The sequence below is a fragment of the Heloderma suspectum genome, chromosome 4, assembly GCF_057233095.1.
Source record: "Heloderma suspectum isolate Gila_16-S chromosome 4, 16-S_ref, whole genome shotgun sequence".
Taxonomy (NCBI): domain Eukaryota; kingdom Metazoa; phylum Chordata; class Lepidosauria; order Squamata; family Helodermatidae; genus Heloderma; species Heloderma suspectum.
Window position 1 is genome coordinate 142,609,879 of NC_139461.1, and position 72,089 is coordinate 142,681,967.

The 72,089-nt window shown below is 44.5% G+C and overlaps 1 long non-coding RNA gene across 1 annotated transcript; it reads left to right on the forward strand.

Annotated features, from left to right (window-relative positions):
• Positions 1–23,970: 23,970 nt before the first annotated feature.
• Positions 23,971–57,635, forward strand: LOC146347480 (uncharacterized). The gene is made up of 5 exons (XR_014789884.1): positions 23,971–24,052; positions 24,760–24,821; positions 25,017–25,097; positions 26,599–26,704; positions 55,566–57,635. It is a non-coding gene; the product is annotated as an uncharacterized LOC146347480 (long non-coding RNA).
• The last annotated feature ends 14,454 nt before the right edge of the window (positions 57,636–72,089 follow it).

The following is a 72,089-nucleotide window of genomic DNA, read 5'->3' on the forward strand; positions in this document are numbered from 1 at the left end:
GGGTGTCCCTTCACGGTTTAGCTCATGATGTCATTGAGGTGCTCAAGCTCCAGCACCACGACAAGGTAATGATCTCCTTTGCTGGAGCCCATCCACATTAGTATTGTGCAATAGTGAAATACTTAAACATCATTCCAAAACTTCCAAAACTACATTCTATGCACAATGTGGAGCCTTGCCAAATGCTTCTGCTGCTCAATTCTACACCAGGGTATTGATAAAAAAAAATAAGAATATAAGAAGACAGCCATGCTGGATCAGACCAAGGGTCCATCTAGTCCAGCATTCTGTTCACACAGTGGCCAACCAGCTGTCGACTAGGAACCCACAAGCAGGGTATGAGCACAACAGCACCCTCCCACCCATGTTCTCCAGCAACTGGTATACATAGGCATACTGCCTCTGGTACTGGAGGTAGCACATAGCCATCAAAACTAGTAGCCATTGATAGCCTTTTCCTCCAGGAATTTGTCCAACCCCCTTTTAACGCCATCCAAACCCATGGCCATCACTACTTCCTGTGGTAGCAAATTCCATAGTTTAACTATGCGCTGTGTGAAGAAGTCCTTCCTTTAATCTGTCCTGATCTCCCACCAATCAGCTTCATGGGATGATCCCAGGTTCTAGTATTTTGAGAGAGGGAGAAAAATGTCTCCCTATCTACATTCTCCATGCCATGCATAATTTTGTAGACCTCTATCATGTCTCCCCTTACCCTCCTTTTTTCCAAGCTAAATCATCTGAGCTGTTGTAACCTTCCCTTATAGGGGAGATGCTCCAGCCCCTTGATGATTGCAATACTTCATTGAATGGTCAGCCAATGTAATATGTAACTGTTGAGGATTTGAAGGTGGCAGATGAGGAGACTATTGGGAGGATGGGCTATTTTAGGACCAAATTTCAAGGGCTAGTTGTGAGATCCATAAGAGAAGGACAGGACCAAGAAACATCAGATATAAGTGCTGATGGGCTACCCATCAGTCGGCATTAATGGGAGCAGTTTGTCCTTGGAATCTGGGATGATGAAAAGTGGATTGAGTATTTCTGGAAGAGCAGCAGCACCCTGTTTGAAATTGCAGAGATACACTAACCCCTACTCCAGAAGCAGAAAACCATCATGCAGGAAGCTATCTCCACCGAGAAATGTGTGGCTACAGCTGTATATGGTAGTTTTCCAATCTAGAAAGCAACTGCAAAGTTACCACCAGGGCTGGGATGAATATCCCCCTCCCCAGCTTCACTGGAGCCTTGGTTCTCTGTGAAAGGGGAGACTTTCTGGGGAAGGGGAAAAGAAATATGTGACGGGGGGGTGATGAAGTCAACAGTGCAAGACCTAATTGGACTCCTCTCCCAACATGAACTCCTCTCCGTACACTATGTTCAGCATCTAAGGCCCTCCTTCAGGTGCCAGAAGGGAGAAGACCTTCTCAGTTGTGGCCCTCCAATTATGGAATAATCTCCCTGATGAGGCCTGCCTGGCACCAACACTGCTATCTTTTTGGTGCCAGGTTAAGACCTTTCTCTTCTCTCTGGCATTTGGCAGCATATGATGATATTAATCAGGTCCTGGATTTGTCTTCTTGTTGTTTGTTTGAAATTGCTTTATTTATATGCTGTCTGTTTGTATGTTTGCCTGTAGATGTACACTTTGTGTAATGTATTTTTAAAGGTTTTTAATCTTTGTAAACTGCCTAGAGAGCTTTGGCTATTGAGAGGTATAGAAATGTGATCAATGAATGGATGGATGGATGAATGAATGAATGAATGAATGAAGTGATCCCACGGCTTTAAAAATAATGTTGTCCTTCCCTATACAGTTTAAAAGAGAACTGGTACCTTTGCTGTGTACTGTATATGGCAGCAGCACACAGCAGCAGGACCACCTCACCAATACTGTAAATTTAGCTCTCCCCCTACCCAAATAACCACCTCCCACACGAATGCCTGTCCCCAACTTTTGGGATGGTGCCCCCACCCCTCTCCCTGAACGTGTTACAATTTGGGAGTGGTTGAACATTCAGATCATCCCTCGACACCGTTCAGTTCAGAGTTGGGAGGACCACAGTGGAAGAGGTAGTTCTGGAAGTAGCTGGGTGAATACTGGAAGGCAGGTTTTAAAAAAATTGCTTAAGAAATTGTTGCCCTTGTGCAATTTCAAAATACCACTATCTTGTCATGCTATTTCAATTTATTTGGGGTGGGGAGAGTGGAGTTAGCATTGCAGTGGTCACAACCTTTGCATGTATTCTTACCATTCTATCTATACCCAGATGGCGGCTGCCATTTTACAAGTGGACACTTCTGGGGTGAGCAACGTGGCAATGTTGCGGCATGTGTGCAGTTTCAAAATCCCACTATTTCTTTCTTTTCTCTGTGAGCACTTTGTGGAGCGGAATTGTAATTCTCAAAACCATCACATTTCCTGGTTACAGAATTATTTTAAAATATATCCTTTATAGATCATGGATCATTTTGAGAAGATGGGATTTCCTCATTGCATTGGCATCATTGATACATCTGCTCATAGTTGCCCTTACAAGACTGGCAGATGACTTTGTCAATCACAGGAATTTCTATTCCACCCTACTTCAAGGGACAACTGAAGGGACAGCTAGGTAATTCACACTAAAGTAGGGTGGAGCAGGAGAAACTGGGATATGTTCATCTTTCATAACCCTACCCTGTGCCAGGCTGAGGGTGCTTTCATTCCAAGGAACCCAACAATCACCATCCAGGGTGTGCAGATCCCTAATACTGGTGGATTGAATCTATCCTATGCAGAAGTGACTCATGAAACCAGAGGGAGGCCAGGCCAGCTTGGCTAGAGGAAGACTATCCACAACAGGGTTTTCAGCCACTGTCACAGTACTGTCAAGTAGGCTTCTGGCAGACTCAAGGCAAGGTGGAGGTGCCTCACTGCTAGACTGCCAGTGGCAGAGGAGAATGTTGTGGTCGTGGTCACAGCATGTGTCGTGCTGCACAACATTTGCAAGACTGAGGTGCATGCACTGTAGGTTGGTCTGGATGTTCCTAAGCATGTACTGCACCTGAAATATGGGAACGACAACCCATATGACCATAGGGTTGCAAGAGAAGTGTGCAATACAATCATGTATTTCCTTGCAGGAAATATTGGCCCATAATGGGGAATCTTATAATTCATGTTTGTGTGTGTCCTGCATTCTTTTTGTAAATAAAATTGCCTTAATTACACCTACAAACTTTAGTCCTATACAGTGCATGTCATTTGCACTAATTGAGTAAAATACATGTTAATTATGCTCCTGAATAATAACAGTATTACAATAGGAAGCAGGTGAACCTCAGCCAACTTTTCCCTTCTCTTCATTCACAGAACCCCACAATTCATGTTTTTGTATATTTTGCGTTCATTTCATTAAACAAAATCTACAGGGTCAGTTTGCATGTAACGGTGGCAAATCATGGGTTAATTAATTAACCCACAATTTGCCAGGATATAGGCTCTGCACAAGCTGCTTTGGCTTACTGTAAACAGCCTCTGATTGCTGCGATCAGAGGTGTCAGAATGATGTGTGAACCCAGACTGTTTAGCCCTTAAACAACCCATGTTAACCCACAACAAACCAGGGGTGAACCCCTAAACAACCCAGCAGTCCGGGTTTGCACATCATACTGACAACTTCTGATCATGCTGATCAGAGGTTGTTTACAGTAAGTGGCAGCAGCTTATATGCAGCACACATCCCCACAAAGCATGAATTAAATAAACCATGATTTGCCACTGTGATGTGCAAATAAGGTCATAGTGTGGATCATTTTTACTAAATGAGTAATCTACACTGTTATAGCAGCAACATATTAATTGAGCAACTGAATGATACTGATATAATGATAGGAGGTCTCAGCAAGGGGTGCTAAGACAACTTTCCCTTCCCTTCAATCACAGAACCACAATTTCCCAAAAGTACTTCCTGATTCTTGTTCCCTGAAATATAAATGGTGCACAGAACAGGAACCCAATGAAAAACCAAGGAGATGGAGAGGTTTATGACACTCCTCCTGGAGATGGAGGAAAGCAAGATGGTGATGGCCAGCACACCACCTACTTCACAGCCTCCATTTTCAGAAGGGTGGCTCAGGATCTCAGTGCCTGTGGCATCCCCTGGACTGCAGTGTAGGCCCAGCCACCCAGGTAATCTTTCCAGAACCACTGAATGTGCCCATTCATAGGGAGAATGCTGACTTAAGCACCAGTAGAATCTGTAGTGCACAAGCACAATGTGTAAATCTTTTGCTCTCCTAGGAGTCCTCAACTAGGTCCTGCAGATTTCCCTCTCTGGAAAACAAACCATAAGTAGTTTTCCTCCTACACCAGGGGTGGGCAACTTGTGGCCCTCCAGATATTTTGGCCTACAACTCCTATCAGCCCTAGCCAGCATAGCCAATGGTGAGGGGTGAGGGGTGTTGTAGGACAAAACATCTGGGGAGCAGAGGTTGCCCACCCCTGTCCTACGCTATTCCCAGCCCATTCCGTACCTTTCAAGAACAGAGGAAGTTTTGTCATCTCTGTTGGCTCAAATCAGAGATTACACATGGAGACTAGTCACTGCTTCACCTGTATTTGAAGAAAAGCAGAGACAGAGCTGAGTGCCATCTGCATATTGATGACACCTCACTCCATCCCTCCAGACAGCCTCTCCCAGCTGTTTCATGGAGATATTAAAAAGCATGGGGGACAAAACAAAGCTCCAAGGAACACCACACCAGGGTCTCCACAAAGCAGGACAGTCCTCCAGCACCACCTTCTGGAGTCAGCCATCAAAATAGCAGTGGAACCACTGTAATACAGTGCTTCCAGCTTCCACTTCAGATTGCCTCCCCAGAATGATACCATGGCCAAGGGTATCCAAAGCCACTGAGAGGGCTAGGAGAACCAACAGGGACACACTCCCTCAGACTTTCTCCTGGGGAAGGCCATCCAACAGGGCGACCGAGGCAGTCTCTGTTCTGAAACCAGGCCTAGAACCTGATTGAAATGGCTCCAGGTAATCAGTATCATCCAGAAGTGCCAGATTTTGATCAGCAACCACATGACCAGCCACCATAACACAAAATGGAAGTTTGGCCACTGGTCTGAAATTACTAAGGTCCTCTGGGTCTAAAACCTGGGCTTCTTCAGGAGAAGCCAGCCCACTATCTCTTTTAAAGAGATTGGTAGTTGGGAGCTTTGATCACTTCCTGGATCCAAGTCCTCAGGCCAAATCTCAACCAACAACAGTTCCCTGTAATTAATAGGGCTGTGCACCACTTCAGCCCAAAGCCCGAACTCTAAGCCAAAGCAGGGCGTTTTGGGCCACTTCCGATGGGGCACAAAGCAGCACGTAGTGGGTCGGGTCGCTCCAGAGTGTTTTGGCGCAATCCACCGCTGCTGCTGCCCAGCCCCCAGCTCCTTACCAGAGCCCTTGGCACGTGCACCGGCAGCTGTCTTCTTGCTCCAAGGAGTCACCATTTTAAAAATGATGGCTCCCTGGAACAAGAACACAGCCGCCGGCGGATGTCCCAAAGGCCCAGGAGCTGGCAGCAGCAGCAGCTACAATGGCGGTGGCGGCAAAATGACAACAACTCCCTGAACCAAGAGGATGGCTGCCAGCGTGTGTTCCAAGGGCCCAGGTAAGGAGCTGGGGGCTCACAAAGTGTGTCGGGAGCAGCGGGGGGGGGGTGAAGCAGGATTCGGCTATCTGAATCCTGCTTCGGCTCCGGAGGCTGAAGTGGGTTGGGGGGGGGCAAATCAGCCCGAAGTGAATCAGGCCCACCTCAGAAGCCCCAAAGCAGCCTCCAAGGCCAATCAGGGGGTTCCTACACAGCCCAAATAATTAAGGATAGGCAGCTAACTTTTTGATTTCAACAATACACACAGAGACACAAAGAGAGGGACTATAACTCCATGGCAGAGCACATGCTTGGCAGGCAGAAAGTCCCAGGTTCAATCCCCAACATCTCCAGGTAGGGATAGAAAAACTCCTGCCTGAACCCCTGGAGAGCCGCTGCCAATCAGCACCAACAGTACTGGGCTAGCTAGACCAATGTTCTGACTCAGTATAAAGCAGCCTCCAACACCCTTCATCCAAGAGGATGGTGCTAGTTTTAGGGAGAGGGAGGGCAAAACCTGGCTCAGAGCAGCCCTTAGGAATCTAGAAGGCCAAGGGTGGAGTCAGGAAGAACCTGGCAATTTATGAGTGGAGCCTGCCAAAATGTGGAGTTTACTAGATTCGCAGACCCCTAAACTAGTTACTCCTCACAACATGGCTCGATTGCTCAGACCAGTGAAATATTGGCTGATATTTCAACTTTCACCCCACCAAAATTTGAGCTCTTAAATTCTTTATAATGGCCGATTTCCAGCCTTGCTCTTCCCTGCATGGTCGGTGGTAAACTCTGAGGTATCGGGAACGAGGTATGCGGTGCCTTTCTATACATTTTCTCAGCTTCTCTTTCTCATCTGTCCTCCAAGATACAGAAATGATCCATCATCTGGAAACAAAATGAGAAGCAGTAGCACAGCACTGCAGGAGGAAAGCCCATCCCCCAGCTGCGAGAATGCCAGGCCGTGCCCACAACCTGCAAGCAGAGGAGGTGATAAAACCGCTTGTTTGTTTTCCCCCCCTGTTTGAACAGCAGGGAGGCTTGGCTGTGTCTGTGTGTCACCTGCTGCCTCGTACATTTTCAATTACAAGAAGGGAATCTTTGAGCTCTGTTTCAACTATCTTTTTATACACTGAAATCTAGTTTCACTCGTCATCTCCCATGAAGCCGAATACAATCCATTTAAAATTATATTCCCAATGATCCGCTTGCTCATTATTTCCCATAATCTAAAATGCACTTTCTGTTGGTCTAGCAGTGTGTAAGTCTTTCACGGGGCAGAAAAAAATTGTCCAGACCAAAGGCATGAATATTCCTACATCAACAAAAATTGATTCAGAAAACACATTACCTTATCCAGGGCTAGTCTACAATTTTTATACGCAAATTAAAAAGTTGCCATTTTCACCCTTCCTGTGTCTTGTTTGCTGAGCACAATAAATTATCTAGAGTGTATTGAGCTACTATATTATCATATTATCATTTTCATTTTTAATTTCAATAACTATTGTGTTTCACATTAGGTGATATAGTATCCAGTTAATCATCCCGGATTCCAGAACACCATGAATAATATAGGTTTATGTTCCATGATTAGATTAGGTTAGATTAGATTAGATGCCTGTTTTCATTGAAGAGCATGCATTAAACATGGTGGATAAATCCAAAAGTGCTCTCTTTCCAAGAGATGTACATAGCCGAGGGAGGTGCGTCAGGAATATTGACACCCCAGGCAGTTGCCTAGTTCGCCTCCATGGTTGGACTACCCGGACCATATCTTTTGATTTCCAAGGACTTCCTGCACAATCAAAAGATGGTTCATCCAGACGTTATTTCAACCTGTGCTCCAAGTCCTAGTTTAGTTTCAGTAGCATAATGACAGGGGTTGTGCCAAATATTTGCGAGTTTTCATTTTCGGATCAAAAACGGTGATTTTGATCCTATTCAGTGCCATTCTTTCCCATATATTGTACTCCAGAGTCAATTTTACTTTGTCCAATGTTCCTGCAACCAGTCTCATTCCTGCAACAGCCACATGAGTGACCCCAGCCAATCAGAGATTACATTGTAGAATGGGTGAACTGAACATCATGATGAGATGCATGTAGTTAATCATATTTAGCTATGTGATGATGTTACTGTGTGAGCAATGTACATGAACAGGCAAACATTTTCACAAGAAGTGCTAAAAATAGAAAAAAGAAGGTATTCACTGGCATTGCCAAAATATTTGTGAAAAACTGAGTTATTTTGGCTTAGCCCTACCAATATCCCATCTAGAAATGTGTGAAACCCACCAATTAGAGGATTTCCTTCCCAAAAAAGCCTTTTAGCAATCAGGAGTCATTGTTTTCTGTCTCTGCTTTTGCGATCATTGGTAGTGCAGGAGTTGTCTCATCTACCAGGACCACTGTGCCAACCAGCTCTATGGAAATTTCTAAACTGTTATGATGTGTGACTATCTATCCAGATAACTTTTAAAGTTGTAGCTGAAACAGATTTGATTTCTTAGCTACTGACTGGGGATAGCTGGAGTAAGAGGCATGTTGCTACACCTCATCCTCCTAAAAATCATCTACATAAACACCAATAAACAATGTACATTTGTAATTTTAGTAAATAAATATTCAACAGAACTGCTAAAATGCTGAATCTAATCTGCCTCTACTTTACTTGTCATACTTGTAATCTATTCTTCCCCCATGGAACTTCGGGCAGCAGACATCGAGTTGCCCCATGTCATCTTTACCGCAGCCGTCTGAGGTGAGCTAGGCTGACAGGCAGTGGCTTACTGTGAATCTACACCACAGAGAGACTGACTTAATAGCTGTTGCCTCTCTCCAAGGATTCCTGGGCATTGTGTTTCTGTGAGAGAATCTAAGACTCTCTAACGGAGAATCCTCAGCACCTTCGCCAAACCACAATACCAAGGGATCTTTTGGGGAAGCCACGACAGTTAAACTGGTATAAAAATGATATACGTTTAGAATGTAGACATATGAGTGACTGGGGTTTGAATTCAGGTTTCATCAGTCCAAGCCTCTCCATGAGAGCACACCAGCTTTCTGCTTCAAGGTTTCTAAAGAAATCCTTAGCGGGATAAAAGGCCTCATGAAGTAACTGAGAAGTGGACCCTAAATATGTATGAAATGCTGTCATTCCTCCACCCCATTTTGCTTTTAATTGTACATTTTATGTGACATAATAACCCTCTCTGGAGTACAAAGTCAGTTGAACCTTGACAGCCATGAATAAGGAGTAGAGTACTAATGTTTAGATATTTGCGCTGAGAATGTCTCATTAAGTAGGGGAGGGTTTTTTCCTTCACATTAAATAACCTCTCAGTTCATGCATATGAGAAATCCAGTGTGGCTGTTTCCTCAATAAGATGTTCTTACTTAGTTTTTCTATTACAGTTATCAGGGAGGATCAAAATAGACAGATGCATTTACTGTTTTCCATCAAAAGATAATAAAAAGAAACAGTTTATAAAATCAGATTATATGAAAAATTGCCTAATGATTATAATTTCTAAACCCATTGCTGAATAATGCTGCATTCAAGAGTTGTCATCGAATGATGAAAGGAACCTAATATGAAAGATTTTCTCTATGAAGAATGACTACAGATGAATTGCAGGGAGATACAATCCTTCGATAAAGAACAATAAGAGCCCCTAGAACACTTAATAATAGACTACTCAGGATGAATTGAGGATTGCAATAAAAGCCCATAAATTAAAAAGTTTCAGAATGATTTCTGATAAAAGGCAGGCCAAGGTGAAATTTTTTTTTAAATCCTTTAAACCAACATATATACTGGCGCTATATATATATATATATATATATATATATATATAAAATGTACACTATAAACTCTAATTTCTGAACTCAAAGCAGTTGCTTTAGAATACTGTCATATCACCTACACTGAAAACATGTATCAGGCTAATCTTCTGAATGACTCAAATTACAGTATCTTAATACATAAACCAAATACTTGTGTAACTGAAGAGCCCTTTAGTAATTCTTTCCCTGAATATAAGTACCTACAAGGGGAAAAGATTGCATAGGAAAGGGACCTTATGTCTCATCTACACATACAGCAGAATGCAGTGGTAAACCCTTGAGATGGTAGAGTGGACTGCATGTGAGGGTGGCATTTTTTAATGTACCCCCATGTAAAATAAAAAACATGAATGCATGCAGAAAGTTCACACATCAGGGAGAAAGAAAGGTGCTAGTTCAGCTCACCACCTGCTATGTAAATTTTCTACTTGCAGGATGTGTTTGTTTTTGTATGTAGGGAAGCACTGAAAAATATGACCCCTTGCCATCCTAAAGTGGTAGTTCATTCTGCTACGTCAAGACTCTACCACCCCAGTTTCAACTGACTGTGCTGTGTATGGGGATCAGGTCTAAGGCCTGATTCACATACTTGCTCCACTGGCTGATCCTGTCATGTCATGAATGATCAGATGCACAGCTCTCATCACCATGCACCTAAGTCACGTGCATCATAGGCTGTCCATGAGAAGGCTCGTACCATTCTTTCCCCTCCATGTGGAGCACCTGCCTCACACATGCCATGTGTGGTGGAGGGGGAAACAATGTGTGCTCCTCTGCCCTGTGAATTGGAATGTTAGGCCAGTCAACATGTGTCCCAGGCCCACAGGGCAATTTGATCATTCATGATCATCCATCACTGACATGTAGCATCAAGTCAAGACATGCATGCTGAATGACAACACCCTATATTCCAGCAGCTATTCCTATTTATCAGGGGTGCTCCCTGTTTTCTGGTACCCATCCCTGAGACTCTACCTACGTTTTCCTGGGGTGAGGTGGGGGGCTTGTTAAGATGCTGTTCATGTGAGAGTTTTCTTTCTTCATAGGTTAGCTCCCTCCACAGAGTCTCCAGAAATTAAATTTCTGGTTGGAGAGAAAGTGCTGTTGCATCTTGATTCCAGGGCACATGCATAGAAGGCACCATGTGCAGCCTGCCATCTCACACATGGTCACTACTAGGGTATATTTTGAACTGCTAGCGCACTGTAGGAGAATTATGTTTCTCCAGTACAGGAGTGTTAAACCACAGGCCCACTGGCAAAATCTGGGCCACCTGGGGTTCCCCATGGGCTATGCCCTCTTCCTTGGCCCCACCAGCTTTCCCCCGAGCACTGATTACCAGCTTTTGCAGTTTTTCCCCCTCTTCTAAAAGGCTGAAATGCCTCTCCTATGGCTCAGCTACTGGCAGGAAGAGCTGGAAGCAAAATATGCTGGTCCGATCTTTTTTAGCTCTGTTCCTTTTGCGTTTGTCCCCACCTCTTTTGCCTTCAGCCCTGCCCACCACTGGAATGCGGCCCCTGAGAGCTTCTCCAGAACTGACTCTCAGGCTGAAAGAGGTTCAGCACCTCTGCTCTAGTATATCTTTAACAACAAGCACTATTGAGGGCCCAACTACACATTCTGTTAACTAGCAATCATGCTGTTGGGGTTCTATAATTAAATACTAGTGTATGGGGAGGGGAGATTTAGGCCTTCCCTCCCCAGCTGTGATCTTGGTAAAAATCGCTCTCCCTTGTCTGGAAAAAATGGACAGGCTATTGCAGTGTGTGATGAAGGGAGACAGGCTCCCACCTTCCTTGTGAACTAGGACAAGCCAGGAGATGCTCTGCATGTTGCTTTCTCATGAGTAGAACTGCTACCAGCCACATTATTCCCCAGAGTCTAAACTCTCAGGAATTCAGACCTGCAGTATTTATTTATGGAGAAGGGACAGGCCTTTTAGCAGGCTCCCTTGAACTTCCTTTTAGGTAGCTGGGAGCAGGCAGCCAAGTTTGTGGGTGAGTCCACCCTGGCAAACCAGCAAAGGATTCAGTCAGCCCCAGAGTTCAAATAATAAAGGTGTATTTATAGTGAGTGGAAAAAATCAGAAGTCACAAAGGAAGGAAATAAAACATATATATTCTCCAACTAACCTAGACTGATACAGTCTCTAACGTTGGTTCAATAACTTACAAGCAGAGTATATTTGGCTGATGTGCAAATAGCATGGAACTCATCTTAAAGGGAGGCAACTGAGATTCCCCAGGCAAATGAAGACTTATTTATGCCTCCCCATTTTTACAATGTGTTCCAGAAAGGGACTGGGACAACAACCAGCCAATCAAAAGGTGGCAAAATGTGTGGGGCACCTGTACACAGACTGAATCCTCCAGAGACGGGTGCTTAGCTCTTTGCCATTAACAGGAAGTAGAGGAAGAGAAGTGTGGGTTGGGAAGGAACTCCTGTGGGGTTTCTCTCAGAAGGGATTGACTATGGGGAAAACATGGTCTTGTGTATTGTGGGGAGGGGGTGTTTCAGATGTCTCTTATTCACTCTATAATAAAGGAGAGACTCTCTGGGCAAAGATAGGATTTCTTCAAGGGACAGGACAGTGGGAGTTGGCTCTTCCGTTACACAGCGTCAATGAATACAGCATGCAGACATGGAGTAGAGTCTTCTGTAAGGACTAGAGGGATCTTAGGCACCTCGGGCAGTGATCCTACATATAAGAATTAGGGCATTACACGTATGTGAAATATTGGAGGATATGAAACCCAGATGAATCGCCACAGATTGATTGTGAGGATCTCTTTGCTTTTATCTATGGACAGTGGGTTATTTAGGCACTGTTGATTATGGTGATGCTATCTCCCAAGCCAACAGTAAATCAACTTTTCAAAATTCATATATTAATTTAAGAGTCACCAAGCCTTGGGTGGCTGGGGAATGATTCACACATATAGGCTCACCCTCTGATGTCTCATTACCCAGCAACTTATCACCTGATAACTTTCAGCAGAATGTGTCAGGTCTGTACTGAAAAATATTGTCTTCTGAGTTGAAATCTGGTGATTTGGAAATTCTACTTGTGATGACTCATCAACTGGGCGGGGCTGGATGTGAACTGGAGTCCAATAATATCTGGTGGGCCTCAGGTTGCTCACACCTGCATTAAGACAATAATTTTGTTTTGTGAACGTTTCACTGAAATGCCCCTTGTCACAGAACACAGGAGGCAAGGACAGAGGAAAGGTCAAATACAGATGAATGGGTTGTGAGAACAGAGTAGGAGAATGTTAGGTGCTGGGGTAGTGCAAGCAATGGGGGATTAGAACATGCTTTTTCTGAAGAAGTCGCTTGAGATGAGGGGACTTGAAGGAAGAGAGAGATGTGACTTGATGACTAGAGGCAGGAGAGGTTGTTCCAAATGGACTCTTAGGGGAAAGAACTAATAACAGAGAAGGGCCAGCACTTTGCATGCAGAAGACCCCAGGTTCAATCCCTGGCATCTCTGGTTAAAAAAGAATCAGGCAGCAGTGATGGGAAAGATCTCTGCCTGAGACCTTAGAGAGCCATTGCCTGAGTTGACAATACAGGTCTAGCTGTACCTAATGTAGGACTCAGTACAAGGCAGCTTTGTATGTACATATGCAACATGTCAAATAGTGTCAGGAGCCAACAGCTACCTCATGCCAGTTGCCAGATACTGTCAATTGTTGCAAAATCTTTATGTGCCAAATGCAGATACTGGACACAAAATACTCAGTGAGTATTCAGAGAATATTTGCCCACAAGACTTGCTGAGGAGAATTGTTTTGACCACACAAGTGAAGAGAAGCACACTCTGGCCTCTGCCATAAGCCCCTGGGCCACTGGGAGGGTGCACATTCTGCCTCCCAGGATGAACATAAGCGCAAGCGGAAGACTGGGCTGGCCAGAAAGTGGTCAGCAGCAGGGAGCTTGCTCCCCACTCACAGCCAGAAAGAACACTCCGCTCCAACTGCCAGTTTCCCTGGGGCTGCAGAGCTGAAGGGAAGCACACTCTCATTGGTCAGGAAGCCAAGGGTGGCAAGGCTGGGTGGGTTTGGGATTTGCGTCTGTGTGTGTGCACATCACAGTCCATTGTAAAACAGATGGGAAGCTCCTAATGCAACCCAGTTGTGGCTCCTCCATCATAAACTGCATGCAGAACTGCAAATGACTTTCTGCACTTCTGGGAGCATTGTGCTTTATCTCTGTGGACATCCCACTATGTTCTGTCCACACCAGTGGAAGTGACATTGGCTTCTTCCAGAAGTGGCTTTTATTGTGCCATCATCCTGCCTCCTTCATGGAATTTTACAGGAGGTACAGACAATGTAATCTCCTATTTATAATCCTCTGATGTTTTCCCACAGCTTCTTCCATCTTTTCTATTTCCGAAAAAAATCCAATAAGGAAGGAAAGATGGAATAGATGTACAATGCCTGATGACTAATAGAGCTATGAGCTGTCCATCTGAAAGAGCCCATTATATTAGATCATCCATAGTCAGCATTAGGGATGGGTGAACCCCCTGACGTCCAGTCCAGGGAGGAATCCACTATGGGGAAATCTGGGCCACTTGGGGCCCCATGGATTTCCACAGAGCCCTGGTGCATCTCCCAGATTCTGCGTGGCAGATCTCTGGATTTATAAAAGATGACATAGGCTAATGCCAGCTGCCATTAACCTATCATGGGAAAACTACAGCCATAATAGATGTATTTTACTCCTTTTGCAGCTGTAAAGCATTTACTTCTACCTAAATTACAGCTGTTTACAGATGCAATTTAGGTAGAAGTAAATACTTTATGGCCACAAATGGTGTGAAATGTGCCAATTACAGCTGTTGTTTCCCCACACCTTTTATAAAGCCAGAGAGCCGCCCCACGTGAAATCCGGATGATGCTCAGGTAAGGGGGGCCAGTCTGCTGCAGGCTCTGTAGGTCAGACTCTTGGGAATCCAGCCTCATTGGAGTCCGCAGCAGATTTCTCCAGCATCCCTGGCCAGCATGGCCAATGGTGAGGTATGATGGTAGTTGTAGGCCAAATGATCTGGAGGGCCACAAGTTGCCCAGCCCTATATTAGATTAACATTATAGATTTTTTAAATGATGTTACTTAAACTTTCCAGTCACTGGTGGTGATCAAAATGGGGGGGGGTTGGGGGGAGGAATAATTGACATTTTAGCACAATGTTGTTACAGCGATATACCTCTCTTTCATTTTTTTAAAATCTAGCCAGAACATATTTCAGCACGAATTAAAAGTTTGAGAAAATAAAAACAGGATCATAATATGGTGCTGAGTTGTGATAGGATCTCTTTTCCAATACATGACAGAACACATCAAAACACTGCCCTTTAAAAAAGACAGAGTAACAGTGGTAAGGGCATCTGTGCCTGTGGAGACTCCACTTCCATTTTTATGAGGGAAGCTTGCCTCCAGATGAGGACTCTGCCCTTTGGTCCCCCTAAAACTCTTGGAGTCTGCCTTCTAGACCTGTTCTCCAAACTGCTAGGCCAGTCATCTCCGACCTGTTGTCCTCCAGATGTGTTGAACTATACCTCGCACCATCCCCCAACCAGGAATGCTGGCTGGGTGGCACTGGGAATTGTAGTCCAGCCCATCTGGAGGGCACTGGGTTGGGGAAGGCTGTGTTAGGCTCTGCTCCCTGCCTCTGATCCCACCACATATGCTGCTTATTCACCAAAAGCATACAGCGGGGGAAAACTGGTGGAGGAGTGGGGGAAACACACACACACTTTTCCTTTGCTTTTCTGGGAATTACTAGCAAAGCAGAAAACTGGCCAGGCAGATTTGTTTGTTTATATACCCCATTTCCCCATACATAATATCCAAGGTGGCTAAGTACAATAAAATACATAATAGTCATCAATTTCCCCTGATTTAGCATCCGTACCACTCCCTCCACTATAAAACAACAGTCCTGAACCAAGTGAATTAGTGAAATGAGAAATAAGCCTGCAGATGTGAACTAGACCTTACTTCCATAATCAAGTTTAGGATGGAGGGAGTCATTATATAACATGAATCAGGCCCCAAAACAGTGGGCTTCACCCACATCTACAGAAGATGGGGCAGTCCTATGCATTTTGGAAACTGGCCCAGAGGGAAGAAAACTTGCCCATCCTTCTTATGCAGGCAAGAGGAACAAAAGGATGACTCTGGCTTGAAAGCCATGGTTGTAACCTTGAACCTCTTATTTCACTCTGGCCTTGCCCATTTTGAACAGTTGCATCAGAGGCACTATAAGGCAGGTGGGAACATTTTGAAATCGTGAAACTGCAATGTAATTCCAACTGCTGCACTTAAAATAGCCATGTTTGCTCACAGCCAAATGAGGAACGAAGATGATTTATTGTAAGCTGCACCAGAATCTATTATTCATGTTAGAGGCATGGAAAGGTCTTTGATATGTATCTTTAAAAATCTTCAAGCCCATAAAAGAGATAAATTGTGTATGAATTGTGTCACTGAAAGGAGAGAAGAGACTCTTTTCCATGTATGCCAGGCTTCCCCAAGCTGGTGCCCTCCAGATGTGTCGGACAGCAACTCTAATGCTGGCTGAGCATGATGGGCCTTTCAGTCCAACACATCTGGAGGAGACCAGCTCGGAGAAGGCTGATATATACCACAGCTATTCCATAGGTTCCACCCATATATGATCTGCATATTAATTACGGGCGCAATCCTACGCATGTTTAGACAGAGAAAAGACCTACAACTCCCAGCATTCCCCCGCCAGCCTTGCTGTGGATTAATTGATCTCATGATGGGCATTAATTGATCTCAGAATGAAAGGACTGATAGCTCATTTGGTTTGGGTTGTGCTCCATACCTGTTGCATTTGCAAGAGCAGAGGCAGTTCTGTATTTGGGTGAATGGGGCAGCGACCCTCTCCCTCCCCCCCCCACAACCAGGTACATTGCTCCAGTGCATGGCATGCAGCTGCCGATTGCCACACATGATCTCCTCCATCTCTACAGTCTCAGTAGAATATTGAATATCTGCCCTGCTCTCCGCCCCACCAGCGCCAATGAGCACCAGCTGCCACTACGCAAGTGATCTGTGACCAAAGGACTGTCTGTTTATTCCAAATCAATGTTAACGTCAGTCCTCTTCACCACCCCTCCCACCCCCAGCACGGATCCTTTCCTGTCTCTGGGTCCTATGTACATTTTCCCCCATCTCCCTCCTGCTCCCCCACTCCTGAGCAGCATACTCCTCAGCTTTCCTATTTCACAAGCTCAAGCACCTGTCTCTCCCCAGTAGGCAGCCAGTAGGCAGCATTCGCTTTCCCAAAAATCTGTGGGTGCGTTCTTCCCCTGCCCTCAGATACACACCCCTTTTCCAAATTGAATTTACACTTGCTTCTCAGCAGCTGGCAGGGTGATCTGACAGAAAAGGAGTCCAGTAAGCACTTCATTGAATGTGAAGCTTTATCCAAACATGCTTTTTGATTCTTTTGTAGTAAAGGAGCCTATGGGTCGCTTTACATATGAATGAAAGGAGGACTTGCATGTGTGGAACAGCCTTCTCAAATCCAACATCAGGGACAGAACTTTGATAACACCTCCCTTCTCAGTGGATATCTGTTCCTACTCATTCAAGCCCCAAGTCATGTAGTGATGTGTATGCATTGCGTGAACAGACATGGCATATTTCCTGTATGAGCAACTCTAGTGCAAGGGAGGCCTAATCCAGCCCATGCTGGGAGCCAAATTCATCCTCCAAATCCTCCCCTCCACACTCTAGAAACTCTTTTTCTGTCTTCTTCACTGCCCTGGGTTATTACTTCCTGTATATTTCTTCTGCTAGCATCGGATCACTCTGTGCCTAATTGTTGCCTTAGTTGTTTTAATGAAAAGACATCCAAGTGTTTGGTAATGACTGCATACAAGATAATAACAACAACAAACTCTCCCGCTTAAATGACTATAATTAGAGTATTCATTATTAATTGTACTAATTAACCTCCAACACAAACCAGCTTGGCAAGGAATCCAAAGAACACATGGTAAGAAAGAGTGGCTACATAGGTTTGGGTTGGTTGGTTGGTTGGTTGGTTTCTTTCATATTTATAACCCGTCTTTCATAGCCAGTAGGCAGCATTTCAAATATGAAAACAAAGTTTCAAATTCATAACCTGATAGATTTATCAGGGACCTCCTGGTGGCTCATAATTTAAAACCGATATCATAAAAATAACAACAAAATATAGACACAGAACACTACATAAGACCTGATAAAAACAGCAGTGGAAATACAGCCAACAGAAAGGATACACAATAAAACTGCCACATCATCCCTCAAAGGCCTGGGAGAACCAGAAGGCCTGTCAAGCCTCTTTGGAAAATAAATTGCACAGGAAAGTCACCACTACAGAAAAGACCCTGCTCCTCTTTTCATGGTGTCATTTTTCTAGAGGTTCACCAGGCCAGGTCTGTAGGGTCCATGGTCTACGGAAGATCTATAAAACCTTGTTTTACCCAACCAAAGCTTGTGGCCTCACCTCTGTCTTAAAACACACCAAGAAACAAAAAACACTCATGGACTCTTCTACACATCTGAGGAGGCCCAAAACATGGGAGGCAATGTAAGTTATGTTTTGTTTTGTCACAGCAGGTGGTATAGCCTTTCCTTTTCCTCTGAGGCTGTTGTCATGTCTTGTGCCACCATAGAGATTCTGGCAACAATCTGGCAGAATACATACCCCAGCTGAGTCCAGCTGAAGTCATTCGATGGCCCAAAAGGGGAATTCACAGTTCTGCTCCTGAAACCTCCTTGCTGGCCAGCCTTCCCTAACCTGTTGCCCCCCAGATGTGTTTAACTACAATTCCCACAAGTCTCTTAGTCCCCATAGGGAAGGAAGCCTTTCCCAAGCAGATACCCCCATCACCCCTACCCATTGGCCATGCTGGCTGGGGATGATGAGAGTTGTAATCCAAACCATCTGGAGGGCACCAGATTGGGGAAAGCTGCCTTAGAGCTGGATTTATCTGGCAGTCCAAGAACCATCGAGTGTTGGTATTCTTTTTTCAAGCTCCCATTTATTTCAATGATTGGAGAACAAAGGCAAAGATCCAAAGAACTGCATGTCATGGGTCTCTTCCATTCATCTACTTCTTGGCTGTATTTAATTGTGAGCAAAACTTATTAATGTGTTTATTATTTATTTTATGAATGTATACCCTGCCCTTTGATATAAAGAGTTCCAGAATAGGACACTGTGTTGAAATCTGCTTCCTAAGCCCAACCTGTCAGAACCATCTCTGCCTGTGGTTTAAAAGCAACTGCCCCACCCCCTACCCCCAAAAGAAAACCTGCTTTAACTCTGCTGTGCCATTCAGAACCTTGGCAGTCATTAGTTGTATCATTAAAAGGGGAAACTGTTATATCTGAACTCATGCGTCTTGATATCTGTATCCAATCACCTCCATGATTTAATGTTTGCCTATGCTGAAATGTACATTAGAAAGAGATCCTGGTTTATATCTTCATCACTAAATCACAGGACTCTTCTACAAACTTACTTTCTTACTTGCAAGGAAGGAAATGCACTGGGACGTTCTTCTACACAAACACACAGAAATGAATGGGGCCAAGGCAAGAAACCCCATTATAATGAATGAATATCCTGGTGGATTGTACCCAAGAGATCTTATTGTATTAACTCCCTCATCATCTACCACAAGGTGTCACTAGAGATTGTACTACTTTGCCACAGTCAGATAGCCCCTTTTCCCCTGAATGGTTATCCTTAGCTGGCTAGCAAGATACATGGCAGGAGTGGGTCCTAAAAATAAAATGACCATGGATAAGAAATTAGGAAATTAGGAAATCAGGACATTGCTGTTGGGATGATCTAAGTCATTCCTACACAAAGCAGTTTGCTAAGTTATGCATCTCTGGACATCAATTTAGGGCGACCAAATACGGCTCCTTTCCCATATAATGAGATGTTAGCAGGTGTCACTTTTCTCAGCCCTGCATAATGTGCTGTACTTGCCAAGATTCCCTCTTCTACACAGTGATTGTGCCAGTTCTCCCTTGGAACTCCCTCCCCGATCTCCTCTGTGGCACCACCCCTATCTTCCTACAAATCCCTCCTCAGAAGCCGCTTCCTTCATGAAGCCTTGGCCACCATTCATTCCAAAGTGCCTTCCAGAGCAGACCCCCTGGGATGTCTCTGCTACACCACTGTTGTATCATATTGTGGTATTGCTGTATCAAGCCTTCCTGAATCTGTCTGACTTGGCAACTGTTATCCATCCCCTGCTTACAGCACACTCCAACTATTGCTCCACATGGGGCCACCCCGAAGAGGGTCTAGAAGCTTCAGTCAGTGCAAAATGCAGCAGCTATGCTGCTAACTGGTGCACAGTATCAGGACCACATTACATCCATCCTGGAAGACCTGCACTGGTCGCCAATTGCTTTCCAGGTGCAATTCAAGGTGTTGGTCCTAACCCTCAAAGCCCAAAACAGCTTAGGACCTGGATGTCTAAGAGACCGCCTGCTGTGCTATGAACCTGTACTGGTGTTAAGATCTGCAGGAGAGGCCCTTTGGAGGACACCATTACGCTCAGAGCCCCTTTTGTTGGGCGTGCATGGAAGGGCGTTTTCCTGTATTGCTCCCAAACTGTGGAATGTGCTCCCTCAAGAACTATGATTGGTCCCCACTCTCCTGGCTTTTAGAAAGTAGGCAAAGGTGCATCTTTTCAATTGAGCCTTTTAAAATGTGTAGGTTAATGATTTGAATGTTTTTCACCATTTTTAATGTTCTTGTACTTATTGTACCAATACACTGGTATTGTTTTAAATGGTTGTATACCACTTTGATGAGAAACTATGGACGGAGGTCCGTAACATTGTTCAGGAGGCAGCAACTCAATCCATCCCAAAGAAAAAGAAATGCAAGAAAGCAAAGTGGCTGTCTGAGGAGGCTTTACAAGTAGCTGAAGAAAGAAGGGAAGCGAAAAGCAAGGAAGAAAGGGGAAGATATACCCAACAGAATGCAGAGTTCCAGAGAATAGCAAGGAGAGACAACAAGGCCTTCTTAAATGAACAATGCAAAGAAATCGAGGAAAACAACAGAATGGGAAAAACTAGAGATCTCTTCAAGAAAATCGGAGATCTCAAGGGAACGTTTTGTGCAAAGACGGGCATGATAAAGGACAAAGAAGGCAGGGACCTAACAGAAGCAGATGAGATTAAGAAGAGGTGGCAAGAATACACAGAAGAACTATACAGGAAAGATCTTAATGTCCCTGATAGACATGATAGTGCGGTCACTGAACTTGAGCTGGACATCCTTGAGAGTGAAGTCAAGTGGGCCTTAGGAGGCATTAGTAACAACAAAGCTAGCGGAGATGACAGTATTCCAGCTGAGCTATTTAAAATCCTAAAAGATGATGCTGTTAGAGTGCAGCATTCAATATGCCAACAAATTTGGAACACTCAACAATGGCCACAAGACTGGAAGAGGTCAGTTTACATTCCAATTCCAAAGAAGGGCAACGCCAAAGAGTGTTCAAACTACCGCACAATTGCACTCATTTCACATGCCAGCAAGGTGATGCTCAAAATCATACAAGCTAGGCTTCAGCAATATGCGAACCAAGAACTACCAGAAGTACAAGTTGGGTTTCGAAGAGGCAGAGGAACTAGAGATCAAATCGCCAACGTTGGCTGGATGATGGAGAAAGCAAGAGAATTCCAGAAAAACGTCTATTTCTGCTTCATTGACTACGCTAAAGCCTTTGATTGTGTGGATCACAACAAACTCTGGCAAATTCTTAAAGTGATGGGAGTACCAGACCACCTTACCTGTCTCCTGAAAAACCTGTACGAGGGTCAAGAAGCAACAGTAAGAACCAGACATGGAACAACCGAGTGGTTCAAAATTGGGAAAGGAGTATGACAAGGCTGCATATTGTCACCCTGCTTATTTAACTTATATGCAGAGTATATCATGAGAAACGCCGGGTTGGATGAATCACAGGTTGGAATTAAGATTGCCGGGAGAATTATCAACAACCTCCGATATGCAGACGATACCACCCTAATGGCAGAAAGCGAAGAGGATCTAAACAGCCTCTTGTTGAGAGTGAAAGAGGAGAGTGCAAAAGCTGGTTTGAAACTCAACATTAAAAAAACGAAGATCATGGCATCTGGCCCCATCACTTCCTGCCATATAGAAGGGGAAGAAATGGAAGCAGTGACAGATTTTACTTCCTTGGGCTCCAAGATCACCGCAGACGGTGACTGTAGCCATGAAATTAAAAGACGCTTGCTCCTTGGGAGGAAAGCTATGGCCAACCTAGACAGCATAGTAAGAAGCAGAGACATCACCTTGCCGACAAAGGTCCGTCTAATCAAAGCTATGGTTTTCCCAGTAGTAATGTATGGCTGTGAGAGCTGGACTATAAGGAAGGCTGTGCGCCAAAGAATTGATGCTTTCGAACTGTGGTGCTGGAGAAGACTCTTACGAGTCCCCTGGACTGCAAGGAGGTCAAATCAGTCAATCCTAAAGGAAATCAACCCTGAGTGCTCATTGGAAGGACAGATACTGAAGCTGAAGCTCCAATATTTTGGCCACCTAATGCGAAGAGAAAACTCTCTGGAAAAGACCCTGATGCTGGGAAAGACTGAAGGCAAAAGGAGAAGGGGACGACAGAGGATGAGATGGCTAGATAGCATCACCGATGCAATGAATATGAACTTGAGCACACTCCGGGAGAGAGCGCAGGACAGGAAGGCCTGGCGTGCTATGGTCCATGGGGTCACGAAGAGTCGGACACGACTGAACAACAACAATACCACTTTGATGGCTTTTAGCAGATAAGGTGGTATATAAATGTTGTTAATAAATAAATAATGTTTATGCCTTTACACTCCCCACCCTAGTCTATCTATATATATATCAGCCTTCCTCAACCTGGCACTCTCCAGATGTGTTAGACTGCAACTCCCATAATCCTCCAGCCAAATTCTGTGTGATATCTGACATGCTGTGTGACATGACAAACACCCCTTTTTTCTATTAAAATAATACTTCAGGAGGGAGGGGGGATGATTGAGAGCACAGAAGCAGCTGTGGGAGGGATGCTTAACCCTTTCCTTGTCTGCCATTTCCTCACAATCAATTGCTGTCTCCTTAAACAGTTTTTGATTACAGAAGGTGGAAAGGAGGCAACAGGCTACATGCCTTGGCCCTTATTTATTTCCATTCCAATAAAGAGGACATTTCAGCAGGTGCAGCTTTTTGTCAATGCTGCATGACAAGCTGTGCCTGCCTCAGTTGCCTCTTCTAAAGGTACAATGGCCTTTGCCATCCATTACATCTTCTCCACTGTGAGAGGCAAAAACACAACATCTACTTTGTTTTAAACACTCTGTTCATTTCACTAGATCTCTCCTCAGTCTTCATTTTAGGAAAGTTTATAGCACTTCAGGCAGCTAAAAGCCTATAGGCTGGCTCTGGGTAACAGTGACACAAACCTGATGCAAAATTTTGGAAGTGAAGCAGAAACCGATGGTTCTGTCCTCTTTTGCAGGCCTTCCTTACAAGGCGGCAACTCACGATTGGGCAAAAAAGAAAAGAAAAGCATCATCAAAAAAGAGGAAAAGGGGGGCACAGAGTTGCAAAACATTTGCGTGTGCTCATTTATATGTATAGATGCAAATTCAGAAATAATTTTACTATAATTTAAATAGAAACACAGTGCGTCTCCCCGCAGTGGGGAAGACTGTGAGCAGGTGACCTGTGTTTCCGTTCGGTCTGCTGTCCAGGTGCTGACTTAATTTGTACCTTCAAGGTCACTCCTCTCCCTTCTTCATTATGGTTCTTTGTCTTGAAACCAAACTTGGACTGGGCAGCCCTTCAAAGAGATCAGGGGTTCCCCATGCAGCACATGCAGGCACCATGGTGCCTGTGGGCACCTCCAGTGGCGCCCACACAGCTCGTCACTCCTTGCTCCCCACAAAAGTAAATAAGAGAGCAATCCTATGGGGAGAGACGGCCGCCTCCGAACTCGGTGGCAACCGCCTATCCACGGCAGGGTGGGAGGAGCAGTGAGGAGCGCATCTCCTCTGTGGTCTAGCCTCCCTGCAGTCGTGGCTAGACAGCCGACTCTGGCTGTCTAGCCGCAGGACCTCGGAGCGTGGAGTGGGGAGGCTGGACAAGACATAGGAAGTGTCACACCAGCACTTCCGACCTCCCACCCTGTCCCACCCTGTTTCCCCTGCTTCATGTTGCTCTTCTGAGTGCAGAGCGCAAGGCCGATCCATGCTGCCTATGAGGCAGCAGAGGAGGGGGAGGTGGTTCTCCGGGAACCAACCAATCCTATGGCTGTCTAGCTACTGTCTAGCAGCCATAGGATTGTGCCCTAAATAAATAAATAACATTAGGGTTCCAGTTCTCCTTCCTGTTCCTGAACCTGCCACTGATCAGCTGTTCAGTGGGCAGGAAGAGGAAGCAAGGCAAAGGGGCAGAGTGGAGAGAAAAAGTGAGGCTAGAGGCTGGGAGTGGAGAAAAACAGCAAGATAAAGGGGTGAGTGGGAAAGAAAAGCAAGGCTAGGGGCTAGCAGGGAGAACGAAGAAGGCTAGGGATGGGGAAGGGAGTGAAATAGTGGGGAAAGGGGTTGGGGAGAGACAGAGAGGCTAGAGGCTGGGAGAGGAGAGGGAGGGATGGCAGGAGGGAGGGAGAGCAAAGAGGAAAGGTCTGTGTGGACAGAAGACTGGGAGGGCCGGAAGCAACTCTTCCCATTCCCAGTTAGTGCAAACCCCCCTTTTTGTATCACATCAAAAGCACTCAGCAGGAACACACCCAGTAGCACGAGTGGCTGCTCACCTGCCTGTGCTGGGGACAATGACCGACTCCCCGGCGCAGACACCATTAGGGGCCCTGAACCTCCCACTCATACAAGTTGCCTTTCCTACAAGTGCATAGAATATGCCCCAGCAATCCGTGGGAAATCATTCCCAGATAATTCATTAGGATTGGTGAGATAAGCACAATGTCCCTCTCACAGAGGAGGCAGACCAGGGGTGGCATCTAATGTGAGCATGGGCTGCTGATATGAAGGACTCCCACTCCACTGAAGTCAATAGGGAAGCTCACATATTCAGGAACCCCTTGTGTGCATCACATTCATATCCCAGCATCTCTTTCCTGACTGGGGAAAGGCAACAGAGTTCGCCATTGTGTCTGTGAGGCCATATTTCTAATATTGACATTAAATTTTGTCTGCCTTTTAGCTGCCCACTCTCCCAGAATTGTGATATTGTTCCACACGACTGCACAGCCTGATTTACAAGACGTAAGTACGATATAGTGGATTATTTTATATCATCCGCAAATTTAGACTGTCCACTTTTCATGCCTTTTCCCAGATGACTGTTGAATATGTTAAACAGCCTGGCCTCCAGTGGGACATTGTGAACTTTTGCACTCTTCATTCCAGAGAGAGAGAGAGTGCGCATTTACGTCTGTTCTGTTCTATTCTATCTTTCAGACTTTCAGACTTGAGAAACAGAGCCATCATGGCAAAAGTATAAATGTTTATGCTGCTATCAAGCATCTTTCTAGCATTTAGGTATGTTGCCTTGACCTATTTTTTAAGGGATTATTTATATGTAACAGGCTAGAAGATTACCTGTGGCATAGTTTAGGCTGAGATATAATGGCTGGCACAAGGTCATCACATGAGCTCCATGGCTGATGTAGGATTTGAACCCAGATCTCCCTGGTCTAACAACGAAGGTCCCTTCTACTGCTGGTCCTCCCACCCCTGCTCGAGCAAATTTGCCTCTGCTCGCTACCCTTCCTGGGCCAAGAATTATTAATATGCTGTAAAGTTGCTCCATGTGCCTGGGTGTTCAGCATGCTGCCGAATGCGTCTGCACAGAGCTCTCCACCTCTCTGCATCTCCTTAGTGATGAAGTGGCTCTTGGGCTGCTAAAGGTTGAGTGCCACTGCTCTAAGCAGCAGCAGACTGATTCAGTTAAATAAACACAGAGACTCAAGAATGAAAACGGAGGTCTTACATTAACATCTTGCCCAGAATGTAATGTTGCTCCAGACTAGTCATGTTGCAACACGGATACGTGAATCCAAAAGCCACAGTGTGGAAATAGCCATTTGGGGGACCTATTCCAATGTCACAAAATTCTGAGCAAGCTTTTGAGTTCCCCTGAACTCTTCATCAAGCTAGATGTTAAACAAAATGGGGGAGATAAAAGACTGGGCATGATGTTGTCTGGGGTGCATTTGGAGTTATGCAGACATAATTGGATTAGCCTCACTAGATGCCAGACAGATTGCAGGATGCATCTAAGGCTGTTGGGAAAAGACCATTTTTTAAAAAGCAATAAGGGCTGTTCCCCTTTTTTTGGAAAATAGAATATCTAGCAGTTGCTTGGACAGAGCCCTTAAAACCTTATACCAACCTTGACTGAGGGGTACAATTAAAGTCAGGGAGATTCACACCTCATGGCACATACCCCCCATTCCTAACTCCCTCCTGTTATGAAGTGGAATGAGTTAGTAACATACAACAGAGTGAGTACTGGCAATGCAACTCCAGGCTTTCTTCAATGAAACTGATTATCTGAATCTTTTCCAATCTGGGGCCAAGCCTGGGTTTGGGACAGAAACAGTCTTTATCGCCTTGCTGAATGGCCTGTGCCAAGACTAGACAAGGGAAGTGTATCCCGGTTGGTTCTCCTGGACTCCTTCTGGGATGTGAGGCTGGTATGGGACTTGGTTTTTGCAGTGGCTCCATTCCTATCTGGCTGAGCATTCCCAGAAGGTGATGTTGGGGAACTATAGTCATTGGCCTTCTGCAACTTGGCACCCTCCAGATGTTTTGGACTACAACTCCCATCAGGCCCAGCCAGCATGGCCACTGGGCAGGGATGATGGGAGTTGTATTCCAAAAATCTGGAGGGCACCAGGCTGGGGAAGACTAGCCAATGGGTTTCCTCAGGGCTCTGTTTTGTCCCCTATGTTTTCTTAAACCTACATGTTCATCTACATGCATCTGCTGGGGGAAGTCATCTGGCGTTTAGAGCTGGATCTCTATCTCTCTTCTTCAGCTGATGCCAAGGAGGCTGTGAAAATCCTGAACCATTGTCTGGAAGCAGTGATGGATGGGATGTGGCCAAATACACCGAGGCTCGGTCCAATCAGTACAGTCTGTTGGTCAGTAGACAAGCCAATCTGGGACTGGAGGTACAGCCTGTTCTGGGTGGAGTTGCAACCACCCTGAAGGACCAGATTCACAGCTTGGGGGATGCTCTTGGGCCCAGCATTGCTTCTGGAGGGCCAGGAAGCTCCTGTGGCCAGGAGTGACTTTGCCCAGCTTCAGACAGTGTGCCAGCTGTGTCCCTTCCTGGAGAAGTCAGATTGGCCACAGTAATCTATGCCTTAATCACCTCTTGTTTAGATCACTGAAATGTGTTCTACATGGGGCTATACATGAACACTGTCTAGAAATTACAGCTAATGCAAAATGCAACAGCAGACTGTAGCCGGCATGCATTTTATAGACCATATAAGATGGGGCTTGTACCAACTACACTGGCTTCCAATTTGTTTCTGAGGCCAGTTCAAGGAGTTGGTTCTTCTTACCTGCCTGTCTTTTCTTGGGACCAGGATATCTGAAAGACTGCCTCTTCCCATTTGAGCCTGCGTGGAATATGTGGCCTTTATCAGAGGCCCTGTTGTAGTGGCGTGTAATGTCCAGGGCTAGATCTACACTAGTGCTTTTTTATCAGTATTGAAGTGCACTGATAAATGTAGGGGCACATTACACATCCCATATCCTGTTTTTCTAGCGTTATGTCCCACTTTTTATTCCGTATTATCCAAAACACAGCAACAGATGCCATTGTGTGTCCTATGAGGTATAAATGTGCAAAAGGGATATAGCATTACCATGATGGGATTGTATCAATATGATCCCACGAGGCGTCGATCTGGCACAGGTTTCTTCTATAATTAGGATGAGGAGGGGCAGATCTGGACTCATTCCAGACACAAACCACTACATCCGTAACAATGCTTACTTAACGTTAGTATTATAGTTAAATAGCAATATTAATGACATAGCAAATAAAACACATTGTATAATACAAACTCTAACTTTGAATCACAGTTCGCTACAAAACTTAACGTTACCGTTACACTGGCAATAGCTGCTTTCCCAGTTCGTCCAGTCTGTTGTTGCCAGCTCCTGTTATGGAGGTTCACTCTTCCTCTTGGGCTGAGGGCTGCTCTCTCTGCAGCTAGATCTACGCTACTGCTTTATGGCAGTATTGAAGTGCACTGATAACTGTTGGGGCACGTTACACATTTGATATGCTGCTTTTGCAGTGTTATTTCCTGCTTTTATTCCACATTATCCAAAATACCGCAACAAATGTCATTGTGTGTCCTACAAGGTATACATGCGCAAGAGGGATATAGTGCTACCATGGTGGGATTGTAACGATGCGTCACAAGGTGTGGATCGGGCCTGCCTCTTCACCACGTTGCTGCCACCTTTCCTGAACTTCCTTTTCAGCTCCTTCCTTCCCTCTACAGCCATTCCTTGCCTCTTTTTCCCTTCTTCTCCCCCCACCAACACCAGCCATTGCTTCAAACTTCCATTCCACTCTCTTCTTCCTCCATTCTGTCCCTCTCCCTCTTTACACAGCTCACATCCCAAGCCATTCAGGGGCAGGCAGAGCTGGACCTCAAGGCCAGTTTATAGTCAGGGAACAAACTGTAGTCATGGTGAAGTCCTGTAGTCATGGTGGTGCTATGATTTAAGGGTGTGGGTACACCAGACAGAGCCTTTTCTGTAGCAGCACCACAACTGTTGAACTCTTTTCTAAGGTAGGTTAGATTGGCTGTTTCCTGCCCCCTAGCTGAGCAGAGCAGAGGAAGCTGCTCCAGCTCATCTAGGGCCTATAAAAGCAAGCAAGCTCCCAGAGAGAGAGAGTGGTCAGAGTGGGCGAACAGAGAGAGCAAACAGGAGTTGGCCAGGGGAGCTCAGTAGGGGAGGTTAAGGGGGAGGCCCCTAACATTTTTTAATGCTTTTCTTGTAACACACACTTCCATACCAGGGGACTCTGTTCTTAAACACCAGTGAATAGAGGACAAAGCACATGCTATTCCAGTAAAATCAGAAAGCTAGAAACATAAAGGGAATAGAGACTATGGAAGGAAAAGACTCTCCAGTGGTGGTGACCTACAAAGCCTCTGCAATGTTTGTTTTCTTGCCTGAGATCAACATGGCCTACATGTGCAACAAGGGCAAGTTGATCACACTGTTGGAAGAAAAAGTAAGAGGACTGGAGTGATGAGTGTCAACCCTCCAGGGAATAAGAGAACATGAAGAGTTCTTGGCTGGAACGGTGGAACTACAGCAGCAAAGTGAAGAACAGAAGCTAGAAGAGCAACAGCAAGCTGAGGCAGAAGAGGTGAGGTGAGGAAAAGCAAAGTAGAGCATACTCCTTGGAAAAGGGTGGCAGTTAGGAGCAGAAGAACTAGAAGCCACTCTGCACCAGTTGAAGCAGTGGAACTACAGAACCGTTTTCAGGTACTTGAGGATGCGACCAGTGGACAGTCTGCAGAGGAAGAATTACAGGGGACCCCACATGAGAGCAAGCAAGAGGCTGAAGGTCAGTCAAGCAGAGGCAATGAAACCAAGGCCTACAACAAGAAGAAGAGAAGAGTAGTAATGGTGAGAGACTCTTTGCTGTGTGGGATCGAAATCCAAGTATGTTGCGAAGACCTATGGAACTCGCCAGGTATGCTGTCTCCCAGGAGGATGGAATAGAGATGTGACTGAAGGGCTGCCTACACTCATAAAGCCCACTGATGGGTATCCCTTTCTTCTCATCCATGTGGGAACAAATGATACCACCAAGCGGAGCTACGAAGAAATCATGTCAGACTTTGAAGTTTTGGAAAGGAAACTCAAGAACTTTGGGGCCCAAATAGTTTTCTCATCCATCCTTCCAGTAGTTAGAAGAGGGATAGAAAGGGAAAGAAAAATACTCCAGATGAATGACTGGCTACGAAGGTGGTGCTGATGTGAGAGATTTGGATTCTGGGACCACGGGCTATACTTCCTGGAGGATGGACTGTTGGCAAGTGACGGGTTGCACCTCACAAAGGCTGGGAAGAATGTGTTTGGCCACAGCATGAAGAACTTCATCAGGAGGGCTTTAAACTGAACCCTACAGGGGAGGGAGATGTAAAGTTAGGGGTAACAATGGATGAAGGCTCATGCACCACAACAGAGAGAACAGCTATAATAGCACCCAATAATAGTCATCTTCTAATAGTCTTCAGAAACATGTAGGAAGAAAGCCAGACTATAAAGCACATGGCCTTCCATGTCTATACAGTAATGCCCAGAGGATGGGAAACAAACAGATCCAACTTGAACTCTTGATACAGGGAGGGGGGGAATTATGACTTGATAGGTGTAACTGAAACTTGGTGGGATTACTCCCATGCCTGGAATACAGCAATTGAAGGATATAACTTGTTCAAAAAGAACAGGAGGAACAGAAGGGGAGGTGGAGTTGCACTATATGTTAAAAATACATATCTCTGCACAGAAATACAGGAGGATGAGCCCCATCAAAAGCATCTGGGTTAATATAAACGGAGCAAAGAATAAAAGGAACATGGTGGTCGGCATCTACTACTGCCCACCCAATCAAGGAGACGACGAGGATGAAGCTTTTGAAAAGCAAATTGCCAAGGTTTCAAGGAAACATGATGTAGGGGGGACTTCAATTTCCCCAATATTTGTTGGGAGACAAATTTGTTGGGAGACAAATTCTGCAAAATGTGGCCCCTCCAAGAGATTCCTGACAATTCCAACAAGAAAAAAAGGCAGAAGACAATGGAAGAAGACAGTGTGGCTTCACAAAAGCTTAGAGATGACCTGAAAACAAAAAACGACACACATAGGAAGTGGAAGGAAGGCCAAACTACAAAGGAAGAGCACAGGCAGGTAGCACAGAATTGCAGGGATGGCATCAGGAAGGCTAAAGCTGAGAACGAGCTGAGGTTAGCGAGGAATGCTAAAAGCAACAAAAAGCCTTTCTTCAGATACATGCATAGTAAAAGACAGAGGAAAGAAATGGTAGTTCATCTACTAAACAAGAATGGCAAAATGATAACAGATGGCAAAGAAAAGGCAGAAGTGCTCAATTCCTACTTTGGCTCAGTCTTCTCCTGAAAGAGGGTCTATGAGCCCCCTGGCAAAGATGAAGTACAGGCTGAAGGAGCAAGATTGCAGCTTAAGATTGATAGGCATATGGTCAAGGAACACCTAATTACTTTGAATAAGATCAAATCACCAGGGCCAGATGAACTGCATCCTAGAGTAATAAAGGAACTGGCAGAAGAACTCTCAGGGAATGCTTATCAAATTTACAGATGACACCAAACTGGGCAGGATAACTAATACCCTGGAAGACAGAAACAAAATTCAAAGTGATCTTGATAGACTGGAATGCTGGGCAGAAAACAACAGAATGACATTCAATAGGGATAAATGTCAAGTTCTGCACCTAGGAAAAAGAAACCAAATGCACAGTTACAAGATGGAGGATACGTGGCTCAACAATACTACAAGCGAGAAGGATCTTGGAATTGTTGTCAATTACAAGCTGAATATGAGCCAACAATGTGATGTGGCTGCAAAAAAGGCAAATGCTATTTGGGGCTGCATTCATAGATGTATAGCTTCCAAATCCCATGAAGTACTAGTTCCCCTCTACTCAGCACTGGTTAGGCCTCATCTGGATTACTGTGTCCAGTTCCAGGCACCATACTTTAAGAAGGATGCAGACAAACTGGAGAGGGTTCAGAGGGCAACAAAGATGATCAAGGGACTGGAAACAAAGCCCTATGAGGAGAGACTGAAAGAACTGGGCATGTTTAGCCTTGAGAAGAGAAGACTGAGGGGAGATATGATAGCGCTCTTCAAGTACTTGAAAGGCTGTCACAGAGAGGAAGGCCAGGATCTCTTCTCGGTCAGCCCAGAATGCAGGACACGGAATAATGGGCTCAAGTTACAGGAAGCCAGATTCCGGCTGAACATCAGGAAAAACTTATTCACTGTTAGAGCAATATGACAATGGAACCAGTTCCCTAGGGAGGTGGTAGGCTCTCCCACACTGGAGGCATTCAAGACAAGGCTGGACAGCCATCTGTCAGGGATGCTTTGACTTGGATTCCTGCATTGAGCAGGGATCAGGGATTGGACTTGGTGGTCTTGCAGGCCCCTTCCAACCCTATTATTCTATTATTATATGATTCTATGAATGTTTGCCTTGCTATAGGTGGGCAGTAAAAACTGTTCCAGTTCACCTGGTTTTGGATGGATTTATGTGACTGTCTGATTTGTTTTTCAAATATTTCCATTTTGCTTTTAATTGGTTGTTCAATATGTAGTGTTTCATTGTTGTTTTAAATTGTACATTGCCTTGAGGGCCCTGGTGGGCAGAAAGGCAATCTATAAATATTCTAAATACTATAAATAAATACAAAAACAAATAAATCAATAAATACTGACAGCAACATCGAGAGATAGCTTGCACCCAATTTTCCTGTCACCTCCCATGCAATGCTTTTCAAAGGAGTCAGTTCACAAATTCAGCTGCCAAGTGAAAAGAAATCAAGTCATGTGAATTGGCCCTCAGCTTTTCCTTCCATAATGAAAATAAAGTAGATTTGTGCTGCTTCTTTCCCTTAGGAATGTGTGGCATATACATATATAGAGAGAGGTTCATTTCCAATGTTACTTCAAATATGTTTATACCCAATGGTGTAGAGGTGGGTGAGAATTTTGGTTCCATTCAGTTTTGATAAGAATTTACCAAAATTCGCAAAGTTTTCCATATTGAGGACCTTGAGATTTTAAAAAATCGAATGTGGGGGAAACCAATTTGTTCATCCTGGCAGAGGGCTTTCGCACTTGGCTCTTAGAAGTCTAGCTTTGATTCCTTGAGTATTCTACCATGTTTGTGAATTAGGGTGGTCACCTCTTTTTTTCTGACAGGTTCTTCCTCTAACAGCTACATGGTAGGCAAGTATGTCATAAGAACATAAGAAGAGCCATGCTGGATCAGACCAAGGGTCCATCTAGTCAGCATTCTGTTCACACAGTGGCCAACCAGCTGTCAACCAGGAACCCACAAGCAGGGCATGAGTGCAACAGCGCCCTCCCACCCATGTTCCCCAGCAACTGGTGCACATAGGCTCACTGCCTCTGGTACTGGAGGCAGCACATAGCCATCAAGACTAGTAGTCACTGACAGCCTTTTCCTCCAGGAATTTGTCCAACCCCCTTTTAATGCCATCCAAACCCATGGCCATCACTACTTCCTGTGGTAGCGAATTCCATAGTTTAACTATGCGCTGTGTGAAGAAGGACTTCTTCCTGAAGAAGTATGTCATGGTCCCCTCCATGCTGGGAATAGCTGTACCTGTTGATTTTGGCCAGTGCCAATGAGTGAGAATTTCATTTCAGTTCTTTTTTTATAAGAATTTACCAAAATTTGTAAAGTTCTTTATATTCAAGAGAGAAGGAACTTGAGATTTAAAAATTTGAATGTAGTAGAAAGTGAAACTGTCAGATTCGCCCACCCACCACATGGATGTCTTCGTTCAGACAAATGCAGTTACCATGTCAGAGAGTTAGACACATTTCCTTCCTCCTTCCTTGGATTTGCGCCTTGCCCTCTACTGGCCTGCTTTGCCTGGGTGTGGGGTAGGGACATACTGGTTGTGTTAAATCCATCTTGCGTTTTGTGAATTGTCGGGCACACAGCAGATCAAGACCCTACGCCTTTCGTTCTGTCGTCTGTTCATTGACAGAGTTGGAATTCTTTTCAGGGATGTGTGAGAATTTTGTTCCTGTTTGCAAATGTGCACTTGTGCTAATGCGCACTTGTGCAAACCTCCCCCACCCCAAGTAAAAACCAGGCCACAGAATCCAGACAATTTGGAAAAAGCTGGTCCACTGAGGAATCTGCAGGTTGGATTCACAGAAATCCAAACTCATTTGAATCCACTGCAAATTTCTCTGACATCCCTGGTGTGGTGCTAGATCTGCTGTGTGCTATTGCATGGGTAGCTTACTCTGGCCAGCTGTGTGCCTTGGAGCCCCACTCCCCCATCTCCTGGGCCATTCTCCTTATGTACACATTTTCCTGAACATTTTCTAGCCTCTGCTGGAAAACAGAAGTATGCAAAATAGACATCTTAAGACACAGGTGGTGGTGTACATGTTGTAAGGAAGTAAATTCAACAGTAGTCCTCAGAATCTCATCTGTAACACAGGCTAACTTTAAAGATTTTCAAATAATCCAAAAGTAATACAATATTAGCCAAGTGTGGCAAAGGGGCTTGCGTAACTCAGTGAAGCCATAAGCTATGTCGTGCAGGGCCACCCAAGACGGACAGGGCATGGTGGAGAGTTCTGACAAAATGTGGTCCACTGGAGAAGGAAATGGCAACCCACTCCAGTATTCTTGCCAAGAAAACCCCATGGAACGTATCACAAGGCTAAAAGAGATGACGCCAGAAGATGAGCCCCTCAGGTCAGAAGGTGTCCAATATACTACTGGGGAAGAGCAGAGGGAATTTCCAAGGAGCGCCAGAAAGAGTGAAGCGGCTGGGCCAAAGCCGAAAGGACACTCAGCTGTGGATGTGTCTGGCGGTGAAAAGAACGTCCGATGCTGTAAAGAACAATATTGTTTAGGAACCTGGAATGTCAGATCAATGAATCAAGGTAAGCTGGAGGTGGTCAAACATGAGATGACAAGATTGAACATCGACATCTTGGGAATCAGCGAACTAAAATGGACAAGCATGGGCGAATTTAATTCAGGTGACCATCACATCTACTACTGTGGGCAAGAATCCCTTAGAACAGCGGTTCTCAACCTGTGGGTCGTAACCCCTTTGGGGGTCGAACGACCCTTTCACAGGGGTCGCCTAAGACCATCGGAAAATGGTCCTTAGGACCTAAGGCATGCTGCTGGTGGCCCCGGCCCTGGAGGTGGCCGCCGCCGCGAGGCTCGGTAGCGCCCCCTCCCGCCGCCGCGAGGCTTTCTTTCTCCCCCTCAGCCTGAGCGCGAAGAGGGGCAAAGCCTGTCGGCGTCCGCCCCTGCTCATCTCGCCCTCGCTCATCTCCCTCCTCTCTGGCTGTTGCCTGAGCCGAAGGGGAGGAGTTTGCGCCTCCACTCTCCGGCTCCGCTTTGCACCTACGCCACTTCCAGTCACGCGTGGGAGGGGGTCGGGGCAGCGCACGTGTGAGCACCCTCCCGCCGGAGCCCCGAGGAGGGCGGGGCAGCGGTGGAAGAGAAGGGGTCCGGGTGGAAGGGCTGCGGCGCACGGTTAGCGGCTGCCTCGCCTCGCCTCGCCTGCCCCCTCCTCAGCCCTTCTCTTGCAGGCGAGGGCTGGGTGAGTGCGGGCGCCTGGCCCTGACTTTTTTGGAAAGCAGTTTGCTGCTTTAGAGGGACGCTGCTGCTGCTGCTGCAGTGGCTAATAACCTTCAGATAGAGCGGGCATCTCCTGTGTTAGGAGCGGAGCCCCATTTTCCAGACCAGTGCACGAGCTGCTTGGGCACTGGCTGGCTGGGGGATCCTGGGAGTTGTAGGACTTTTTCCTGTCTAAATAGCCCTAGGATTGCACCTTTAGTCACACAGTTGATGCGCCGTAAATGTTTATGCTGGCAAGAAGGGAAAATCCAAATAGCTTAGGCTTTGCGCTCCTCGCGGCCAGCCTTCGGGTTTAGAGCGACTGGATCCAAAAGAACTAATAGTTGGCTGCTACCACCATGCCCTCTATGGATGCAGAGGATAAAAACAAGACACAATAACCACAGTACCAGAAGGCTCACGAAAGAACATTATGCATGAGAATATCATGTTAACCATTTTGCAAATGTCTTTATTTGAATTCTCTATTTCTGAAGGATTGTGTCAAGATAAGAGTTCATGCAGCACTTCCATTATGGACTTTCAAATGTCATGCAAATTATGATAATGATAGGTCATTGAGGGAGCAATCCTATGGCCGCTAGACAGTGGGGCTAGATGGCCATAGGATATGTTGCTTCCTGGGAACCGACCTGTTGGTTCCCGGAGAACCAAGCTCTCCCCGCTTCCACGCAGCCCCATCCTCTGCGCTCGCAAGAGGAGGACGGAGCGGCCAAAAAGGGGCATGGCTGGGGGTGTTCCATGGAGGGCGGAACTCTGTCATACAGCGGCCTTCTTCCCCACTCCGTGCTCCCACAGCTAGACAGCCTCAATCAGCTGTCTAGCCAAAAAAGGGCAGGAGAAGCACAGAGGGAACAGTCCCTCTGTGCTTCTCCTGCCCTGCTTTGGATAGGTGGTCTCCCCTAAGTTCAGAGGTGGCGGCCTATCTGGATAGGATTGCTCCGTGAACCACAGAGATTTGCCTTTGTCCTAACTAATGGCCCTTAGCAGGGATTTCATTGTCTTTGATTTTCACCTCTATTCTGGGATATTTACTGGGAATATTCCCAGCATATTTACTGGAAAATTAAGGCACCATTGAGTTGAAGAATCTGTACTTTCTTGCAAGTGTGATCGCTTGTTTGCATTTATAACTAGCCCTTCCTTTGAGGAAGTTGAAGCGGTGTTTCAGCTTCATGATAATAATGGATAGTAGATTAAGCTGAGAGACAGAGATCCAGCAGCAAATCATTGGTTAATTAATCCAAGATTTGCCGGGGTCACATGCCGCCACCATTTTGAATACGCAACCTCCAATTGGAGGTTGCTCCATGCATAACTCGGGGAACCATCCTCCTCCATTCAAAGACCCTCCAGCCCAAAAAATATGGCTTTACTGGACTCGGAGGATACTACCCCCCCATGCAGTCCTCACTGCCCTCATGTCATAAGAGGAAGTGGCTGCAGAATCAGGCAATGGCTTTTTAAGAAACACAAACAGCTCCTCAAAGGAGCTTAACGGCAGATTCAGACCAGCCAGCCTTCTGAAGGCCTCAGCAAGCTGCTGAAACACTGAGTCAGTTTGCACGTCGTCACAGCCGCTATGGGTTAATTCACCAGGCTTTTTACACATACTGTCGCAAAATGTAGCAATGTAGTTTACTGTTGTTATATAAGACTGTTACCCATGCTACACCATGCTTCAAGACAAAATTTCATTTATCTGTAATTAGAAATAAATATTTCACAATATATAATTACATATTGTTTTTGTGATTAATCACTATGCTTTAATTATGTTCAATTTGTAACAATGAAAATACATCCTGCATATCAGATATTTACATTACGATTCATAACAGTAGCAAAATTACAGTTATGAAGTAGCAACAAAAATAATTTTATGGTTGGGGGTCACCACAACATGAGGAACTGTATTAAAGGGTCGCAGCATTAGGAAGGTTGAGAACCACTGCCTTAGAAGAAATGGAGTAGCACTCATAGTCAGTAAAAGGGTGGGAAAAGCAGTACTGGGGTACAACCTCAAAAACGACAGAATGATCTCAGTATGAATCCAAGGCAAACCATTCAACATCACAGTAATTCAAGACTATGCCCCAACCACTGAGGCCGAACAAGCTGAGGTTGATCAGTTCTATGAAGACCTACAACACTTTCTAGAACTAACACCAAAAAAAGATGTCCTCTTCATCATAGGGGATTGGAATGCTAAAGTAGGAAGTCAAGAAATCACCGGGATAACAGGCAAGCATGGCCTTGGTGTACAAAATGAAGCAGGACAAAGGCTAATAGAGTTTTGCCAAGAGAACACGCTGATCATAGCAAACACTCTTTTCCAACAGCACAAGAGGCGACTCTACACATGGACATCACCAGATGGTCAATAATGAAATCAAATTGATTATGTACCTTGCAGCCAAAGATGGAGACGCTTGATACAGTCAGTAAAAACAAGACCTGGAGCTGACTGTGGCTCAGATCATGAGCTTCTTATTGCAAAATTCCGGCTTAAATTGAAGAACGTACGGAAAACAACTAAGCCATTCAGGTATGACCTAAATCATATCCCTTATGAATATACAGTGAAGGTGATGAATAGTTTTAAGGGATTAGACCTTTTAAGGGATTAGACCTTTTTCCCAAAGAAAAAGAAATGCAAGAAAGCAAAATGGCTGTCTGATGAGGCTTTACAAGTATCTGAGGAAAGAAGGGAAGCAAAAAGCAAGGGAGAAAGGGGAAGATATATCGAGCTGAATGCAGAGTTCCAGAGAACAGCAAGGAGAGACAAGAAGGCCTTCTTAAATGAACAATGCAAAGAAATCGAGGAAAACAATAGAATGAGAAAGACTAGAGATACTTTCAAGAAAATCGGAGATCTCAAGATTAATCGGGTGGCAGCGTTTTGTGCAAAGACGGGCATGATAAAGGTAGGGATGTCAGAGAATTCCGCCACGGATCACGGTGAGACCGAGCATTCGGCCCCCCGAACTCCATGGCAGAACAGTCTGCCACGCCCACGCCCCCCAGCGGATCCCCCCCCGGGACGAGACTTACCTGGAGCGGATGTTCCGGGCGGCAGTGGCTCCGGCAGCGGCGGCGGCTGGTCTTCTGACCGGCTGCCACAGCCGCCATTTGCAGTCTTGGGGGGGGTTGGGTTTTTTTTTTACAAGACGTGATAGGCTACGTAAAGATTTATGTAGCCTATCATGGGTGGGTAAAAAAAAAAACTGCGTACGCAAATGGCGGCGGATATGGCCGCCGCCATTTGCGTTCCTTATTTTTGGCCGTCTTAGTCTACATAAATATTTACATAGTCTATGACGGCGAAAATAAAGGGGAACGCAAATAGCGTAGCGGGCGCTATTTGCGTCCCTTTTTGACACACGTGCGCTGCCGTAGCCGCTGCCATTTGCATACGCGGTTGTTGTTGTTTTCCCCCCAGAGCCCTCCGCAGCCGGAAATCCTGCTGTGGACGGCTCTGGCCTGGGCTGGGCCTGGCCGGCTGCTCCGCGGAGCTGCTGCGGAGCACAGCCAGCCATGGAGGATTCCGGAGGGGAGGAACGGATCGCCTCCCCCCCCCCCGTCGAGGATTCCAGGGGGAGGGATGGAATGCCTCCCCCCCCCATCAACATAATCCGCGGAAAGGTAAGTGACTTTCGTACATCCCTAGATAAAGGACAAAGAAGGCAGGGACCTCACAGAAGCAGATGAGATTAAGAAGAGGTGGAAAAAATACACAGAAGAACTATACAGGAAAGATCTTAATGTCCCTGATAACCATGATAGTGCGGTCACTGAACTTGAGCCGGACATCCTAGAGAGTGAAGTCAAGTGGGCCTTAGGAAGCATTAGTAACAGCAAAGCTTCTGGAGATGACAGTATTCCAGCTGAGCAATTTAAAATCCTAAAAGATGATGCTGTTAAAGTGCTGCACTCAATATGCCAACACATTTGGAACACTCAACAATGGCCACAAGACTGGAAAAGGTCAGTTTACATTCCAATTCCAAAGAAGGGCAGTGCTAAAGAGTGTTCAAACTACCACACAATTGCGCTCATTTCACATGCCAGCAAGTTGATGCTCAAAATCCTACAAGCTAGGCTTCAGCAGCATGTGAACCGAGAACTACTGGAAGTACAAGCAGGGTTTCGAAGAGGCAGAGGAACTAGAGATCAAATCGCCAACATTCGCTGGATCATGGAGAAAGCAAGAGAATTCCAGAAAAACGTCTATTTCTGCTTCACTGGCTACGCTAAAGCCTTTAATTGTGTGGATCACAACAAATTGTGGCAAAATTCTTAAAGAGATGGGAGTACCAGACCACCTTACCTGTCTCCTGAGAAACCTGTATGAGTGACAAGAAGCAACAGTAAGAACCAGACATGGAACAACCGATTGGTTCAAAATTGGGAAAGGAGTATGACAAGGCTGTATATTGTTGCCCTGCTTATTTAATTTATATGCAGAGTACATCATGAGAAACGCCAGGTTCAAGGAATCACAGGTCGGAATTAAGATTGCCAGTAGAATTATCAACAACCTCAGATACGCTGACGATACGACCCTAATGGCAGAGAGCAAAGAGGATCTAAAGAGCCTCTTCTTGAGGGTGAAAGAGGAGAGTGCAAAAGCTGGTTTGAAACTCAACATTAAAAAAACTAAGGTCATGGCATCTGGCCCCATCACTTCCTCGCAACTAGAAGGGGAAGAAATGGAAGCAGTGACAGATTTTACTTTCTTGGGCTCCAAGATCACTGCAGATGGTGACTGTAGCCATGAAATTAAAAGATGCTTGCTCCTTGGGAGGAAAGCTATGTCACACCTAGACAGCATAGTAAGAAGCAGAGACATCACCTTGCCAACAAAGGTTCGTATAATCAAAGCTATGGCTTTCCCAGTAGCAACATCTGGCTGTGAGAGCTGGACTACAAGGAAAGCTGAGCGCCGAAGAATCGATGCTTTCGAACTGTGGTGCTGGAGAAGACTCTTACGTGTCCCCTGAACTGCAAGGAGGTCAAATCAGTCAATCCTAAAGGAAATCAGTGACTGCACTATCATGGCTATCAGGGACATTCAGATCTTTCCTGTATAGTTCTTCTGTGTATTCTTGCCACCTCTTCTTAATCTCATCTGCTTTTGTTAGGTCCCTGCCTTCTTTGTCCTTTATCGTGCCCGTCTTTGCACAAAACGTTCCCTTGAGATCTCTGATTTTCTTGAAAAGATCTCTTGTCTTTCCCATTCTATTGTTTTCCTCGATTTCTTTGCATTGTTCATTTAAGAAGGCCTTCTTGTCTCTCCTTGATGTTGTCTGGAACTCTGCATTCAGCTGGATATATCTTCCCCTTTCTCCCTTGCTTTTTGCTTCCCTTCTTTCCTCAGATACTTGTAAAGCCTCATCAGACAGCCATTTTGCTTTCTTGCATTTCTTTTTCTTTGGGATGGATTGAGTTGCTGCCTCCTGAACGTTACAGACCTCTGTCCATAGTTCCTCAGGCAATCTGTCTATCAGGTCTAATCCCTTAAATCTATTCATCACTTCCACTGTTTATTCATAAGGGATATGATTTAGGTCATACCTGAATGGCTTAGTGGTTTTCCCTACATTCTTCAATTTAAGCCGGAATTTTGCAATAAGAAGCTCATGATCTGAGCCACAGTCAGCTCCAGGTCTTATTTTTTACTGACTATATAGAGCTTCTCCATCTTTGGCTGCAAGGTACATAATCAATCTGATTTCATTATTGACCATCTGGTGATGTCCATGTGTAGAGTCGCCTCTTGTGCTATTGGAAAAGAGTGTTTGCTATGATCAGCGTGTTCTCTTGGCAAAACTCTATTAGCTTTTGTCCTGCTTCATTTTGTACACCAAGGCCATGCTTGCCTGTTATCCCAGTGATTTCCTGACTTCCTACTTTAGCATTCTAATCCCCTATGATGAAGAGGACATCTTTTTTTGTGTTAGTTCTAGAAGGTGTTATAGGTCTTCATAGAACTGATCAACCCCAGCTTGTTCGGCCTCAGTGGTTGGGGCATAGACTTGAATTACTGTGATGTTGAATGGTTTGCCTTGGATTTGTAATAAGATCATTCTATCATTTTTAAGATTGTACCCCAGTACTGCTTTTCCCACCCTTTTGTTGGCTATGAGTGCTACTCCATTTCTTCTAAGGGATTCTTGCCCACAGTGGTAGATATAATGGTAACCTGAATTAAATTCGCCCATGCTTGTCCACTTTAGTTCACTGATTCCCAAGATGTCGATGTTCAATCTTGCCATCTCATGTTTGACCACCTCCAGCTTACCTTGATTCGTTGATCTGACATTCCAGGTTCCTAAACAATATTGTTCTTTACAGCACTGGATTTTCTTTTCACCACCAGACACATCCACAGCTGAGTGTCCTTTCGGCTTTGGCCCAGCCACTTCACTCTTTCTGGCACTACTTGGAAATTCCCTCTGCTCTTCCCCAGTAGTATATTGGACACCTTCCGACCTGAGGGGCTCATCTTCCGGCGTCATCTCTTTTAGCCTGGTGATACGTTCCATGAGGTTTTCTTGGCAAGAATACTGGAGTGGGTTGCCATTTCCTTCTCCAGTGGACCACATTTTGTCAGAACTCTCCACCATGCCCTGTCTGTCTTGGGTGGCCCTGCACGGCATAGCTTATGGCTTCACTGAGTTATGCAAGCCCCTTTGCCACAACAAGGCAGTGATCCATGAAGGGGGTCATCTGCTGTACAAACTGGTTTATTCATTTTGAGTGGCATACCAAATGTTGCTGGTCACTGATTTGTTTGTTTATTTATATCCCACCTTCTCACCAAGAAAATGGTGCTCAGGATGGTTAACAATAATAGGAACTAAATTTTAAACTAAAAACTTAGTAAAAAGAATCATAAAACAAATACATTAAAAACACAATTAAAAAAAGTAAGAATTAAAGAATAAAAACAGCAGCCAGCCCAACAGACCACCTTGTACAACAAAGGCCTTGCTTGAATACAATTTAAAGGCACAATCCTATGCATTTTTAGACAGAAAAAAGTACTACAACCCCCAACACTCCCCAGCCAGCCATCTTGACTGGGTAATGCTGGGAGTTGTAGGACTTTTTTCTGTCCCAGATATGCATAGGATTGCACCCTAAGTGGGTATTTGAAGGTTGTTCGGGGGGAACACTGATGTGTGGATTAGGAATGAATTGCTCCTTTCTGGGATGGGCTGTATGAGAGCTAGATGAAGGTTGTTTCAGTCATAGACCTCTTTGAATCTCAGGCAAAAGTTAAAATGATAGACACACCCAGTTCTGGACTGAATTCACACTTCTTTGAATCTGGATTGAATCTGGACTGAATTCACACTTGAATTGCGTGAATCTGGATTGAATCTGGACTGAATTCACACTTCTTTGAATCTCAGGCAAAAGTCAAAATGATAGACACACCCAGTTCTGGATTGAAGTTTACTTAATAGAAGTGAAAGGAGAGGTGGGAAAATGGTGGCCCACCTTGAACCTGCCACATGAAGCAATTGCCTCATGCCGCTTCATGTTAAGGACCACCCTGTTATATTAACCTATCTGTCCTATTAAATAAAGTGTGGTTGTGTCTGACATTTTGACTGAGGAAGCCAGTTACTGGCTGCTACATGTCCACATCTTTCTCTTCAATGAGCAGTCTGCAGTGGAAAATACAAAGCATTATTTGATTCACTGTAGCCATGAAATTAAAAGACACTTGCTCCTTGGGAGGAAAGCTATGGCAAACCTAGACAGCATAGTAAGAAGCAGAGACATCACCTTGCCGACAAAGATTCGTATAATCAAAGCTATGGTTTTCCCAGTAGCAACATTTGGCTGTGAGCGCTGGACTATAAGGAAGGCTGAGCGCCGAAGAATTGATGCCTTCAAACTGTGGTGCTGGAGAAGACTCTTACGAGTCCCCTGGACTGCAAGGAGGTCCAATCAGTCAATCCTAAAGGAAATCAACCCTGACTGCTCATTGGAAGGACAGATACTGAAGCTGAAGCTCAAATATTTTGGCTACCGAATGTGAAGAGAAAACTCCCTGGAAAAGACCCTGATGCTGGGAAAGACTGAAGGCAAAAGGAGAAGGGGACGGCAGAGGATGAGATGGCTAGATAGCATCACCGATGCAATGAATATGGACTTGAGCACGCTCCGGGAGAGAGCGCAGGACAGGAAGGCCTGGCGTGCTATGGTCCATGGGGTCACGAAGAGTCGGACAGGACTTAACGACTGAACAACAACAACAAATGGACAGTCTGCTGTGTGGAATTAGGATGTGAAACAGAGGTGAAGGAGTCAGCTTAGGGGTGTTCTGTCATCATAGAGGCAGCAGTCCTTTTGTGGTTCTTCTTACGCACTGCAATAAGCTCTAGCGTCAGACAAAGAGGCAGGCTAGAAGGAAGGAGGATGCTTGCAGTTCACAGCCATGGGGATGGAGTTCTGATCTCTTAAGAGGGCAACTCGAAGTCCAGTCACAACACCGCCTCCTCTCCCGCTCCTGTCGTTTTCCTTATCTGGAGAAGCCAGGGGAAAATGCACCAATTCCTGCAGTCACGCCGTCTGTGTCTCTGTGTCCCTCCAAATCTCCAGTGTGCTGACAAAGCTTCAGGAGGGTTCAAATTCAATTTGGTCTGCTTTGGAAGAACAGAATGAATTTTGAACATTTTGATGTGGACGTCTCCCAAATCTTTCCAGCCCAACTCAGTACTGGATTCAGGATTTGACTGAATCTGATACGCATCCCTAATATATACAGGAGAGGTTGGGCATGAAACAGTGACTGGGTTCAAACAACATGCCACAGCTCATCATGAGTTATTTAACCCACAACGAGCCACAGGTCTGACTGATCTAAATTAAGCATAATGTGGAGCAGACAGAAATATTGCTGCAGGAAACTGATAGGCCTAACTGGGCATAAAAACTAACAGAGACAACACAGCAGTTCATATGACGCAGCAGTACACCATGAATAATTTAACCCATGATGAGGCTGTGACACATGCTGGCTGCACGCAGCTGCCATTTTGAATATGCACCCCTCGCTCAGGGGTTGTCCTCATATGCAAACCTGTTGAGCAAGGGTTATGCAAAGGTTAAACAACCCTCGCATAACCCATCTTCGCCGGGTTAGCGCAACACAACAACCCCCAAGTGAGGGTTGCATATTCAAAATAGTGGCTGCATGTACCCAGCATGTCCTACAGCCTCCCCAGAGGAAGAGATACTTCCCCCACCCTCCACCATGCCCTTTTCCTCATCTAAATTGCCCCTCCCTGAAGCTGATATTAACAGCAAGAAAAAGACAGGCAGGATACAGGTACCTGTCTTTTTTCCACTGAAGTGATTTAGACTGAGGAAATGTCATTGGGGGAGAGCTAGAAATCTTCCCCTCCCACTGTATTGATCAAAATCTGAGACTTTAATGCTGTTTTGCAGTGAAAATACAGCCATTGGATGATCCATTCATGAGTCTCCCATGTCACTTTTCTTTTTGGCCCTCAGTCAAAGGAAAATGTTGGATGTGGACTGTAGAGCTTGGCCTTAGTTCACAATGGATGAGGAAGAGTCCTAATGGTGCCTTATTTCATTATCTTTCTATGCTGCCCCACAGCTGAAGCTCTCTGGCCAGTTCACAAAAGTTTTTTAAAAAACATTAAAATACATTATATAAAGTATAAAACCATTCACGTAATGACACAGAACAAATAGCACACACAACATCATATATCTAAAACAATTTAAAACAATCAGCCAGAGACAATCAAAGAGACTCCTTATATGCTGCCAAATGCCTGAGAGAAGAGGGCAGTTTTAACCTGGTGCTGAAAAGATGAAAATGCTGGAGCCAGGCGGGCCTCGTCAGGGAGATTATTCCAAAAATGGGGGGCCACCCCCAAAAAGGCCCTCTCCCATGTTGCCGCCCCCCGAGCCTTCCTCGAGGGAGGCACCCAGAGGAAGGCTTTGGATGCAGAGCAAAGTGTGTGATCTGAGCTTACACTGTAGAATACATCCTAGAATCCTCTGCAACATGCTGGGATAATGTGTGCAATTGTTTATTATTTATTTATTTAAGGTGGCTACCGATAATAAAATTCAGATTTTTTTTAAAAAAACTTATTTAAAACATAAGATAAAAAAGATCCATTAAAACATAATTAATAACACAATAATAAACAATAATAAACAAAATAGGCAGCGCCCCCCCAAAATTAAAAACCCGTTCAGCAACAGATCAGCTTACATGCCAGAGCCCTGCCTGAATAGAAACATCTTTGCCTGCCAGCAGAAGGACTACAGAAAGGGGGCCAACCTAAAAAGGCCCTCTCTTGTGTCCCCTCCAAAGGTGCATCTGATGTTGGTGGGACTGAAGAACGGGCCTCGCTAAAGATCTCAAAACCCAGGCAGGCTTGTTTCATAGCAAACCAATCAGGATGAAAGTCTGAAAGCCAATGGAATATACCAATACTTGTCAGTTATCCATACTGTCAAATGCTCAACACCATTGCATGTCACCTGTCAAATACTGTCAAACGCCAGATATAAATCATATAAAATCAAATGTGATGAGGGTCAAATATAAATAATGTCTAGAGAAAATTCCATATCAAAATGCCCAAATAGAAAGTTTGAAGAGAATTTGAATGTCTGTGGATTCATTTCAAGTCTAGAGAGAAGCAAAGGGCATGTTCAAAATAAGGATGGATTCCAGTAATGATGTTATGCTATGGGTCAACCTGATTTCAGTACACTTCAGCATGAGTGCAGAATAAACATGGAACTAAAGTACATTGTCATTGACAATTCTGCCACTTGATCATTCTTCTATTAGCTTGACAGGGCCCATTACACAATGTACAGGAAACTTCTGCATTGTATAGGAAACCTTGGCTTACTCACTGTGCGCTGGCATTTAGTATAATAAAAATGTTAAAATGTTTAATCACTTGACACCTCACTTATACACTGTTTTTCCTTTCTGTGCTTATCAAAAGAGTTTGCGAACGCATTTAAAGCTTCTCAGTCCAAGTCATTTTTTTTAAACACACACACGCACGCAGACATTGAATACTAAATGAATTGCTGCAATGGTGACATGTTGCATACTGCCCCAGCATCTTCACTCCCTTCTTTTATACTTTTGCAGATATTCACAGAATTTATTTTCTGTTCTGAATTGAAATTACCTCTGATGTGCTTCAGAAAATAATGTTGGGCTTTTGAGTGACAGAAGGAAGTTCAAGGAAAATATATATGGTGCCAAGACATGAACAACTAATCCAAGGTCCTTCCTCCTGTAGTTATATACACCAGTGGCCCACGCAGTTGTGGTTGTGCTTGTTTTCCCGAAACTAATAGTGATTCTTAGCAATGCTTAGATGGCTGGTCTGGTCCGACGGTCCTGCTAAGCAGGCAGACCTTATGCCGGCATTGCCATCCATATGTCAGAAAGTCACAGTCCTATGCAGCAAAGTAGGAAGGACAGGTCAGTATAGCAGTAGATGCAAAACCCAACATAAAATCACTGGTAGCCACCCACAAGGCATTCCTGGCAACCCGGTGTGGAAGGTGTGGAGAAAGTGGACGAGGAGACATGCTTCTCCCTCTCTCATAATGCTAGAACCCAAAGGGGTCACCTCATGAAGCTGATTAATGGGACAGTCAGGACATAGAAAAGGACATACCTCTTCACATAACACCTGGTTAAGCTGTGAAATTCACTTCTATAAGATGCAGTGATGGCCACCGCTTTGGATCACTTTAAAAAGTGATTTGACTGGACAAATTCCCGGAAGATACAGCTATCAATATCAGGGGCTACTAGTCTTGATGGCTATATGCTACCTCCAGTATCAGAGGCAGTATGCCTATGTACACCATGTGCTGGGGAACATGGGTGGGAGGGTGCCATTGCACCCATCTCCTACTTGTGGTTTCCCATGGGCAGGTGGTTGGCTGCTGTGTGAGCAGAACGCTGGACTGGATGGACCTTGGTCTGATCCATCCAGCATGACTCTTCTTATGTTTATTGTGTTCTTATTCCTGATTGGCATGGTGGTTGTGCTAGGGATGATGGGAGTTGTAGTCTAACACATCTGGAGTTTGCCACTTGAGAAAGGCTGCCTTAGGCTGTCTCTCCACTTCCCCAGGGTGTGTGCGAAGTCTATACACAAGAGTTATCCATCTGCTTTCCACTTTGCCCTCTTGCACTGATGGTTCCACCAGTAGTGAAAGGGGGGTACCCGCATCAAACTCTAAACCATGCCCCCTTTTCAAAAGTGACAGGTGCCCTGCCCCCTTTGGGGAACGGAAGTCCCACCCTAGCCGGAAGCCCCACCTTTGGAAGTCCTGCCCCAGAAGGAGTCATCAGCTGGTCAGGTCATATGACCTTCAGGGTCACTTGATGGGGGTCATGTGACCCCTCTATGAACCCGTCATGCCACTGTGGACAGGTTGGATGAGGTTTTAGAGCCCTAACAGGTACAGGTGCAGAAAAGGCCTGCAGGGCCATTTCCAAACCCTCCCCGGATTGGCCCAGCAGGGCCCATGTAGCCCTGTAAGGTCGTGCCACACCCCACTGACCAATAGAGACAGTTTTATCCCCAGAAAAACAACCTGTCCTACCAACCAATCAAAAGCAGGGGCAGTCAGATTCGACTGAGGCAGCCTTTTTTTTTTCCTTGTCCAGACATGTTTCCTTCATAGAGAACATGGAGACGCCTGGCACCCTTGAATATTGAACCCCAGAATGGCTGTAAGCCGAGTAGTGTCTACATGCTTTAAAAAAGAACTAGAAAGGGAGAGCCTGCTATAGGTCCTGCAAATGTAAGAAGAAAAGATGCAGCTGTGGCAGAGAACTTACCTGTAGACATTTTTACAGAATTCCTGGAAAATTTGAGGAGGCTGTAAGCAGCCTGTTAAAGCAATGAAGGCCATCCGCAATAAGCAGTTCAGTAAAACTTTAAGGAAGAACGGAACTTTACATCTATATAGATGTACTGCCACAAAAGTTATAATTGCAGTTTTCACAGAGCTACTAGGGGGCAAGCCTTATGGAGACAGAAAAGGAGGTTTCCCAGTCAAAAAACATTTCATATTAAGTTGTCTAGCAGCACCTCGCCCCTTTTTCTTTCTTTCTGCAGAACACTTGCTTACCTGCAATCTGCCCCATCACCTTGGACATAGTTAGAAAGCTGTTATGGTTTCCCCCCCAAACTATGCTCACCCCGTAAAGTGACTTTTGAGATGAAGAAGACACAGATCAAGGAAGGGACTACACAGAACTGTCAGGATCCAACTACTAGCCCTCACACTTTTGTTAGAGAGTTTTGTGTTAGTCTTGCTTAGCATCACCCTGCCCTTCCTTCCTTCCTTCCTTCCTTTCTGCAGAGCACTTGCTTTTATATTTAAAACTGACTATAAGCCTACCTGCAATCTGGTCGTTCACCCTAGACACATTTAAAATGCTGCTAGGGTTTCCCAGAAACTATGCTCACCCCTGTAAAGTGACTTTGTATCATTAATCATTAATGGGGCAGTAGTCTCCCTACCCCAACTCTTGCTGAACAGGCTGCTGCTACACTTTGAATAATATAACCCTGATGACCTGTGGGGGTGGTTTCTACATCTCAAAATGGGGATTAATGATACAAAGTCACTTCACAGGGGTGAGCATAGTTTTTGGGAAACCCTAGCAGCATTTTAAATGTGTCTAGGGTGAAGGACCAGATTGCAGGTAGGCTTATAGTCGGTTTTAAATACAAAAGCAAGTGCTCTGCAGAAAGGAAGGAAGGAAGGAAGGAAGGAAGGGCAGGGTGATGCTAAGCAAGACTAACACAAAACTCTCTAACAAAAGTGTGAGGGCTATTAGTTGGATCCTGACAGTTCTGTGTAGTCCCTTCCTTGATCTGTGTCTTCTTCATCTCAAAAGTCACTTTATGGGGTGAGCATAGTTTGGGGGGGAAACCATAACAGCTTTCTAACTATGTCCAAGGTGATGGGGCAGATTGCAGGTAAGCAAGTGTTCTGCAGAAAGAAAGAAAAAGGGGCGAGGTGCTGCTAGACAACTTAATATGAAATGTTTTTTGACTGGGAAACCTCCTTTTCTGTCTCCATAAGGCTTGCCCCCTAGTAGCTCTGTGAAAACTGCAATTATAACTTTTGTGGCAGTACATCTATATAGATGTAAAGTTCCGTTCTTCCTTAAAGTTTTATTTAACTGCTTATTGCGGATGATCTCCATTGTTTTAACAGGCTGCTTACAACCTCCTCAGATTTTCCAGGAATTCTGTAAAAATGTCTACAGGTAAGTTCTCTGCCACAGCTGCATCTTTTCTTCTTACATTCACAGGAGCTATAGCAGGCTCTCCCTTTCTAGTTCTTTTTTAAAGCATGTGGACACTACTCCCCCTTCATGGATCACTGCCTTGCTGTGGCGAAGGAGCTTGCGTAACTCAGTGAAGCCATAAGCTATGCTGTGCAGGGCCACCCAAGACGGACAGGTCATGGTGGAGAGTTCTGACAAAATGTGGTCCAGTGGAGAAGGAAATGGCAACCCACTCCAGTATTCTTGCCAAGAAAACCCCATGGAATGTATCACAAGGCTAAAAGAGATGACGCCGGAAGATGAGCCCCTCAGGTCGGAAGGTGTCCAATATACTACTGGGGAAGAGCAGAGGGAATTTCCAAGTAGTGCCAGAAAGAGTGAAGCGGCTGGGCCAAAGCCGAAAGGACACTCAGCTGTGGATGTGTCTGGTGGTGAAAAGAAAATCCGATGCTGTAAAGAACAATATTGTTTAGGAACCTGGAATGTCAGATCAATGAATCAAGGTAAGCTGGAGGTGGTCAAACATGAGATGGCAAGACTGAACATCAACATCTTGGGAATCAGCGAACTAAAGTGGACAAGCATGGGCAAATTTAATTCAGGTGACCATCATATCTACTATTGTGGGCAAGAATCCCTTAGAAGAAATGGAGTAGCACTCATAGTCAGCAAAAGGGTGGGAAAAGCAGCACTGGGGTACAATCTTAAAAATGATAGAATGATCTCAGTACGAATCCAAGGCAAACCATTCAATATCACAGTAATTCAAGTCTATGCCCCAACCACTGATGCCAATGAAGCTGAGGTTGATCGGTTCTATGAAGACCTACAACACCTTCTAGAACTAACACCAAAAAAAGATGTCCTCTTCATCATAGGGGATTGGAATGCTAAAGTAGGAAGTCAAGAAATCGCCGGGATAACAGGCAGGCATGGCCTTGGTGTACAAAATGAAGCAGGACAAAAGCTAATAAAGTTTTGCCAAGAGAACATGCTGATCATAGCAAACACTCTTTTCCAACAGCACAAGAGATGACTCTACACATGGACATCACCAGATGGTCAATATCGAAATCAGATTGATTATGTCCTTTGCAGCCAAAGATGGAGAAGCTCTATACAGTCAGTAAAAACAAGACCTTGAACTGACTGTGGCTCAGATCATGAGCTTCTTGTTGCAAAATTCCGGCTTAAATTGAAGAACGTAGGGAAAACCACGAAACCATGCAGGTATGACCTAAATCATATCCCTTATGAATATACAGTGGAGGTGAGGAATAGATTTCAGGGATTAGACCTGATAGACAGAGTGCCTGAGGAACTATGGATGGAGGTCCGTAACATTGTTCAGGAGACAGCAACTCAATCCATCCCAAAGAAAAAGAAATGCAAGAAAGCAAAGTGGCTGTCTGAGGAGGCTTTACAAGTAGCTGAGGAAAGAAAGGAAGCGAAAAGCAAGGGAGAAAGGGGAAGATATACCCAACAGAATGCAGAGTTCCAAAGAATAGCAAGGAGAGACAAGAAGGCCTTCTTAAATGAACAATGCAAAGAAATCGAGGAAAACAACAGAATGGGAAAGACTAGAGATCTCTTCAAGAAAATTGGAGATCTCAAGGGAACGTTTTGTGCAAAGACGGGCATGATAAAGGACAAAGAATGCAGGGACCTAACAGAAGCTGATGAGATTAAGAAGAGGTGGAAAGAATACACAGAAGAACTATACAGGAAAGATCTGAATGTCCCTGATAGCCATGATAGTGTGGTCACTGAACTTGAGCCGGACATCCTCGAGAGTGAAGTCAAGTGGGCCTTAGGAAGCATTAGTAACAGCAAAGCTAGCAGAGATGACAGTATTCCAGCTGAGCTATTTAAAATCCTAAAAGATGTTGCTGTTAAAGTGCTGCATTCAATATGCCAACAAATTTGGAACACTCAACAATGGCCGCAAGACTGGAAAAGGTCAGTTTACATTCCAATTCCAAAGAAGGGCAACGCCAAAGAGTGTTCAAACTACCGCACAATTGCGCTCATGTCACATGCCAGCAAGGTGATACTCAAAATCCTACAAGCTAGGCTTCAGCAGTATGCGAACCGAGAACTACCGGAAGTACACGCTGGGTTTCGAAGAGGCAGAGGAACTAGAGATCAAATCGCCAACATTCGCTGCATCATGGAGAAAGCAAGAGAATTCCAGAAAAATGTCTATTTCTGCTTCATTGACTACGCTAAAGCCTTTGATTGTGTGGATCACAACAAACTGTGGCAAAGTCTTAAAGTGATGGGAGTACCAGACCACCTTACCTGTCTCCTGAGAAACTTGTACGAGGGTCAAGAAGCAACAGTAAGAACCAGACATGGAACAACCGAGTGGTTCAAAATTGGGAAAGGAGTACGACAAGGCTGCATATTGTCACCCTGCTTATTTAACTTATATGCAGAGTACATCATGAGAAACGCCGGGTTGGATGAATCAGAGGTCGGAATTAAGATTGCTGGGAGAATTATGAACAACCACCGATATGCAGACGATACCACCCTAATGGCAGAAAGCGAAGAGGATCTAAAGAGCCTCTTGTTGAGGGTGAAAGAGGAGAGTGCAAAAGCTGGTTTGAAACTCAACATTAAAAAAACGAAGATCATGGCATCTGGCCCCATCACTTCCTGGCATATAGAAGGGGAAGAAATGGAAGCAGTGACAGATTTTACTTTCTTGGGCTCCAAGATCACTGCAGACGGTGACTGTAGCCATGAAATTAAAAGACGCTTGCTCCTTGGGAGGAAAGCTATGGCAAACCTAGACAACATAGTAAGAAGCAGAGACATCACCTTGCCGACAAAGGTCCATCTAATCAAAGCTATGGTTTTCCCAGTAGTAATGTATGGCTGTGAGAGCTGGACTGTAAGGAAGGCTGAGCGCCGAAGAATTGATGCTTTCAAACTGTGGTGCTGGAGAAGACTCTTACGAGTCCCCTGGACTGCAAGGAGGTCTAATCAGTCCATCCTAAAGGAAATCAACCCTGACTGCTCATTGGAAGGACAGATACTGAAGCTGAAGCTGAAATATTTTGGCCACCTAATGCGAAGAGAAAACTCTCTGGAAAAGACCCTGATGCTGGGAAAGACTGAAGGCAAAAGGAGAAGGGGATGGCAGAGGATGAGATGGCTAGATAGCATCACCGATGCAATGAAGATGAACTTGAGCACACTCCGGGAGAGAGCGCAGGACAGGAAGGCCTGGCGTGCTATGGTCCATGGGGTCACGAAGAGTCGGACACGACTGAACAACTGAACAACAACAACAACAGACACTACTCGGCTTACAGCCTTTCTGGGGTTCAATATTCAAGGGTGCCAGGCGTCTCCATGTTCTCTATGCAGGAAACATGTCTGGACAAGGAAAAAAAAAAGGCTGCCTCAGTCGAATCTGACTGCCCCTGCTTTTGATTGGTTGGTAGGAAAGGTTGTTTTTCTGGGGGTAAATCTGTCCCTATTGGTCAGTGGGGTGTGGCGTGACCTTAATGGGCTACGTGGGCCCTGCTGGGCCAATCCATGGAGGGTTTGGAAATGGCCCTGCAGGCCTTTTCTGCACCCGTACCTCTTAGGGCTCTAAAACCTCTTCCTATTGGTCCACGGTGGCATGACAAGTTTGTAAGGGGGTCACATGACCCCTCTGGGCCAATCTGGTGGGGGTTTGGAAATGGCCCTGCAAGCCATGTCCGCACCCGTACCTGTTAGGGCTCTTATACTGCATCCAACTGGTCCATGGTGGCATGATGAGTTCGTAAAGGGGTCACATGACCCCTGTCAGGTGACCCTGAATGTCATATGACCTGACCAGCTGATCACTCCTTCCGGGGCAGGACTTCTGAAGGTGGGGCTTCCAGCTAGGGTGGAACTTTCGTTCTCCAAAGGGGGTGGGGCACCTGTCACTTTTGAAAAGGGGGCGTGGCTTAGAGTTTGATGCAGGTACCCCCCTTTCACTACTTCCACCAACAAAAGGGGAATGGCAACATATATTTATTACACCAGCATATTATTTTGCTTCATTGCTACAAGATAGCAATCCTAACCTGTCCAACAGGTTTTCTGAAGGAGCAGAAGATAGAAACAGTCCACATTTCAATGCTGTATGTATCTTTTGGAATTTTTAATGTTATGTCCCAGCTATATTGCAAGTACATATGCTCCATCACTATGAAACCTTTGCGGCTAGATTTCTCCAGTGATCCCACTGAGCAGCTGTCAGGGTTTCCCTTATGACCTGGACCCCCTGAGCAACTCCTTAGGGATCTCTTGCCTCCTTAAGACTCCTGCCTTCCTTCTTTTAAACTTCCCCTTTTCAATAACATGGGGTTGAGGCTGTAGACATGGGGTGATTGGCACTCTAGACACATGCTTTAAACACAACAGTTTACTGGTAAATTAAGGTAAGCAAATTACAACTAAAGGTATTTACAGAATAGCGCTGAGTGATACAAAAGTCATTAAGAGAAAATAAGAGTTACAAAACGCAGGTTCCTTTACCCTAGCTGTACTTAGACTTCTCCAAGCTGCTGCTTCTTACTCTCTCTTCAGGCTCTGGTCTCCCTGACTCTGCTCGCACTGCTCTGGTCTTTCTGACTCTCTCTTTTTATACCCTCCTTCCTCAAAAACAAAAGGACTGCTTCAAGCCTGAAGAAATGAAACTTAACTGGGGAAATGAAACTACTCCTCTCAGGGATACCCCCTCCCAACAAAAAACTCCAGGCCTCTCGGCCTAATCTTTTTACTTTTCCTTGCCTCTGTAGACCTCAACTCTTCACAGCAGCCTTCCCCAATCTCATGTCCTCCAGATGTGTCAGACAACAACTCCCAGAAGCCCCCCACCAGCTATCCTGGCTGGGCAGTTATGTGGTGTTGTAGTACACCACTGCCTTAGAACCTAACCATCATCTGTGAGTAGGTTGTTACAAACAAGCTAAAATCCTGGATGTGCACAAACTGGGACTGATCTTACTATTGGCAGAAGAATGTGATAGAAAGTTTTTGATTTATATGTCTAAATGAGCCATCAACATTGCCTGAAGTCACCTCTAATGCAATAATTTTCTGTGGTGCCATTGACACATTCAGCTTTCAGTAGTTAAGTAACCAAGTGATGTATATAGATGTGTGAACCAGCTCTTTGATACTAAAACTGGTAAACTAAACTTCACAGCAAACATAAGCCATGTTAATATGTGGTTTAAATTTTTATAAACAAAACAGCTTAGCTTTAATCCATAGTGCTACTGATGACAAAGGCATTTTAGAATATTGAGAATTATTGTACTATTAGAGAGATGAAATATTAACATAGGAAGCTTACATTTTTGGAGAAGATGCTCTACTTGTTAGCATACATGTTTAATTATTATTTATATTTTAAAGTGTAATTGGAAAGGACTGTGCCCCATTTGTACACTGTAATTCTTCCAAGCAGCACAGGATACTTATACAGAGGTTACCCCATGTTATTCTCCCAACAGCCAGGCAGGGTACCCGAGGTCAAGAGACATGACTGGCTCAAGGTTACCCAGAGAACTTCATGGCTGAATATGTTATCTTTCTTTACATTAATGTGTTTTCAATGAATTAGACTGCATACCTCAAGCCTCTTATCCCTGAAGTGTTCCAGCTGCTGACTTACATCTTTAATATTAATTCAATGATACTTAACGGACTTTCTGTACTTTAGTCCTTTGCTACAGAAGTGGACCAAAAGTAAAAAAAGGTGTTAAGAATTTAATTTTCAATAACTGTATTTATGTCAGTTACTCTTTCCCTCCTCCCCTGAATATTAGAATACAAATGTGTGGATATATTTGTCTTTCTTGCTTTCTCACAGATGTGATTTCCCCCCCTCCATTGTCAACATTATTGTTGATCCTGAAATTATAGTGTAAGGAGAGTTATTTGCTAGGAGATGTTGCAAATAAAAATGAGTTTCAGAAAATAACTACAACAAAAGCATTCAAATAAACATAGAGATTACAGAGGGAAAATACAGAAATAGTTCCCAGGGGCTCATTTGGCTTCATACTACTACATGATTTGGAAAGCTACCTATACATGGAAGAGGGAAAATCCAAACACTTAACAGAGATGCTATTAAGTATTATTTGGTATGCATTTTACTTGTTCTTTATCCTTCCTTGTCTGTCTGTATAAGAAACCAACCCATCAAGGACTTCACTGAGGAAAAGGCAAAACTTACTTCTTGCTCTTGACTCCGGGTGTTCTGGCCCATACTGACAGTGAATCTGTGTGGTGGGCAACCCCCTCCCAGTTTCCTTGCGTGAAAAGGACTTCCCAACATTTCCTATTCATCCATCATCATGACAGGTGCTGTACTAATTATACAGTGGGTTACTACTGTATAATTGTTAATTGTTGTGCTGAAAAGCATGGCTGGCCCAGCATTTCCATTCTTCCCATCTAACGCCATGGCTTCAGGGCTACAGAAGAAAGGTCAACAGGAACGTAGTGGAAGTACACAAGCATCCATGTGCACCAACGTGTTATTGCAGATTCCTGCCCTTCCTACACTGGTGCTGGAAGGAAGCTCCATCACCACTATCACCACCCCAGAAAATCAGAAAAGGAAAGCTACTTGCTCACAAACTGAATTGTGAAAGAACCACAGAGTTCTGCTTCAGATTTTGTGCCTGCCAGGAACTAATGGTCTCAAGTAAGCTTCAAGCATTTATGCTTCTGTCGGCAGTATGGGGATAATAATACCAATGTACCTTATTTGGTTATTGTAAGGGCTACTGAAGGCCAAACTAGATGTGATGCTGAACACATTATTAGCAGCCACAGCAGGTTTCTTTTAATTAATAGCAGGTGCAGGAAGCCTCAACTGTTGTTGGGATCACAGCACATAGGAAGGAAAGGTTTAATCCTTTCTTCCCCCACCATGCTCCTGCCAAAAAAGAGAAAAGAAAATCTCTGCACCTGCTATTAATCCCGGAAGGGAAGCTTCCATTTGCACCAATGAGAGATTCCCTTCCGGAGTTGATAGTAGGCATCAGGGAGAGAGAAGGTAGTTAACCCTTCCCTTCTGTATGCACTGTGGTCCCATGAAACTCAGGAGCCATGGACCTGCTTCTTAAAAAAAAGGAAAACACTGGCATGACAGCTAATGATATATTTGGTGTCACATCGCTTGATCCTGAGATAATGGATGTGAAGTATGTGAACACTCCAAAGTGCTGTTGTAACCCACTGGTATATTTCCCATTAAGAATTCTGGACCGAGGGGGGGGGGGATATTCCTGCACATGCTCAGTAAGGGAGCGACATAAGGAGTGGCCACCATTATGGGCAGTTACCTCAATGCAGTTGGGAAGGCGCTTGCTTTCTCCTCTCTGTAAGGCCCTGAACCCTGGGGAGAGGTTAGTAGTGAGGCTTCCTTTAAATTTGTTAAGGAGTCAGGATTTTCCCAAACACTATTGAGTTCCTTGTCTGTTTATGGTCTTTTATATTATATAAAGGGCTGTCTGTAAAGTTTGTTCCTGTATTACTGGACTCTGATCCACTTTGAGAAGACTGCTGTGGAGCGGAAGTGAAATGAGAAGAGACGGTTTTCCCTCTTTGGCCAGCAGTTGTGGACCCAATCTGGAAGACAGAAATTTGGGAGGGCTGTGCTCAGTTTTATTGTTTTGTGATACGTCCATTGTTGTTTATGTAAAATTCTTATATGTGTATTATTATTATTATTGTTGTTGTTGTTGTTGTCCCTCAATAAGGCCTTTGCTGTGAATCCCTTTAGAGACCCAATAGAAAGTGTTACACTGTATAAATGCAAAGTATTATCATCAATGGCAGCTTCAAATTTGTGGGGAAATTCATAAACTCTCTGCACACTTACAGTCTCACAGGCAAATTAGGAAGTACTCAGATTCTGCTTAACAATTGATCTGACACTTGTTAAAAAATGAAATATTGGATGCAGTGTGAAAAGAAAATGTGGGGGGGGCAACAGAGAAGTACTGTTAGTAGAACCCACTCTTGGAGATAAGAGCCCTGAATCGGGGGGGGGGGGGCTGTCTACTCTTCCGCTTATATTAAGTTTTTATCTTAACCAGAATCAAGGTTTTCACATCTTAAAATGTGGAACCCCTCCTGATATTCAATACTTGGCTCTGCTGTTTGTTCTGGTTTTTGATGTAAAACTTTGGTTTATGGGTAATTTAACATTTCAATTAATACTATTAAAGCTACTTAGAGATTTGCATACAGTAATCTGACCTATTATTGAACACTTTTTGTAAAAGGATTTTCTTCTGCTTTGACACAAAAGGATGCTAGCACAGGGCAGCTGCAGATTTATTTATTTTTTTACTGAAAATATTTTGTGCTGCACATGCTCTGGGGGTGGGGGGAGTTTCAAACAGCCTATGCTTTAAGAATCTGAGGTCCCTTATACTCCAATAACGAGGCCTCTGTTTTAAGAATTTTAAGGACTTGAGGTCCTTTATACTCCCATAATTAGGAACTGATAACCCCAGCTAGTGTTGGTACTACGCTCCCCCACTTTCACTTGCCAGGATGAAAATAATTCTGACTGTCAACTTTGGCTGTCCAGATTCCACCAAACCCATCGTCAGTATCAGTGGTTAACATCCAGTGAAACTAGCCCTTGACATGGATCCAAAGAGCTACTTAGACACTCCTAAAGGCTTTTGTATGGGGGGGGGGGGTGATTATTACTCTTTATTTTCTTTCAGCAGCAGATAATCCTTCCATATCACAGACCACCTTAAAACTCCCCTTAGTTTCAAAAGCCATTTGCAATGTGGTGGTGTGTTGTTGTTATGGCTCAGCCAGGGGACCATCTGTCCAGGAGATCTCACGGCACAAGAATCCATTGGAACCAGATTCCAAATTGGCAAGTTTTGCGTTTAGCCTTGCCCAGTTGGTTTTCTCTGTCCTTGGCCCCACCCACTGCTGGAATGCCGCTCTCAAGACACTTCCCAAATTGGAATTTGGCCTCTGGACTGAAAAAGGGTTGGCACCCCTGACGTAGAGTCTGAGGAGGATCTCTCTGATGGAGAGCTGGGATGGAGATGTTACTAGACCCCAAACCAGTAATGATAATGCCTGTAGCGATGCATGTACACCAATGTGCATGTCACAGAGTTGGGAAGCTATGGATTAAATTGTAGAAAATGCATAGAGGTTTTTTAAGGTTGATCTTTTGTTACTGCTAGGCAGGGCTGGCCCTAGGATAAATAGTGCCATAGCCGAGGAGTGCCTTTGGTGTGTCCCCCCCCCCCCCCGGCAGTTTTGCAGGGCCACCCAATGGATTTATGGGGCCTGGTTCAGATGTCATGTCTATCGACAACAACATTGCTCAAAACCTTGATTTTCAGCCTCTGTGCTACAGTTTACACAAGCCAAAGTTTGAAAAGCCACATCCTGAGCAGTGGCAGAGCACTATGCAACACTGGAGAGCTATCACGGGTTTTACTTATAATTCTTTTTAGTTTTATTTTTTTTAATTCTTGGCTGCCTTTCAAGGCAGAAGCCCTCCCAAGGTGGCCCACAGCAATAGAATACATAAAAACAGTTAAAATACTAAAAACAATAAAAACAAACACAATAAAATAAAAATAAAAGCAACAATAAAAGCTGATAATAAAACCAGCAACAGCAATAACAGCAACAACAGCAGTCATATCAAGAGAAAGCCACGGTGAAATAATGCATTTTCAAAGCCTGCTTAAAAGCCTGCAGTGACGGAACATAGCAGACCTCTGATGGGAACTTGTTCCAAAGGTGTGGGGCCACCGCAGAGAAGGCCATGTCATGTGTGGTCACCCACCTAACTGCTCACGGGTAGGCAAATGAAAAGAGCCTTTCTTTCTGATCTTAAAGTGCAGGCAGGCTGATATGGGTGAAGGCCCTTCTCAAGTAACTTGGTCCCAAGCCATTTAAGACATTAAAAGTCAAAGCCAGCACTTTAAATTGGCCTCGGAAACACACTGGTAACCAGTGCAGCTGGTGCAATATAGGCATTATGTGATCAAATTGCCTCACCCCCAATACTCGGGCAGCCGCATTCTGCATCAGCTGAAGTTTCTGCACCGTCTTCAAATGCAGCCCCATGTACAGTGCATTACAGTAGTCCAGCTGGATGTGACTAGTGCGTGGATAAAAGAGGCAAGGTCCATTGTCTCCAGATAGGGGCGCAGCTGGTGTACCAGCCTAAGCTGGTAAATGCATTCCTGGACTTCCCCAGTTAGCTCAGAGTCCAGGAGTTTTTGTTTTGTAGCAGTTCCTATCTTTTGGTAAGCATTCTTTATTTTAGAATATCCATTATTTTTATCTTTAAAAATAATAAAGAAAAGTTATAAATAAAGAAGGTATCCAGCTGATCTCTTACAGCTTACAGCGTTATTATTATTTATATAGTGCTTATAGCATTTGCAGTCTTTGAAGTGCTAAACACTCAGTAACATTGCCTCAAAGTAAAGCTGTGTTCCACTGATTTTTTCCTAGCACAAATAACATCAAAGTGGCAATTGAAAAAGAAACATACTTTAAAGCTAATTGAAGGAAGATTATTTTTGCAGTTAGTACTCAAACAACCTGTACAACCTTGAAAGAAAGGTTACAGACACTTGCTTTTCACCACCCTAGCTCCCTGCAGACAGTACATTAAAAAAATACAGCCTCTCAGCTCAGCTAGGTGCCCCCACCCCCGAGCTTAGCAGCCTGGGCAACCACCTGGCCTGCCCATCCCTAAGCCTGGCTCTGCTGCTAGGCCTCAGTGTTCGGTCCTTCCTTCCTTCCTTTCTTTCTGAGGGGACAACAGTACATGTGGATCTCTGTTTCATCACTGCCTGATATCCTGAGCTAGGGCTTGCCATTGTGCCAATTTCACCGGCAAGTTCCTAGAAGTAGAGGATCCACTCTTTTGAGTAAGTCTCCAGTTTCCAGTCTCCAGACTCCTGTCTTCAGTTGGAGCTAACTAGCCATGCTCCCTGAAATCAATGCTGTTCCTGTGCCAGGAACTTAGAGAGACGTAAGCAGTGACAAGTATGTCGAAGTGTGCATGGACTCTAAACACTAGTTATCACTGCCCATGCTCAGTTCTTTTAAGAACGCTGAATGGCACAACTGCAGTGTGAAAGAAGACAGAGCTGAAAACGTACGTAAGCCCTATTCAGGCATTCTCAAAGTTGAAAATGTGCATAAGCCCCATTCGAGCCTTCTCTAAGTGGCTAAACTAAACTCATGAGGAGAAGGAGCACACTAGCCCTGCCCTCCTCCTTGCATGTTTCTGCTGCTGCCTACTTGTGGAGGGTGACTTTCTGAAGATTTTCTGAACACTGCAGCCTTATTCAGGTGTTCAGAAGCTGTGTACAATCAACAGGAGAGGAAAGGAACTCTCTCGCCCTGCCCCCCTCCTCACATGTTTCTATCGCCCTGTGCTCTTGTTCAGTGACTGTCTGAAGAGGTGCGTCTGCTGTATCTGTGGCGGCACTCCAGACAATGAAGAGCCTTGATTTTCCAGGGTTCTTAATCACATGGAGTGCCTCCCCAGATTCAGGAGGTGCTCCAGACTGTTGCCGTACAACAACATTTCACATTGCACAGGGCAATGGAAATGCACAGGAAGGGGGAGAGGCTAGAGCACGTCTTCTTGCATGTTGACTGTACACATATTCTGAACACCCAAACAGAGCTTGATTTTCTAGTGTTCTCAAACGTGTGAAGAGCCTGTGTGGATACAGGAGGCTCTCCTCTGCAGAGAGTCACCCTCCACAAGTAGATGGCAATGGAAACATGCACAGAGGAGGGCAGGGCTAACGTGCTCCCTCTCCTCACACATTTAGTTTTACCATTTTGACAATGCCTGAATAGGGGTACAGTGTACTGTGCAAACCGAAGTGTGACTAGATTTCAGTTGACCATAACTAGGGAACAGACTGGTATATGATAAGGATGTTCTGGGATGTTGGAGATGTAATTTTATTATAAATCTTTTGAAACAAGCTCAAGAAATGTATTTTACCACAGAAGGATGTATAGCTGGAAAAGCCCAGAATGGTAGCTGCAATGGCAGGAATATTAGAATTGGTAGCCATTTTGGATTTCCAGACCAAAATTTCACTGCTGCTATATTATGCAAAGGTACACATTTGTTTCACTAAGTACAGTTTTTTGCCTCATTTTATAGAAGTTGCCGATCTACTACTAGGGATCACTCCTTTGATGAGCAAAACTTTCCTCCCATGAATGAGACTGTTCATGGAGTGAAAACTTTGGTTCCAAGTCAATGTTTGAATATTGGATCAATAAAGATTATAAGAAAGGATTGATTCAGGAAGTTTATAATCTTCTGCTGGAAACTGACATTCTGGGATGTGCAGATCAATTTTATATGCATGTTATAAATATATAAGGCATCATATTCTTAATGAAGATTAAATCTGGATATGGGAAAACTTCCCATATTCTAGTATATATAGGCTGTGAAATCCTATATGTACACTTTTTTATTATTACATTTTTATACCACCCAATAGGTGAAGTTTTATACCGCCCAATAGCCGAAGCTTATCTATGAGTAAGTCCAACTGAGCTCAATTGGACACACTTCTGAGTAGACACAGGATGTATTATGCATAGGATTCCACTGCTAGATGCCTCATTTTTAATCATTTCTATTATGAAACTGTTACATGCTGTGAAATGCTATAGATCACCCTTCCCCAATGTGGTGCCCTCCAGATGTTTTGGACTCCAGATGTGTGGCCTGAGTAAACCCAGCAGCTATGTGGGGAGGAAGTTTCAGTCTGTTTCCGGCCTCCCAGCTGAGCAGAGCAGAAGAGTCTGCTCCGGCTGGCCTAGGGACTATGGAAGCAAGCAAGCTCCCAGAGAGCGAGCGATCAGAGCAAGCGGACAGGGAGAGCAAACAGGAGATGGCCAGGGGAGTTTGGCAGGGGAGGTCAAGGGGGAGGCCCCTAATGTTGGGGGTTTTTAAATTTCTTTTTCATTTTCTTCATTTTTTAAAATTTCTTTTTCTTGTAACACACACTTCCATGCCAGTGGGCTGGTGTTTTTAACCACCAGTGAGTAGAGGACCAGGCACAGGCTACTCTAGAACAATCAGAAAGCTAGATACAAAAAGGGAATAGAGGCTATGGAAGGAAAAGACTATCCAGTGGTGGCGACCTGCAACGTTTGTGCTATGTTTGTTTTCTTGCCTGGGAACAATATGGCCTACACGTACAACAAGTGCAAGCTGATCACGGTGTTGGAGGAAAGAGGACTGGAGCGGCGAGTGTCGACCCTCCAGGGAATAAGAGAACACGAAGAGTTCTTGGATGGAACGGTGGAACTACAGCAGCAAAGTGAAGAACAGAAGCTAGAAGAGCAACAGCAAGCCGAGGCAGAGGAGGAAAATGCTGAGGTGAGGAAAAATGAAGTAGAGGATACTCCTTGGAAAAGGGTGACAGGAGCAGAAGAACTAGAAGCCATTCTGCACCAGTGGAGGCAATGGAACTATGGAACCGTTTCCAGGTCCTTGAGGATGAGACTGGAGGACAGCCTGCAGAGGAAGAATTACAGGGGAACCTGCGTGAGAGCGAGCAAGAGGCTGAAGGTCAGTCAAGCAGAGGCAATGAAACCAAGGCCTACAACAAGGAGAAGAGTAGTAGTAGTGGGAGACTCCTTGCTGCGTGGGATCAAAACCCAAGTATGTTGCGAAGACCCATGGACTCGCCAGGTATGTTGTCTCCCGGGAGGATGGATTAGAGACGTGACTGAAAGGTTGCCTGCACTCATAAAGCCCACTGACAGGTATCCCTTTCTTCTCAGCCATGTGGGAACAAACGATACCGCCAAGTGAAGCTATGATGAAATCACGTCAGACTTTGAAGCTTTGGGAAGGAAACTCAAGAACTTTGGGGCCCAGATAGTTTTCTCATCAATCCTTCCACTAGTATAGGGACAGAAAGGGAAAGAAAAATACTCTGGGTGAATGGCTATGAAGGTGGTGCCAGCATGAGAGGTTTGGATTCTGGGACCAAGGGCTATACTTCCTGCAGGATGGACTGTTGGCAAGGGATGGGTTGCACCTCACAAAGGCTGGGAAGAATGTGTTTGGCCACAGCATGAAGAACTTCATCAGAAGGGCTTTAAACTGAATCCTACAGAGGAGGGAGACGTAAAGGTGGGGTAACAATGGATGAAGGCTCATGCACCAGAACAGAGAGAACAGCTCTAATAGCGCCCAATAATAGTCTTCACAAACATTTAGGATGACAGCCAGACTATAAAGCACATGGCTTCGATGTCAATAGACTAATGCCCAGAGTATGGTAAACAAACAGAACAAACTTGAACTCTTAATAGAGGAGGGAAATTATGACTTGATAGGTGTAACTGAGACTTGGTGGGATGACTCCCATGAATGGAATACAGCAATCGAAGGATATAACTCGTTCAAAAAGAACAGGAGGAACAGAAAGGGAGGTGGAGTTGCACTATATGTTAAAAATACATATCTCTGCACAGAAATACAGGAGGATGAGCTTGCTAGCCCTATCGAGAGCATCTGGGTTAAAATAAATGGAGCAAAGAATAAAAGGAACTTGCTGGTTGGAGTCTACTACCAGCCACCCAATCAAGGAGAAGACGAAGATGAAACTTTTGAAAAGCAAATTGCCTAGCTTTCAAGGAAGCATGATAAAGTAGTAATGGGGGTCTTCAATATCCCCAATATTTGTTGGGAGACAAATTCGGCAAAACATGGCCCCTCCAAGAGATTCCTGACTTGTGTTGCTGATAATTTCCTCCTACTGAAAGTAGAGGAAGCAACTAGAGGATCAGCTATCCTTGACTTGATCTTAACCAACAGAGATGACTTAGTGGATAAAGTAGCAGTTATGGGAACTCTGGGGGAAAGTGACCATGTTATACTTGAGTTCTTGGTTCTAAAGGAAGCAAAAGCCAAGTGTAGCCAACCGCGTACCCTGGATTTTAGGAAAGCCAATTTTAATAAACTCAGAATAATGATCAGTAAGGTCCTATGGCAAGTAACTCTAACCAGAAAAGGAGTGCAAGATGGGTGGGAGTTTTTAAAAAAGGAAATTCTAAAGGTGCAATTACAAACAATTCCAACAAGAAAGAAAGGTGGAAGACAACAGAAGAAGCCAATGTGGCTTCACAAAAAGCTTAAAGATGACCTGAAAACAAAAAAGGACACATATAGGAAGTGGAAGGAAGGCCAAACTACAAAGAGTACAGGCAAGTAGCACAGAATTGCAGGGATGGCATCAGGAAGGCTAAAGCTGAGAATGAGCTAAGGTTAGCGAGGGATGCTAAAAGCAACAAAAAGGCTTTCTTCAGATACGTGCAGAGTAAAAGAGAGAAGAAAGAAAAGGTGGTTCAACAACTAAATAAGGATGGCAAAATGATAACAGATGAGAAAGAAAAGGCAGAAGTGCTCAATTCCTACTTTGGCTCAGTCTTCTCCCGAAAGAGGGTCTATCAGCCCCCTGGCAAAGGCGAAGTACAGGCTGAAGGGGCAGTATTGCAGCTTGAGATCGATAGGCATATGGTCAAGGAACACCTAATTACTTTGAATGAGTTCAAATCACCAGGGCCAGATGAACTGCATCCTAGAATAATAAAGGAACTGGCAGAAGAACTCACAGAACCACTGTCTATTATCTTTGAGAAATCACGGAGGACGGGTGAAGTGCCAGATGACTGGAGGAGGGCTAACATTGTCCCTATCTTCAAAAAGGGTAAAAAGGAGGAACCTGGGGACTACAGACCAGTCAGTCTGACATCAATCCCTGGGAATATTCTGGAGCAGATGATAAAGCAATCCATCTGTAAGCATCTTGAAAACAATGCAGTGATTACTCAAAGCCAACATGGATTTGTCAAGAACAAATCCTGCCAGACAAATCTGATCTCATTTCTTGATCAGGTAACCTCCCCTCTGGACTGTGGGAATGCTGTGGACATAATATACCTCGACTTCAGCAAAGCTTCTGACAAAGTGCGCCATGATATCTTGATGAGCAAAATAGCTCAAAGTGGGCTAGATGAAACAATGATCCGGTGGATCCACAGTTGGCTACAGAATCGGACTCAAAGAGTGCTTATCCATGGAATCTTCTCAAACTGGGGAGAGGTAACAAGTGGGGCACCACAGGGTTCAGTCGTGGGCCCAGTGCTCTTCAACATTTTTATTAATGACTTGGATGAGGAAGTGCAGGGAATGCTTATCAGATTTGATGACACAAAATTGGGCGGGATAGCTAATACCTTGGAAGACAGAAACAACATTCAAAGTGGTCTTGATAGGCTGGAGTGCTGGGCAGAAAACAACAGAATAACATTTAATAGGGATAAATGCCAAGTTCTGCACCTAGGAAAAAGAAACCAAATGCACAGTTACAAGATGGGGAATACTTGGCTCAAAGATACTACAAGCGAGAAGGATCTTGGAATGTTGTCGATCACAAGCTGAATATGAGCCAACAATGTGATGTGGCTGCCAAAAAGGCAAATGCTATTTGGGGCTGCATTCATAGAAGTATAGTTTCCAAATCCTGTGAAGTACTAGTTCTCCTCTACTCAGCACTGGTTAGGCCTCATCTGGAGTATTGTGTCCAGTTCTGGGCACTGCACTTTAAGAAGGATGCAGACAAACTGGAGAGGGTTCAGAGGAGGCCAACGAAGATGATCTGGGGACTGGAAACAAAGCCCTGTGAGGAGATACTGAAAGACCTGGGCATGTTTAGCCTTGAGAAGAGAAGACTGAGGGGAGATATGATAGCGCTCTTCAAGTACTTGGAGAGGAAGGCCAGGATCTCTTCTCGATCATCCCAGAGTGCAGGACACGGAATAATGGGCTCAAGTTACAGGAAGCCAGATTCCAGCTGAACATCAGGAAAAACTTCCTGACTGTTAGAGCAATATGACAATGGAACCAATGACCTAGGGAGGTAGTGGGCTCTCCCACACTGGAGGCTTTCAAGATGAAGCTGGACAGCCATCTGTCAGGGATGCTTTGACTTAGATTCCTGCCTTGAGCAGGGGGTTGGACTTGATGGTCTTATAGGCGGCTTCCACCACTACTATTCTTTGATTCTATGACTTCAGCTCACATCACCCGCAGCGAGCATGGCAAATGGCCAGAAGTTCTGGGAGTTGTAGGCCAAAACACTGTTGTTGTAGGCCAGGTTGGGGAAGACTACTATAGATAATGTATGTGATGTATTATACTTTTGTTCATTGCTTTTTCATGCTTTGTTGGAAAACATTGTGAGTGTAGAATATACAGAAAAGCAGAATACCACTAAGGTGACTGACTAACAGAGCAATCCTATGGGGCAGGGGAAGGATCTGTTGTGGAGGAACCACCACTTCCTAAGCCCTGCTAGATAGTACTAGCCAGGGCAGAAAGCAGCGGTGGGTGAGGTTTTCCTGCCCCTCCCATTTTGTTTATTTAATTCCTCCCCTTAAAGGAATTAAAGACACCTATAGGAGGGGAGATCACTATACCAGCTCCAAGTCCATGGTACGGATTGCAGATTGTGTAAAACCTGTTCTGTCTGTGTTTTGTAGATTGTTAGGTGCCTTTTGTTCCGTCATCTTCCCAATGACAGAATTTAATTTTATTTGTTTGCGCATTTATGCAAATTCGCATTTCCACAGTTGCACAATTTTGCACGTGCAAAAATGCAGGAATTGCCTGATATGTGCATGTTCATGCATAAATAAATCTATGGGGGAAATGTGCAATTTTGGCCACGTTGTTTTTAATTTTGCACATTTTTCTATGGCAAAATTTGCACAAAATTCGGGGAAGTTAGCAAATCGTTCCGCAAGTCCACGGAATCTGCTCGACAGTGGAAAAGCCATCTGCTGCGGAATCTGCAGGTCAGATATATAAAAATCTGAACTCATGTGGTTCCACTGCAGATTTCTCCAACAGTCCAAGTGGAGGCTGGTGGTTCCTATCTCGGTGGGACTGTGAATCTACTCTGGTTTCCATTAGAACCAGCCAGAACTCTTAAGGAGCTATTTAAGGTGCTGAACCTATTTTGGGGATGGAGTTCAGCACTTTGGATAGCTATTTTAGAGTTCTACCTGGTTCTGACTAAAACCCAGAATGGATTTACATCCTCACTGAAATGAGAGCCACCAGCCTCCACTGTCTAGTTCTGATGTAGTTTTCTCCTTTGTTGAGAGTGTGATGGTGGAATGTGAAGATTATACATCCAAAGCCTTCCCCGATCTCTCCTATGTACCCTCAAAATGCGTCCCTGCTCCACCTACTGCCAGTAAAACATTGCCTTAAATCTACATGGTGTAGCTTTCTGCCAGCATACCAGGGGCTCCTGGGAACTCCTCTGAGGCATACATGCTGCCCTGCTAGCGGAGCTTCCCTCTGCTGGCAAAGCAGTACTTCCACAACATCGTACAGCCCATCAGAGTCTATCCGTCAGGTTGTAGGATTGCAGCCTTAATATCCTTTATCAGTGGTATATTGGCATTCTGTTTTTAAAAGGAATAATTTTAGTATTGTGTTGTATTCTTTGTATCTTTTTATTATTTTATCTCTTGTTGTTCACTGTTCCAGAATCTATTTAGATGTAGAGTGGTATACAAATGTTGTAAATAAATAAATCTTGTAAATTACAGATGTTGCTGATAAATAAATAAATAAATAAATAAATATTACACCTTAGAAGTTGTAGAAGATTTATAGAACTTTAAACGATGCATGTGGAAGATGCAATGGAACAAAGGAAGATTTTTTCCCCCTCATATCTTTTGGACGTGCCTTATTATTAATAAACCCCGGAAGAATATCCTGCAAAGATCAAAAACATTTATCCCATTATGAAATACCATATAATGCAAAGACAATCCTTCTAGGGTATCTGAATAATATTATAGACCAGACAGAATAGAGTTTAGACTGCCCTTGCAAAAATAAGTAAAGTACAGTATTGGGGAAAATAAATTATAATGGTGGTATACCAAAATTTGAGATGTTGCATTGATATCCAAATGTACAAGTTACAGTGTGCTTACAAAATGAACACAAAAGAATGATATCTATTGAAAAATGTCTTTGTTGCTTTGAGGTTTCTGAAATTAACAGTATAATAGCCCATATTTATGTTTTAATTGTTTTACCATTTGCTTTTCAACTTGATTTTTTTAAAATTCTGAGTTATTTTTCTTCTGTGACAAAATAAGAACTGTATTATTAATTTCATTTATAAATAAATAATTACATTAATATTATTTTATCCATATTTCTATCATGATCCCACACTTGATGTAGTCAACCACAAGCATTTGTTTGAAGCTGCCCAGTTAAAAATAGACTAATTAAACTCAAGGAGAGGAATAGGATGAAAAGAGGGTAGCTGAAATCTGAATAACCCAATTGGTCAAATTTCCAGAAATATCTATATAAGAATACTGTAGTGCAAGGCTTGTTTCTTGAGATCTACCTGACTAATTTTGCTCATTTAAGTTTGAGTAGTGTAGATGTGCAAAAAAATGTTGAAAGTTTTTAAAAAGTTCAGTATCAGCTTTAATAGGAATTAATTTCTTTCATGTCAAAGGCAACCTTTCTGACAGACAGCCCTGCTTAGCCAATCAATGTGGTGCAAAGGCAGGCCCTGGGTGCAGCCACTTGGTTAGGCTGTCACCATCAGCGGGGAGGTGAAGGGGACGAAGACAGCCAATTGGGGCATGTGAGGGAGGGGGCAGGGCTGCACTGCATGCAAATTTCAGAGGGGGGGTTCACTATGCATGTGCCACATTTGCATTATTCATGAGCCTTTCTGTGGTGAGGACACTGAGGGGCCAAAAAGTGGGAAAGGAACAGGACTACTAGCGCCCATGGCAACATGGGCTTTACATTAGTTTATATATAATTCAGTAAAAATGGTTACAGATACATTCAAAGGGGAAGCTATACAGTGGTTTGGAATATCTCCTAGCCTGGAAATCATAACCCTTTCAGTTAGTACTGGTTGGGCAGACCGAAATGGATACTTGGACTGCAAAGGTGGCTGCAACGGTGCTTATATAGTATAGGTATATTATTTTCTATATCTTTACCATAGTACCTATTTCATCAGATAAAGTTTGCACTCTTACTACATAGTGGGTTGAATCCATATTTAGTCATATTTAGACTTAGACCCATTGAAATTGATGGGACTTAAGTCACATTGATTTGAATGGGTCTACTTTAAGCATAACTAAAGGTACAATCCTATGCATGTCCAAGCATGAATAGGATTGTGCCCTAAGTCTATATCCAACTCACTGTCATTTATCTAGAAGTGAGTAGAACCAGTAGCAATCAAAGTACAGTGTACTGGGCTAGATAGACCTAAACCTCTTTCCATTCTCTTAGCATACAGATAGGACCAATGTGCTCCAAACCTATTGTTCTTTGATGGCTCTTTTTTGCATTTCAGCAGTTGTCCAAGAACAGCTTGCTCGATCATGTGGTGGAAATCAAGAAAAAAATTATTTTGTTTACAACATTCAGAACAATGTCCACATTTTTATACTTCCCAATAATTGTTACCTAGAGATGTGATTCTCTTGACTATCTGTGTCTCTCAAACACAATCGCTTTTGCTTTGTGTGGAGCATAGTTATTCTCTGCTATTTCCTCCTGCTCTCCCTGACATTTGTTAACCTTCCAGTAATGAAATTCACTTGCATTAATGGCTTAGATCTTGCTATAGTTGTTGTCCTCACATTTGCTCTGTACCTTTTGTTATCATTCCTTTAAGCTTCCATCAGCACACACACGCACACACGTACACACACGCGCACACACACACACACACACACACACAATGACTCTCCCAGTTCTGCAGCACTTTTAATAATGTATACAGGCTTGTTGCTAAATTTCATAATTTACATCATCTTGTAATATTACATTTCTGTGGATTACTTATGCCCTATATCAAACAAACTTGACCTTCTCATTATTTTATTTTTATTAGAAGACTAATTAATAGTATGTATTTTTCCAGACACCTACTCATTTTTTTTAAGGTGAATTAGGCTGCGATCCTATACACACTTACCCGGAAGTAAATCCCATGAAACTCAGTAGAACATATTTCTGAGTAGAGTAGACATCAATAAGATTAGACTACAAGTTGTCTTCGTAAGCAAGGATGTGAGGAACAGGGAACTCAGAAGGAACAGGGAATTTGGGTGAGGGGAGGGGTGGTAGATGATGTCAGTATCCCTGCTAATATAAAAGTGCTGGTGCTGCGTCCCTGTTACCCCTGGCTCCACTACACCACTGGTTGAAAGAGCTCTCTGGCTGCCAGTTCATTTCTGAGCCCATTCATGGTGCTGCTACTGAAACAAATCCTATTAGGACTCACGTACCTAAAGGTATGCCTGTTCCCATATCAGCCTGAGATCATGTGCCAATACTCTCCTTCAAGTTCCCCACCCCCGGTCAGAGGTGAGGTGGGAGCAGTGGTATAGTGGAGGCAGGTCTCGTTGTTGTTGTTCAGTCGTTCAGTCGTGTCCGACTCTTCGTGACCCCATGGACCATAGCACGCCAGGCCTTCCTGTCCTGCGCTCTCTCCCGGAGCGTGCTCAAGTTCATATTCATTGCATCCGTGATGCTATCTAGCCATCTCATCCTCTGCCGTCCCCTTCTCCTTTGGCCTTCAGTCTTTCCCAGCATCAGGGTCTTTTCCAGGGAGTTTTCTCTTCGCATTAGGTGGCCAAAATATTGGAGCTTCAGCTTCATTATCTGTCCTTCCAATGAGCACTCAGGGTTGATTTCCTTTAGGATGGACTGATTTGACCTCCTTGCAGTCCAGGGGACTCGTAAGAGTCTTCTCCAGCACCACAGTTCGAAAGCATCAATTCTTCAGCGCTCAGCCTTCCTTATAGTCCAGCTCTCACAGCCATACATTACTACTGGGAAAACCATAGCTTTGATTAGACGGACCTTTGTTGGCAAGGTGATGTCTCTGCTTCTTACTATGCTGTCTAGGTTGGCCATAGCTTTCCTCCCAAGGAGCAAGCGTCTTTTAATTTCATGGCTACAGTCACCGTCTGAGGTGATCTTGGAGCCCAAGGAAGTAAAATCTGTCACTGCTTCCATTTCTTCCCCTTCCATATGGCAGGAAGTGATGGGGCCAGATGCCATGATCTTCGTTTTTTTAATGTTGAGTTTCAAACCAGCTTTTGCACTCTCCTCTTTCACCCTCAACAAGAGGCTCTTTAGATCCTCTTCGTTTTCTGCCATTAGGGTGGTATCGTCTGCATATCGGAGGTTGTTCATAATTCTCCCAGCAATCTTAATTCCGACCTCTGATTCATCCAACCCGGCATTTCTCATGATGTACTCTGCATATAAGTTAAATAAGCAGAGTGACAATATGCAGCCTTGTCGTACTCCTTTCCCAATTTTGAACCACTCGGTTGTTCCATGTCTGGTTCTTACTGTTGCTTCTTGACCCTCGTACAGGTTTCTCAGGAGACAGGTAAGGTGGTCTGGTACTCCCATCACTTTAAGAATTTGCCACAGTTTGTTGTGATCCACACAATCAAAGGCTTTAGCGTAGTCAATGAAGCAGAAATAGACGTTTTTCTGGAATTCTCTTGCTTTCTCCATGATGCAGCGAATGTTGGCGATTTG